The 71,895-nt window shown below is 33.7% G+C and overlaps 3 protein-coding genes across 3 annotated transcripts; 1 reads left to right on the top strand and 2 right to left on the bottom strand.

Annotated features, from left to right (window-relative positions):
• The first annotated feature begins 440 nt into the window (after positions 1–440).
• LOC100168465 (septin-2) lies at positions 441–9,178 on the top strand. Its single transcript, XM_001949460.4, has 9 exons — positions 441–667; positions 733–862; positions 949–1,091; positions 1,800–1,993; positions 2,465–2,576; positions 3,805–3,997; positions 4,077–4,204; positions 4,267–4,440; positions 7,342–9,178. Exons 1-9 carry the CDS (start codon positions 641–643, stop codon positions 7,510–7,512), a joined length of 1,272 nt encoding a protein of 423 aa, XP_001949495.1. The 5' UTR covers positions 441–640; the 3' UTR covers positions 7,513–9,178.
• Positions 9,179–29,177: 19,999 nt separating this feature from the next.
• On the bottom strand, positions 29,178–66,071 carry LOC100164379. The gene is made up of 2 exons (XM_001946858.5): positions 63,336–66,071; positions 29,178–30,636 (listed from the first exon to the last, which is right to left on the bottom strand). Exon 1 carries the CDS (start codon positions 65,590–65,592, stop codon positions 63,391–63,393), a length of 2,202 nt encoding a protein of 733 aa, XP_001946893.2. The 5' UTR covers positions 65,593–66,071; the 3' UTR covers positions 29,178–30,636; positions 63,336–63,390.
• A 2,440-nt stretch (positions 66,072–68,511) lies between these two features.
• On the bottom strand, positions 68,512–70,415 carry LOC115033503. The gene is made up of 2 exons (XM_029486167.1): positions 70,047–70,415; positions 68,512–68,562 (listed from the first exon to the last, which is right to left on the bottom strand). Exons 1-2 carry the CDS (start codon positions 70,413–70,415, stop codon positions 68,512–68,514), a joined length of 420 nt encoding a protein of 139 aa, XP_029342027.1.
• Between the last annotated feature and the right edge of the window lie 1,480 nt (positions 70,416–71,895).

Below are 71,895 nucleotides of genomic sequence, written 5' to 3'. Positions count from 1 at the left end.
AAAATAAAAATCAGAAAAATGGAATTGTCAAAACATAGATAATTTAGTGACAAATTCAAATTTGCTTTCAAAATTAATATCGGAAAATTATATTGGGCGTAGTGATTGGAGTCGTGAGCTATGTTTTCGACCGAAAATGAATCACGCTCCAGCCCCCTTAAGCTTATTCAATATTATCAAAGTAAGGTCCTATTAGCCCTATTAGCCCCCCCCTCCCCCAAATCTCAAACGCTATTTGCGCCCATGATTATAGTCAATAATACGCGTTAATGCGTAATGTAATAACATTTTGTATAGATGAGAAAATTAACTGTGCGAATGGCGGTTGGCGGCGACACCGTCGCGCCATCTGCCGGTCAGTTACGTGTGGTGGCCCGGGGGATTACGGGTGATAAAACGGCGATCGACTTTGGTCTCCAATGAGAATGAGTCATTGCGAACGCTATCAAGACGGTATTTGGCGATAAAAAAAAAAAAAGTAAAAAATAACATTTAAAACAGTAAACATCGCTTTGTACGAATTATAAATTTAATTAATAGGCGTTGGCGAAGAAATACCTTCAACAAGTAGCTAGAACCGCGTCGTCGCGGCAGCATACGTTGATAGTTTGAGGCGGACACTCGTCGTTTCTTCGAGATCATGGCCGCAGTGATGAACAGACCGAAAGTATGTGTTTTTTTTTTAGTGTTGCCCGTCCAGTATAATATCCTAATTTTCGACTTGCGTTACAGGTGGACGAGACCAGCAAGCCGACAATGCGCACCCTTAGTCTGAACGGACATGTAGGGTTCGACAGCATGCCCGACCAGCTAACACACAAATCTGCTCAAAACGGCTTCGTGTTCAACATACTGTGCATTGGTGAGTTTGACTAATACACGATCTGATGACGGACGGACGTACGGCGTGATCTTATATCTGACATAAATATATCGTTATGTTTTCAGGCGAAACGGGTCTGGGAAAATCCACGCTTATGGACTCGCTGTTTAACACCAATTTTGAATCCACCCCGTCTACACACAATTTGCCAAATGTGAAACTCAAGGCTCACACTTATGAGTTACAAGAGAGCAATGTTCAACTTAAGGTAACAATGTTGGGTATTATTACTCTTTACAAATCAATAATGCCTATTATACACCTATAGACTCACTTCATAACACATTTGGTTATTATTAACTATTTAATTTTAGTTTTAGGTTCGATTATTAGTAATATTAGTATGTTAGCACACTTGGTTTAAGTCTAGTTCATATATATGTACAAACAATGTATTGCCATACTCTTAATAACCAAAATATAATTGGCTTTAATGTTTTTTTTAATTCTAAACATAAATCTAGTCAAACTTTTGTCTAATACTTTAATCCATGTTCAAAATTTGGATGTTTACCAAACTAAATAGAGTTCTAGGTCCAAATAAAAGTCTAGGTAGAATACTAATTTCTAAATTTTGTCTAGTTGGCATATTAAACAAGTACCGCAATTTGGAGTGGACATTGACAAACTAGTTATTTAAAATCTACCATACAAGGAAATATGAATAAACAATGTTAATTCATCAACATATTACAGTTGTTAAGTTCTATTGATGTGATAACTATATAAGGTTTTCAATTTATAATAATGAAAAGAACAATTATCACTGTCAATTTAGTTATTACATTAAACTATAATCAAGCAAATTATCTAACGTTGACAAATGTATATTAATGTCAAATGAATCTAGCAGAACAACAAATTATAATAATCATATTATTACTAATGGTGTTTTAATTACATTATATTTATTTAGTTGACGCTTGTCGAGACAGTTGGTTATGGTGATCAAATAAATAAAGAAGATAGTTTCAAATCTATTGTAGACTACATTGATACACAATTTGAATATTATTTACAAGAAGAACTGAAAGTAAAGCGTTTGCTGTCAACATATCACGACACGAGAGTTCATACCTGTTTATATTTCATCTGTCCTACTGGACATGGGTATGTTGTAATCTTAACTCAAAATTTACTTCTACATTTACCGAGTGATTTATATTATGTTAGGTTAATTGAATTAGTAACACAAAGTTTAATATATATAAAACTATAACCTATACTTCGTTCTTCAAGAGAATGTAAGTACTTTGTGTATTTGACATTTTTACTGGAGCTGACCAGTGGTGAGATTTGGGTTGTTGTACATTTGGATGCAGAGTATGACGTGTTTTGGTTTGTGTGCTACCACATTCTTACGGCAAAAGGAGTATACAATATTTTAATGGCCGTCTATTATTTTATCATAATATCATTTACATTTTTTATTGGTATCTTTAATTTCACATTCTGTTACACCAAATGTTCTGTAAATTATTAAAAATTCAAATGTAATACAATAGATAACATGAATCACTTGGTATAAATCAAAGTCTTGTTAACTACTCAATAATTATTAATATTATCTTGTGTTTATAGATTAAAATCAATTGATTTAGTATGTATGAAAAAACTTGATACCAAGGTAAATGTGATTCCAATAATTGCCAAAGCAGATACTATCTCTAAGTCTGAATTACAAAAGTTTAAGGTAAATTATTTTCAGTACAAAATGTTGTCCATTATGCATGCTACTTACCACTGATATTTTTTCTGCAATAATTTTACATTGGTTTATTATGATGTTTACAAATTAAAATTATACATTACCTTATTAATGTAGCAATTTTAAAATATTTCCTTCCTAATCTTAATTTTTACCATTTTTATTAACTTTTAACCTAATTGATTAGTGTTTGGAAAGTTCTTTTGAATATGTAATTTGTTTATGTTCATGTTCAATGCATTGAATCGCACTGCAATCGTGTTCACTTTTTTTTTTTATATAAAGAAACAACACAATCACTGGTCATTTATTTATTTAAACTTTTATTTTATAAATCTTTAAAAACAACTGAGAAGGGATAAGTATTTTTTTAATAGTGTACAATAATATAAAATGATATAATCTACAATAATAAGCAAGTTTTGTGAACGTAAAATTTGCTATGTTGTATGTTTGTAAGACTGAGACACACTTCTGTTTGTAGCATTTTGTTAATAAATTGCAAAATGATAAATTATATGTAATGGTTAAAGACATAGCCATGCAGGTAAAATAAAATTTTACCTAAAAGGTAGGTACCCTTATTTTGGTAGATATCATACTAAACAATGAAACATGCAATAGATATACCATATTGAACCTTTACCTTATTTTTAACAATATGTCATGATTTCATATTAAGGAGATCGGTGGTGGACAGTTTTTAAGGATTCCGAATTAGGAAATTTTCAAATTGTATGCATGTGGGTCTTGTAAATGTGAATGTAGTACGTGATCATTAGTGTATGTGACTAGAAAAGAAATAGTGAAGTGTTCCCTCACGTGCACGTACAAGTTACCATTACACGTGTAAACGGTAAACAATTAGTAGTCATTTGTATGTACTTTGTTCTATCCTACCGATCGAACTAATAATGCGACAATTGTTTTAATGTCTAATTGAGATCGGTCAGTCTACATTTTAAGATTTCTAATTTAAATTCCAAATAAACAACCTTTGAAAATTCAGAAATTTTGAAATTGAGAAAAGTGTACTGACCAATCTTGAGTAGACGTCATAATAATGAACTCAAGTCATTTTTAAAAAGTATTATTGCATTACAAGGTCGATAAAGATTGGTATGTTTTGGCTAAAATAACTGTCTGCTACCGACCCTCTGAAGTATAAAAATTACAAAATTAATACATTTTTTTAAAAACTTACATAATTTAGACAAAAATAATCACTGAATTGCGGTCAAATGGTGTAGAAATCTATGAGTGTCCAACTGAAGATGAGACTGTAGCTGATGTCAACTCTAATATGAATTCTCATGTACCATTTGCTGTTGTTGGAAGCACAGATTTTGCCAAAGTTGCAAACAAAATGGTGCGCGCTCGTCAGTATCCATGGGGAACAGTTCAAGGTTTGTGAAAAGTATAATTTTGAAATTATTTGTAATTATTCTCTAAGGTTATGCTAACTTATTTTAATTATGTTGACAGTTGAAAATGAATCACATTGTGATTTTGTTAAACTAAGAGAGATGTTAATTAGAACTAATATGGAAGATTTGCGAGAAAAAACTCACGACAAACACTATGAGTTATACCGAAAAATGCGCTTGGAACAAGTAAAATTTAAATTGATTTAAATGAATCAATGTATCTTTGTATAATATCACTTATTTTTTAGATGGGCTTTAGTGATGTGGACAACGAAAATAAGCCACTAAGCTTTCAGGAATCTTTTGAAGCAAAGCGTAGTCATCATTTACAAGAGCTACAGAACCGTGAAGATGAAATGAGACAGATGTTTGTTGTCAGAGTAAAAGAAAAAGAAGCAGAATTGAAAGAAGCTGAAAAAGAGGTAACTTAGGATGTTTATTGTGTATGTTCAAGAATGTGTTACATTCTGTTACATTTCACCATTGTGGCAGTAAAAAGTTTCATGTTAATTCAGTTTGAACTTCATTATATTATGATTTATAACTCGGATGCTATCAATTTAATAAAATATTACTTTTTTTATTAAAATTCCAATGTGAACAAATAAACATACAATGTACCAGTAAACTGAAGAATGTATAAAGTACAAAAAATACTCAGAATTCTTTATGACTGATAACTGGATAAATTAAATTATTACAAAATAATAATCAAAAATATAAATTGCACTATCTGTTAAAAATAAATATAAACAAATTAATTGTACAAGTAAATGTATTATAATCAATTTATTCAGTACTTCCATTATATTGGCAAACAATACAAATCAACCCAAATTACTGACCCTAAACTACAATTTTTTTTTTAGCTCAGAATTATTTCTAAATATGTTGTTAGATAAGATTAATCTGTTTAACCTATTAGCGCAGGAATTTTTTTATTTACAATTTCAACCAACATATTGTTGAAAACATAATATTGTTATATCTTAAAAATTATTGTAAAAAGTCTATGTTGCCATATGGCAACGCACGGCGTTAATGGGTTAACCCATTAAATATCATTTAATATTTCTAACAAATTTTGAGTAATGTGTGTAAGTATGTTTGTCTTGTGATTCAAATAAAATGAATTATTATTTATTGTCATTCATAGTTTATTAATTAGTATAATGACATTTACATTAATAGTTAACTAATCATTCTGTATGGGTCATAAAACATTTTATTACTTCATAGAATTCTTAATGTCAGAATGTGACAATAGAGCATTGATATAGCTGTATTTTGATAAATTGAGTAACATAAATAACATGAAATTAAAAGTGATAGGTAAACTTAAGTAATCTTGGTGGTTTTTATTCAGGCAATTAATTTGTCAGTTGTTTTTGCTTTTAACTAATAATTAACTAAAATATAACAATGTAATTTTTGGTATCCTTGTATTTTATAGTACACATTCAATCTATATATTTCTACAAATGTACATTTTACACTAGAATAGATACATTCTACTCCTTATTTATTTGTTAAAACTTGTAGCCATGTTTTCCATTTTATGGGTTTTCTAGTCTACATTCTTAGCTGTATAATTATTTTTAATAATTTATGTTATATTGTTCAGTCAATATTAAACTAATTTAGTCTACTAATAGTATTTTATACACCACTTAGTATTTATCAAGTGTTATTTAAATGGGCTAACTAAATTAGTTAGCCCATTTAAATATCAAACCTTTTAAAATATATTAATTAACGTAGTTTATTGGTTACCTAAATTTAATTTTAGTTTTAAACTATAAAAACGAAGAGAATAGCAATATTTTCATACACACACAATAGAGTGTGAGTTTCCAATTGCTTGACTAACTAGGAAATATTAGTAAAATTAATTGCTGAATAAGTCTTAAGAATAATTTTACAGTTGTATGCTAATTATTAAGAAGTATGATATGACATTTTGATTTTGCTTTTGTAGTGTCAAAACTTGCCTTGCAAAAATAACTTTTATGCCTTGTGAAATATTCAGGTTTTGATACTTTTTCTATTTTAAATATGAAAACTATGCATATTTTATTGTATTGAACTCTAATTAAAACAAATATATTCTTGTAATAGGTAATTGTGCATATGTCATATATTTTAGAATATTTTTAAATGTATTTGTCTGGCATTGTTTAAAGTTAATTTGAGAATAGGAGTTTAGTGCAGCTAGAATAAAATTTTCCACTTGATAAAAAAAAATATCAGAATCTGACGGGTCAATCCTGTAACATAGTTTTTGATGGTTAAAATGGTTTGATTTGATTTATTTATTTGATTAATTGTACGCCTCCCTCAATACATAACTTAACTTCGGTGGCGTGGCAAATTAAAAATTTTCTAGAGGCAAGTTACAAATATCCCAAGTATTAATGCATAATAATGTATTTATATAATATTATAACTAATTATATTTCAGATCATTATTTACTACTTATCGAGTTTATCATTTTACATTTACTAGGGGACCCAACAGCTACCACCCAACTTTCTACTTAAGAAAAATCTCAGAGGCGATTGCCTCTAAAATTACCGTTTGCCACGCCACTGCTTAACTTTACTATAATATGCCTGCATTTTTGCCTCTTAATAAATAGCCATTTGCGACAATTATTAATGTAGACTGATCCTAATATAATAAGTTAATATTTGTTAACATTTTCTAAAGTAAATATTCTTCTGTTACTAAATCATTAAATCGTGATATATATTAGTTGGTTGCATTATGCTAATTTTAGATAGATGTTATATTGGGAATTTTCAAATAGCACCGTTCTACATTATATAACCATATGTTGTTAAACGATACTATTATAGCTGTATAATGTACATGATGTCATAACTTACAATATTACAAATATTAATATTTAAATTAACTTACGATTGTTCCTCCTTCACGCTCTGAATAATAATTATTGTTTGATTTTTAGAAGGGTCTCTCAGTTTGCATTATATTCAGCTTTAATTAAAAATGTAGTATTGTATACATATCTCTGATCAATATTTCATGTTCTTTGTTTTAATAAAAGAAAGTTTATTTTATTTATTTGTTTTCTAATGATAATTTAATGACTTATGAAAAAAATGTTTCATAGATACAAATTATAAAACATTACAACTTAATAACTACCAAGTATGTAATGTACTTAGTAGAAAATGTTTATCATACTATATATTTGTATGTCATTATATAAATTACAATATGTGTATACACATTACACATATATCATATTTTTGTTCAAGAATTTTTACATTAAATAATATAAACTTATGAATTACAGTTACATGCCAAATTTGATAAACTTAAACGTGATCAAGATGACCAGAAGAAGAGGTTGGAAGAACAGAGAAGAAAGTATGAAGATGATCTTATGGAGTTCAGCAAAAGGAAGCAGCAGTATTCTAACATGGGACATCATACTCTCACTTTAGGAAAGAGTAAAAAGAAATAAATATTCTCAAGACGAATATGGTAAACTATTATTATTTTAACTTTATGAAATGATCATATATATTATCATAAATTATTTTACTTTTATTTACTAGACTAATACATTTATTAATTTATCTATTCTATTAATAGATACTGATTAATGAATTTATACTTACTATTTTGTGTGAGATTAATCAATCAATGTGATTAATAAATAAATTGTAGATTACATTTTTAACATACCAATAGTATAAAATTTAATGTATGCATAAAAAACAAAACTATTTTATAGTTATTACTATTTGCTACAATAATGTTTAATCACAAAAAGTACCTATATAATATTGTTACATGCTATTATTGTATCCAATTCTTAATATATGATAATTCCTTTATTTAAATATAAATAGGGTTTATCGGACATAAACCTCCCCATGGCTATATCTAATTATTTTTATACTCCTTTATTTGTTATTATTTTTACCTTTATAAAAATAAATCAAAATCCATAGTTAATAATTTATATGAAATTATATTTTTTTGTCTTATGATAAAAAATATAGTGGACATAACAATTACTTTTGTTTGTGCCAAATTTTAAATGAATTGAAATAAAAACAGTACATGTTTGTCTTCCTAAATATTTTTTCTCTATAAATTACAAAATAGTTTTACATAAAATAAGTTTTATTTCCATTTTTTTTTTTTATTTTGTAATTGATTTTTTTTAAGGTTGTGTTTTGATTTTTATGTGCACATTTTTTTCATTCAATGTTTGTGTTAATTGCTGTATTGTTTGGTTGGAAAAAGTAAGATTATAATTGTGTAATTTGGTTTTAAAATAATTTTTTACGTTTATATATGTACTTAGCAGATAAAATATTAAATTTTATTACCATGGTTGAAATATACAAGGTTATTGCATATATACCTCTTCTTAATCAAATATTTTATGATAAAAACAAAAATGGCAGCGTAAAGGGAGCCAATAATAATCAAGTATGTATGCGCGGAATTTTAAATTTGTTAGCTTATGTCAGCGTATTTTTGATGATAAGAAAAATTGATTTTTGTGATATCCCTTTACGCAGCCATTTTGTTACTGATGATAAAATCCGATGAGCAATAACCTGTATATTTCAACTATGGTTATTATCAAATCTTAAAGTTTCGAATGGTCTAATATTTGCATTTATGTACATGGTAATTGGTATTTTGAATATGAAATATTTTATTCATCTTAATACCAATGAACTATTTATTCTCAGCGGTTTATTTAGAATGATACATTTTGTGTTTTATAAATTTGTAGTCCTTATTTTACTTAATAATATTATGTACTTGACCTTTCATTTTTGTCCTATTTCATATAAAAATATTGTATATTTATTAAAATTTGTATTTGGGTTATGTATAGATTTTTTCTGGTGTGACCTTGATAAACATTTTTACAAAAACAACAATATCTAGACCATTTACTGTTCTCGTTACGAAACCGTGTAAATTAACTACTATCAGCTTTCAGATTATATGCTTCAATTAATTTGTAAACAAATACTGTGACTAACTTATGTGTTCTAAACTGATTTAGATATTTAGATATGCAATTCGATGGATGTTGTTATATCATCAATGTGTGTAATCTGTAAACAGTAATAAGATTAAATTATGAAGGGTTAAGTTTACACATGGTTCCAGAATAACTTTTACATGTGTGTTGGCTCATAGACACAGCCTGTGCTACCTCCATAGCAACATTGTCTTACAAACACAAAATAATAACTGAAGAAAAAATTAAACATGATCAAACGAATCATTTCTGTGTTGCTTTCCGCGAGAGCGTATTAAATATTATGGTACTTGTTTTGTATGAAATGTATCATCCCGCCACTCTTGTTTGTTATTGCTCCGCCATGAATAAAATAAATAATATGATAAATAAATAAATAATAAAAAGGTGGGCAATGGGTGTCGCTCTGCTGTACAGTAGGTTACTAGTGCGTCACTGTAATGGATGGTGTTAAATTTGAATTTAATCATATAATATCATTGTACAAGAAAAATATATATTATATTATATTTGATGATATTATTGTGAATAAAGTAGGTAATTTATATGAAACCTATTTAAGTGGAACTTTGTTTTAAATTGTCAATCCTTAACTATAAAAAGCAGGTAAGTGGATGTCGCTCTGCTGTATAGTAGGTTACATAGGGTCATTGTATAATGGGTTGTATTAGACTTGAATTCAATGATAAAATATTATTGCATAAGAAAAACGATTCTGAGCGGAGACGGTTTGTAAGTCTGGATATTTTATATTGTTATTATTTATTTTATCATCTAAGTTGAATTAATATTATAATATTATAATTTTTTATTCGTTTCTATGGTGATAAACAAAGCGTTAGAAATTAAAATGCCATTTTTAGCGTTTTTTCGTAATTTTTGGTGGTTTTTCCTGTGACATTTGATAGTTATTGAGAAAATCGGAAAATGACCTCTCTAAAGTAATCTTGATCCAATTTTCTAAAAGATAAAGTACTATATGTTGAAATCGAAGTACTCCTTCTGGTTGAAATTTTGTATACAGGATATAAAAAAAAAAATGAACACCATTGTAAAACCAATAGCTTCCTCGCTCCGCTCAGAATCTAAAATTGAACATTTTATACTATTTTTAACTACAAAAGCTGATAAGTTTTGTCAAAATTCAAACCTATGAATAATATTATATTACATTTTAAAATCTTAGATTAAAAAAAAAAAATTTTATGAATTCTCAACTTAAAATAATTTGCTGGTTTTCGTGATTTTTCCGTATTTTGTCGAGATTTGAACTTTAAATGCTTATAAAAAATAAACTGTGACTAAGTATTTTTAATTTTTTTTATCTGCTTTTGAAACAATTAACTAGAAGCCTTCTCTACCTTCTATTAAATTTTCAAGCTTTTTTAACCAACAAATAATATTTTATTGATATTTATAGAAAAAAAAACTAAAATAAATGGAAACTGAAAATGTCCGTAAAGAGCTCAAAATAAGTCAAAATGTTATGGTGTATATAAAATGTAATATAAACATTCAGTCAACATTTCTTGTACCTACGGTTATTTGTTTTAGACTTGCACCAAAAACCAAAATCGATTTTCTCGAAATCAGGTTTTGCGTAAAAATTCCCGTTTTCCCTTAATTTTTCTTTTGTTTTTTATGGCGCTTTTGAAAACTACTGGGAAATGATTACTTTTGAGTTTTTTGACCCCCCATAAGTACTAACTAGATTCACTTTCCTATCAGAAAATATACTGTTGGAGAAAATCTAAGCATTTTTACTGTCCTAAAAGGTGACAAACACAAAAATTTAAAAATTTAAAAAAAAACATTGTAAAACCAATACATTCATTCTCCGCTCGGAATCTAAAACGAAAATAATATATTGTATCATAAATTAAACAATAATATTCCAAAATTTAATGTTATTTTATGTATAAAATTTAAATTTAAAATATGTATTAAAATTATAAATTAAAAAAAAAAATTTAATTTTAATAAGGCCAGAACTCAGAAATATCTTTTAAGATACCCGGTTTCAAATGCATCTTGTTCCCCGAGACGTGTTCTCCACATAGGTTCTGCTGAATATGATTCCAGGAAATGTCTATTACTCTATTATACCTAGTTCCACGACGTTTTTTATTTCCCCATTTAGCAGATGGCTCATCGTTTCGGGTGCGCGCCCTTGTGACCAAGTAAACAAAATTATAGGTGTGGTTTACAATGTAATTATTTCCTGAAATAGATCATCTAAACACAAATACACGATAGTCGATAACTGTTGGAACAATAACAACACACTAATGTATATAGTAATGTCTAATAAAACTATATATGGCGCGGGCGCGGCGATAACAAACAATAGTGGCGGGGAGATAAATTTCATACTGTGTACTGGCGGGGTGATAACAAACAAGTACCCCAAATGAAAATTAAATAATTGAAAAATATATTTTCATAATAGATCATAATATATGAATACAATATATATTTATATCTCCATACTTGCTAATTTTTGCTAATTTAGAAATAATAAAAGCTATACCACCATATCACACGAAATATTTTTGAATAGGTATAATGAATATTTTAAAACGTCATAATAAAATTGTTACCTTCTTGTCCCTCGATACTTCTGATAAAATATTGGTCGTTTTCAATCATACTAATTCTACTATAAATTATAATAGGTACACTATAATACAAATGTATCTAAATTATAAATTATAATAGTTATTATCTGTCTTAATAAATATACCCAATGAGGGGTAAATTGTTAAATTGTTTTTATATTCCATCATAAATTGACTTAGAAATGGCCGGACTGAGACCCAGTCATAATATTATGTTCAATATATCACAACTAAAACATTTGATATACTTAGTTGTCAAATTTTTGAAATGTTGGTCTAGAAAAAATGTACATACATGAATGAACTTGACTTTACAGTTTAAACAGTGTAGGTACTTATTGCACCTAACTCCTCCCTCCTTCACCTCTCTGCCTGAGGACGTCCATGACGTATAATAGTCTGGAAAGTCACAATATAATTTATAAATCGAAATTCCAAATGGTAAATATTTAAAGTTGCTACCTACTATACACATTATCCATCAATGTAACCAATAAATCGGTCAAGGTTCGTTGCAAATAACTGCTCTAATCTAATATTTACAGAAAAAATCGTGCATGTACCATGCCCACGCAGCTGACATCGTGAACGATAACCTTGTGATTAAAAACAGAAAAAATTGTCTCCCATACATAGCATCTCGCAAAAAACGACTGAACAAAACCTCACGTCTCACACAACTGACAAGTTATAGGTAATAAATTCATCTGTAGCTATCTTAAGAAGAATATTATTCCGTGGCTGTTTTAGTGTATGGATTGGGTGGACAGCTGCCTACCAAAATGTCTTGTGTTCTAATTGAAAAGTCAAATAATATATTTATTACTAAAAAAATAGGGGGGGTTTTATTTGCAGTTGAGGCTTAATTATAAATGTGCTGTTGTCGTATGAATATTTAGTCCACAAGCGTAGACACCTTGAAAACTCCTGAAGTCTCTCCCTAAATATTATCTAACTTAACCTCGTAAGTATAATACATTATGCTAATTTATATTTCTAGTCCAAACCCCCCCCCCCCCCATTTTGTAACCAAATGTATGCTTATAATTTAGGCCTAGAACCACGTCTGATATTATTTATTTAGTGTACCTTAAATACGTATCACAACAGAATATATTTTATTGAACCTGGAAATTTAAACGCATCGCAGTAGGTATTTTTTTTTACTGGTATAACCTGATTACTTCCTCAAACCAAAATGGTATGTAGCCATGTAGGCATTATCATCAGGCATGCACATAATCTACTTGAAACATGACGTCCGAATTATTTTATTATTTTTTTTTTTTATTGAAATGATTGTGACTTTCAAATGTCCTTTAATATTTACAAAGTTTATAGGATTGTAGCCTGAAGGTGTAGTGTTGGACGTAGGTTACTGTTTTGAAGTAAAAATTATATACACCATGTAATAAATAAATAATAATTATATATCATACATATTATATAGGAAACCTAACCGATTGAGATTTAATAAATCACGATCGGAAAGTCAGTGTAATGCGTTTCTATACATAGGTAAGGAAACGATATCAAATTAAAATGTTACCTACATAGTCCAACATCGATCTATATGAATCAACAGAACTTCAGAACCTATATATAAACTAACTAACTATATCTGTGATATGAATCAATCTGTGTTGACAACTTTACAGAAATCAATATTCACTTATATTATATGATATGATATATATATTATTTACTCCTACGCGGCTACATTAGGAAATACTTGATTAGTGCGTAGGACTAAAATAGTTTTGAATTTAGATACCTATTAGTTTTAGAACAGTGCAGTTGAACTGTTGCAGTATAGGTATAAGGGGTAAGGACTATATCAATATACATAATCGTAAAGTAAAAAACCGGGTTAATCTTTTTTTTATTTTGTTTCGTACTTTCATGTCAAACTTTATGAAAAATAAACACTTTGGAGTCTGGACTGACTAGTTTTAAATATTAGTAAAGTAGGTACGTGCGCTTTGCTCCTTTGCTTAAAATGTGATTTGCTCCGTGAAGGGTGGATCATCGAAAAAATATGTTTGACCGTATATTAATTACTCGTTTATGTATCATTGTATTATATTTGTTTGGACCTAGGAACATGTAGATACATTCCTAGCAGAGCGTATACATACCGCATGGTATGCCATGGTGAAGGTTAAAGAAAACTCGTTTTTTAAAAATGTTTTTGACTCGTCTCAAGCCTAGCGTGTCGAGAATTATACCGTACGCTTTAATCTTGGACAGTTCTACGTCATATTATTATTAGTTGTTAGTATACAGTATACACTACACAAATAGTCGCGTGTGGCGTGTCTCGATCAAACTTATATATAAGTAGGCAATACGCGTTAAAGTCTCCGAAGTCTGAGTTAATAACATTTTGGGAAAATCTTCCGCTTTGATTGCATTTGGCATTTTTTAGTTTTGGTTCACACTGACACTGCCCACCTAGACTATTTTGGATTTGAAAACGTATTCACGACTCGCGCGCTCATCTTGCACGCTGCAGTCCAAGTGCAAGTATACTTTAATACTTATAGTATAATCCTACCCGGCCGGGGGTTGGACAACATTCCAGGGAAATAGAATATTGAAAAAAGTTCGGTTTAACATTTTGGGAAATAAAGTCTAACTAATAAATTTCCAACACGGAAGAAGGCCTAGGTACCTAAGTTCTAACTTATTACAAATAATATTTAAAAAAAATAATATATGATTTATAATATAACAATCAAGAGTTATTACTTCCAGAGTCCAGACTCTAGTTCTATATGAATGACCATAAGATTTGATAACGACTGCGTTTCTTATGTTATGGTGTCACTTTTTGATTGAGCTTTATAGTTTATTAAGTTTATTATAGTGTCATTTTATATTACACATTAGTTATATTTTTGCTATCTTATTTTACCATACATTTTTATTTTTCATATAAGTGACTAGTGTAGAGCCGATGAAGATAGGGAAACTGTTTTAAAATACCTAAACAGCTAATTTAATATTGTCTAGTTATCAACTTATCATCTGGTTTAAATCGGACCTGGCTGAGAAATTCACCCAGTAGCATCAATAACTATTTTTTTAAATATATTATTGATAAATACAATTAAATTAAAAAGCGTGGTAATTATAGATTTTTAAAAAAATGCTCTTAGTTATTAAAACTTTGGAATCATCCAGTTCCGTCAATGAATTCTTATCTGAATTCCTAGTAAATGTGATTTGAAGAGTGAGAACACAATTTAACAAGGTATAAGTGTATAATAGTATAAGAACAAAATTGGAATTCGGTTTGCTCAATCCGCTGAAATAACAGGTTTGCGTAAATGATATTTCGTATACGAACGGCGCTTGGTGTTTTAATAATAATATAATAACGTATAACGACACGATTTACTTGAAGATAAAGTAAAAATAATTGAGAAATGTAGAAATGATTCAACGCCGGTTACGGACGCCTGATGGGTACCTTGTATATGAGTTGTAATGTTCTTTCTGGTTGTATTATGATTATATACGATTCCGTATCAAACCGGGAAACCTATAATATAATAAGCACGCCAGCGGCTACAACTGCAGCCTAATCGAAAAAAATCTCTCGAAACGATAAAACTATTCCTCTTATTTTTTGAGATACAATCATATTTTAGGTGCTTGATAATATCGCGACAACACGAAGCCGTCCAAATCGCTCGCCCGAGCTGGTCGTACATATCACTCATATTATTATGACGTACCTAATGGCTATTATTAGTGTACGGCGGTGGGCAGTGGAAAGTGATATCGGTCTCACGTGTGCGCTTAACATTTTATTTAAAGAAAACACCCGTACGCGTTTTACATAAGGCCGTGGAGTACTTTTCTGCGGGTGCAGTGCTGCAGTGATTAACCAGCCAGACGGTCAGGATTACGTGTGACGTGTCCTGTAGCTGTAGGTAGGACTAAGTGAGCTCTGCCTCGCCTTGCCTATATGTACACGAATATTATTTTGTTTTGTAAATGTTGTTGTCTCCCAGTTGGTTTTTATTCTTGTTTTTACTATCGTCATCGCTTCGTAGCTTGTTGACGTCGCCTGTCCTTCGACCTACCCCTAAGATCTACACACTTATATATAATAATAACAATACAGGAGCGTTACGAGAAAATAGCTTCGTTATCGAATGTATATTATAATTTACAATATGCTATCGACCATCGGGTCTTCAGTTAGAATTGTGTTTATCGATTATCGCCATATACTAGTTAGAAATTTCGTTTGTATCGTTGCAATTACATAATAATATGTAGAAAAACATGAAAAATGTTCCTATTGCTTTTTCCGTGAAACTTTGGGGGTGGGATGGCGTCAAATACACGTGATATCTATACCCATTGCTACGTATACGTATTTAGTTATGAACAATTTTTTGTATTATATACTTCGTTATTGGGTATACTTTTTACCTTTTGGACACGCTGTTGTACATCACATGGTGATGTTATTGTAGACGCGAGTATACCGTGAGTCGTGACGGGAGAGGAAACGTATCTAATATAGTAATATATTATATAATATATTGGGTCTGTGGACCACAGACGAGGCGGCCGACAACCGGGATGACTGATGGGTCTTGTACATAAACCATGTGTGTGTGTGCCCGTGTGTACCTATGTAGGTATGTATGTATATGATATATAAAAAAAATGAGAAAACTATTTAAGTATCTTGCACGCGTGTACTACACACACCCACCCGGAGATGATCATCCGACCTTGGGTCGTCGCGTCTCCCGGTTTGTCGTCGACGTCGTCGCAGGTACGAGTTATTTTCTGTCTGTCCGTCTCTCTCTCACTCTGAGTGAGAGCTCACTCTCTATCGTCTCAACATACACTGAGGGGACGGGATCGAATATTATACGCGTTAACCTGCTACAAACTGCACATGGTAAATGCAGGGTTGCTGTGTTTAAAACACAGTGTTTTAAACAACTTATTTTAAACGTTTTGACAATTGTTTACAACGAATAAAACTGATGTTTAAAACAGTGTAAAATCCAAGTGAATATTGTGTGCTTTTTTTTAAAAAAAACTGCATTTTTTGTTTTAAACTGTTTTTCTGCTCAAAATGATGTTATAAACAAAACAAATTTTTCGAGTTATAAACAATATAATTAATCGGTTTAAAACAGTTTTTTTGTTTTTTTTTTCAAAAATGAAAAAATACACCAACTCTGACAGTAATACATATAATATACAATATTAGTTATTACGTACACGTTATTGTTATTGAATTGAGTATTAAAATATCAAAATGATTGAAATATGTGGCAGTAAAAACGGTATGTATCTACTGTCGAAAACCGCGTTCTATGTAGTCTTCTGATGTACGCTGCTGTTCAGCTATTGGTATAAATTACCAAAGAATATGACAATGTATTGAAAACTGTTTGTGAATAGCATTTTTAGAAAAATCGAATAAACCTAGACTATTTTCAACCAATGCTTGCCCGAAGCTTGTTTTCGATTCCTTTGAGAATAGACCCCTAAAGGCTAGAGCGGCGAGCACGAGGATTTCGACCGAGTGCATCGCATTGTATGTCGACAAATTCCGAAATGCAGAATTCCACAGGGTGCAAGGTGTTTAGGTGTATATTGTAAGTGTGTTATGTGTACATGGTCGTAATATACGAGCCCCGTAGTCGCAGTGTAAAAGTACTACCAGCGGTTTTTGCACCTGTCTTGTTGTAGGTCTGTTTTTTTTTGCTCCCTTCGATTATTTCTTATTATATTCTCTCGGATTGTGTGTAGGTCGTAGGTGTGTATATGGACGCGGTGAATTCTAAAACTGGTTTATTACGCCGATGCGCACATTTTTTCTCCCGAGAAAGCCGAGAAAGATCTCGTTCCACGGTACGCACAACTAACATAAAATATTTGATATAATAATCGTATACATTCGTACTACAAAATTCTGTATGCCATATTAATACATAATGGTATGACGTTATACATGGATTATATACGAGTGCATACCGTATCGCGACATATACCCAAGCATAGTCGCATACCGTATACGGCTATGCAAACTATTTCCTATATTATAATAATATAATATAATATTTATGTAATATTGTGGCTCGTGGGCGTCGAAGGAGCACCAACAGTGTAGTTCAAACTCAAAGTCACAGCTTTTTCCACATTTTACGCACTTTCATTTTGTTACTGGGATGCGCGTTTATCGGTTCTATATGAAATCATAAATATGAGTTTACGATTTGTTATTGAGATTATTTTTTAATTACTAGAAAATACATTATTTCAGATAGGTAACTAATTTCAAAATAATATTTTGCTCCACTTGCTTGTGTATAATATATTCGTCAACCCACTCATTTAATTACTTGCGATAATTCTAGGAGTGAAGTAGTAAACCAAAATTTTACGGGATACCTATATCATTGCCAAAACTCTCCGCTAATCTAAACTCTAAGGTAATTATAATGATGATAACTTATAACTAAATAATTAAGAGGATGTGTTAGCGCAGTATTTGTTTTCTCTCTCTGACCCACGCGAAACATGCAAATTTTACGTTCACAATAATGATTATAATCACATTAATTTTTCAAATTAGAGTGAAATAAATTCTTATTAAATTTAAAGGTAAGATTATTATTTAGGGCGTATTATTATATTTTAATTTTAAAACCAGTTAAGAGTACAGACAAATTACAATTTTAAAATAATATTATTATTTAGTAATTGATTTTCACTTTCATATTGAGCACTCATCCACCCACCCCTTAATATTAAAAAAAAAAATGAGAAGTAATTGCTTCTCAAAAACCATAGGTATTCGTTCGTTTCGCGACTGGGTACTGCCATATAGGTATAACAATGTAAATATATACATAATATTGTAAATTACAATTTATACATAGAATAGAATATTATGTTGTTAACTATTATCGTTTATCACCAATATTTTCGCGTATTTTACATAAATATTTCAAATTTTCTTGCAGGATCGTTTGTTTTTTTCTTTCGGTTCTCTGTATTTTAATTTTACCGTTTTCGCAGTCCACGTATGCAAAAACAGAGCGCGGGGTCGTAGTATTATAGATGCTAACAGCGAACGTAATCAAAGCGCGTTTTGACCGATTATAATATTATAAGCCCCCGCCCCGCGTCGTCCGGGGCATATTCGAAGGTCGACCGGTCATGGTGCTGGACCACGTATCTGGTATTTACCCGGTATTACACGTGTGTGACTGGATAAATAATAATATATTTATAGGTGTGTAATTTATACGAGTTAAAATCAAATATAATATTATTATAGTATAGCTGAATATATTGTATAGGTACTTCTAGATGGTCCGTTGCCCAAATCACTACAAAAATATCGCGATGCTCTGTAACTGCTATACTTAACGACGACGGAATAATAATAATAATGTTATTTAAATATTGTATGTGTATGTGTATAAATATACTATTTAAGAACCTAGGTGCTTACCTACGTATTTTTAATATTTCCTCAAGTATCTGCGTATTTAAAATTATACAACGAATTTTTGAATACTTTTTATTTTTTTTTTTAAATTTATATACGAACACTGCAGGAGAATGACATATAATGCGAGAATCATTAGAGTGGCCAAGAAAAAATATAAATTGATATGTGCATATATAAGTCATAAAATACAATCTATACCTATATATAAATGACAAAAATTTACCAGAAGTTTCATTTTTATTTGTATATTAATAAATAATGTATAGTTTCAAACATACAGATGATCATTTTCAGAGGCACACATCCATTTAATTCCAAATACCAACTAGTTGTACAAACTAAATAGGTAGTAAATACCACTTACTATACAACTAGATTATATCGCCAATTGATTTTATAATACAAATGGAAATATCAAATACTCAAATATACCTTTATGGAGATAAACATATTATGTCCTTCTTATGTCCTTTCTCGTGATTGAAATATATTATTTTGTGTATGTGCAGACTCAACTGAACTTTCGAATACGGAAAACAGATGTCTGATTTATAGTTACACCAAACTATATGTGGCATAATATTCTCTATCAAATTACCGTACGTCAAGAAAATTATAAAAAATTCCGTTCAGTTTATAATTTTATGTTAAAAAAAAATGTTTGTAAAAAATGTAAACATTTGAAAGCATTTATAGAATATTTTTTTTTAATTATCTGCATTTTTTACTCAAATTCCTTTTTTTTCACCGCGAATAATCAAATACGTTGATTAGCTGATATACTTTAAAAGTGAGAACCCGTATCAGTACATTATAACAAATTAAAAAGTATCTTTTACTAGACCGCATGCCCCAAGAAGAGCCGTTATCAGCCCACGTCGCGCGCTCTCGTCCCGGTGTCCGCGTTTCTTCGGAGGAAGCACACAAGGGCACAACAATACAACCAAACCGAAATCATAGGTTTAATTTGTTGCTTACGGCGCTTACAAATGCTAATACATGCACCTATATGCATTCGGTAAGTCATGTTATCCTATTGCGTTTGTGTTTTTGTATACATTTTGAGTTATGACGTATTTGCGACGGACATCGCGGACGTACAATATACATTCGGTCGGTTATCTTCCCACCAACGCCATCATCCCACTCCCGTGCGAGCCGAAGTCGGACAAACGTTCGTGACGGGTTTCATTTATTCTTATTTATTAGCTATACAATATCTCGAATTTATTCGAAACAAACTGCCGGTCCACGACGAAGGATGTTGTTCATTTTCTCTTATTTATGTCTACGTCGAAACTCCAGTGCGCCACGTTCCTCTAACAGTTTTTAAGGGGTTTTAGTATAGGCAAACTCGGAGGACATGTTTTATATTTCATGTTTATTTTTGACGCGTTCATCGGGTTTTGCGTGGTCACAAATTATTAAGATGAAAAACTATTATTTTTTTTTTTTGCTGAACAGACTAATCAAATGTCGTACCTACCAGCTATACTATTACAATATAATAATACGTACCTCATACTTGAAAGGATAGTATTTTTCGGTATTCAATTTTTGTTGTTTCTTATAATATTCTAAATTCTAATGGCTAATACGTTTTTTGAACTCGCGATGTTAATATGTAGAAGAAACCGGTTATCGTTGCTAGCCTTATATAATTAAAACCAATCAGGAAAATTATAATTATAGGTAACACAATATATAATAGATATAAATACTGACGCAAAACAAAGTGTTTGAAATATTTTATTACGGCTCATTTGACCGAAAATCAAGTGTATAATATTTATATTGATGTAGGTAGAACCGTAGAACACAACAAACTACGCGCTGAAACGCGTAGTGCGTAGATGTTTCCAGTTTTCAAACAATCTGTACCGTTAGAATTTTATTTTACATCGTCTACAGTGGACTATTTTTCAAAAGTTTATGTCCGCGTTATTCATAATCAAAATCAAATAATTTAATACCGTTAATATTTTTTAATTATTCGCAATAGCGTTTAAACTTGGGACCTAAATGTAGTTAAAACGTAATGTTCAAATTTCAAAAAAAAAATTCTCGTGTTGTTTTTCTTGATTTATAAATATTGTATTACCGTATGCCGAAAAGATATTTGAACTGTGCATATCGGATAACACATAATTATTACGCGTATATCCGCCATATAAAATATATCGTATATTCGTATAATTGGATTTATAAATATTTGTTTTAACGAATTTATCACCTTAAAAGTCGTAATTAATAATCGAACCGTTTCGTTTTTTACACTCACCTGTTTGGTTAATATTATATATTATATATAAACATATAGGTTATAATTATTATATTCATGGATTTGATATATAATCTGTGCAGGGCGTCGACGATAGTGCTAAAATCAGCTACAAAAAAATCAGTATAAGTTACAACACACAACTTATAATAATTGAGAAGATATTTTATTATATTATTCATTTATTCGCTTGTACGATATTATACGAACGAGTGAGACTAGGTCATTATAATTACATCTACGTTTTCACTGACTAAAAATTACTACCCGTAAATCGTAATACATATTATTATTATTATTATTATACACACTCGATGCATGTTGCGTATAGTGCACAAATTGTACATCACTCGTTTTAACGTTCGTTATTAATTATAATAATATAATAAAAATAATATTCAATGGTAATAAACAATAACGATATTATAGCCCGTAATTCGTACACGGTACACCATTAAATCGTCATCAAAATTGTCGTCAATATAACCCCCGGTATACTTAATACTTAATAACACAGACCACAGTAGATATGTCAATAATATAAATACATTTCCTATATTATTATCCATAGCAATGACGTATTTATGGGTGTGTGGGGGGGGGGGGGGGACGATGGGGATAGATCTTCCCTCAGAGCTTTTAGATTTAGAACGGACGGATAAATGTATTGATATAACAATAGGTATGATGTGTGTTTTTCTATTTTAATTTTTTTTGTGTCTAATCTATATACACGATAATAGTAGTCGTCAATGTTCAACTTTGCGGGTGATTTGATTATTGGATTCTGATAGAAAATTGGATCTAGTTTGTACTTTTAGGATGTAATAAAAATATAAAATGCTTTATACTTTTTAAAATAATCTGGCAAAACCAGTTTATGGCAAAATAGATTTTGTTTTTTAGTGTAACTAAAAAACTAACAACCGTGGATACTTTAAATTTTCATCAAATGTTTATAATATGTTCATTTTCCACGAATCATAACACTTTCAAAATATTTTGATTCCTTTAAGGCTATATACATAATTTATATAGGCATGAAAAATGTTTAGTTTATTTTGGTATTTTTTCAATATTATTGTCAATAAATAATTTTGTGCTCGGTAAAAACTTAGTACTTTAATACACGGTTCCTTATAAGCTGTTGTTCTTGTAAAAAAAAATCGAGCGAAATTTCACAATAACTTATTATGGCTGTCTAAAGTTAGTATTTTGAGAAAATTCTTCAAAATCACAAAATTGCAAATTATTTCGAGTAGAAATTCATACAATATTTTCTTTTTATATTTAAGATTTGATATATTAATACCTCGAAAGTTTTTCTACCTTTAAGCAAAAAGTTTAGTGAAAAGTCAAATTAATTTTTTATGAGCGTTTGACGTTGAAATTAGTATGACCGTTCAAGTTTTTACGACATTGGATATTCAGCATTTACCCGCAAATTAGCGATTTCTCATCGAACGATTTTGATAGGAAAAAACGAATAACTTGTCATTTTCACCAATTGTTATTATAGTTTTATAAATTTTTATTTTTTCTAGTTTTTTCTTATAAATATAAATTGTATTTACAAATGTATAATTTTTTTCACTTTTTAGTCGAGTACGGACTTAGCAAGTAGAGGTGCTTACATGTTCGCACGAGGACAAGACGCGGCGAAACATCCCGTATGTTATATTATGTATAATATGTGTTCGCGAGGAAACGTATCGTAAACGGCATGCAAGTGGATGTGTACACAGCAGTCGTACAAGTATTTTACTGCTCACATTTAACACACGTCATGCGCGTATATAGCAATACATCTCGTAAACGGGTTGCTCGTGTCTGTGTTGCTTCTGGACAGAGTCGTCATCGCACGTAGACATTATATTATGCGCCGAGTGGTGTGTATAATATACAGAACGGTCCAGATAGGCTGGCCAGCGGAGAACGCTTCTCGAGATAGGTACTATACGCAGCTACTGCTCCTATACCTACTACCTACAGGTACCTATAGTACAGGTTAGGTTAGGTACCTATTTAATATCTTATAAAATTCCCGACTAGGCGTAACTGAGTTGTAGCGGTTAACAGTTTGTATGGGGTAGGCATATTATAATGGTGAGTATATATACTTTTGCCACTTCAATCGTGTTTACAATATTAAAAGTAGTACACCTAAGTCTCTAATATTTGTTGGACGTTAAAATAATGAAGGTTTGACATTAATTTGTACATCGGCGATTTATAAGAATACGGGTATTCGATATGACCATTATTACAATATGCATGACAATACTGACGCGAAGCTCGGTGAACTTATGTTTAACGAATAGAATAGAACATCACGATTTGTTCACATATTATTATAGGTTTATTTACTACTTACTGACTTTTTTCTATTGAAACTGACTGCTGCATATAGAGTTGAAATAAATCAGTTGTCATTAATTTTTTTAGTTATTCTATTTTCTTAAGTCTATAATAAGATGTATACCTATATACAATAATTAAATAAATATCGGGTATAACGTGTGGTATATTTTTCATTTAACCCACATCATATAGGTATGTATATAAGTAGTGATTGTGGTTTATTGAGTTCCATTTGATCTTCAAATAGTCCCTTCCCTTAACAATTATAACATACCTAGTTACGCCACTGATACTATATCATATTATATATTACTATATAGGTTTGGTTTTTGAAATACTACGCTGTAGGAGTATCACGACAATCCGTGTAAGATTTGTGTGATCTGCGACAAAGGTTGGAATATCATATATTGTCGTCAACCCGCTGCTCTGTAAGCACCCCACCTTTCCGGGTTCTATATGAAGGTGTCTTTGAGATTAATGATTATTATTGTTATTATATATAGGATACAGCCTCGCTCGTCCGTTTGTTCGTTTAGTCCGTGAACGATAATGCGTAATTACCGTCAGCCGTCTCGAAAACAAAAATCCGTTTACGAGTCGAAACAAATAACAATACACGAACATTTAATCACGGACGTAGCCCTGTACGTATACATTATATACTATATGTCTATATATAAATACATGTATATATATGTATATAGGTATATAGCACACATCTACTATACATATACTCATATTGTATAATATTAATGATTGTATGCAGTGCGCGTGTTGCCGTTGACCCATCGATACGTAAATAATTAATATCATATTATACAGTTCAATATTACAGTGTAGATGTATTATAATATACGTGCCAGACGAGTAAAAAAGCAATATTATTATTACCCACAGGACGCGCTATCGAATTAATGACGTCCGACCATACAGTACCTATTATATTATGATTTATACATTGAACATATATTATGTTGGAGATTCATCACCTCTATTCTAATCGAGCCTCCCCAGTATTTTATTGACGTCGTGCACTTACAGTTTATTATTATTATTATTAATATTACCATTATTCGAATAGGTCCTCCACTAATGAGCCTGGCCTGGTCGACGGTCGTCGTTATATTTAACTTGTCATCGTATTCACATGTTACATTTATATTTATATATATATACCTATATATTATAAAGAAACTATATAAGTCCGAGCACAAAGGATCATCTTAGGAAATATATATATATATAAGCATCGAGAGTAACATATTATACAGGTCTCCGAAGACACCATGGATTTTCAAATACCCCGTGTAGTATACATATATATTTTTTCGGAAATTGTGAAATCCAAAATCGTCAAGCCAATTATATATTATCTGAAACTACCCTCCGTTTTCGACAAAACGTATAAAGTATAAACGCATTGTGTATAAAATATAATAATACCATATAATACAGAGTATACGAATATAATGTACGACAATATATAATATTTTATCCTTTGCAAGATGACTGTCGACAAAAAATAATGATAACAATATAACGAAAACACGCTTAAATCGACACGTAGCTGCAGGTGTCCCTAGCTATTATATTATACTCGTATTATATACATATGTATTATTATTTATTATATAATATATTATACGTATATCGGGGTAAATAAAATCTCACTGATACATTCCTGGTGCGGCATGAAAGAACCCTTTTATTCGGAATAATAATATGTTTCGCCGTATTATACTACTTGTTCAGTATACAAATCTCACGAAGTCTCATCCAGCAGCAAATTCTCCCTTCTTACTTTTCTACATTTCACACATTAGTACATTAAATATTATTGTACTTTTGCGTTGGTCGCATATTGTTAGCGATGTAAGCTGAAGGTCTTTAATTTGTGATTATTTATCTTGCAGTCTTGTCATTAAGGAATATAACATGCATATAATTATATTATTCACTCTTAAGTAGTTTGTAAACAAAATGATTGGGTATATTAAACAACTTAATATGCACATACTACCGAGTATTAAAAATGTACGCCGAGTAAAAGTCGACTAACCTATATAGGTATACCTACATATATTATAATTTACAATAATATTATTATTTTATAATTATTATTGGTCGTTGGCAATTTCCGTGTGATCGAATGATTATGCGATTCGATTATAAGATATAATAATATATATACCTACCCACAGACGTATCGACGATTGTATCGTAACATAATACCTATATAATATGTAATATTGCTAAAGTGCAATAACTGCAGTTGCATTTATTATACGCGTAGGTAAGTCTCAGCACTGTCGTAAAATGCAGTAATAGTAGTCACTGCAGTTTGAGGCATGCACAACGGCTGCAGCAGTTATCGCAGTTTGGTAATAACAATTCGCGGATATTGCGTATTGGTTTGACACAGGTTTTGTGCTTACACAAGCGTATATACCACATTTTATCTGAAGAACAGGTACTACTAGTTAGATGAGAATAGATATTATAGTGAAAGAGAAAAAACACCATAGGCCAATCATAATAATTACATATTATATATTGTATCATTGTAATATTGTACGCGATGTTGAGGTAAACTACTCGGCCGTAACATTTATAATATACAAGCCGAAAAGGCGAGACTGCGCGGCCCAAATAGCAAAAACACGCGAGCAATGAGTTTATCATTGTTATTATTATTCCTATTATTATATTGATGAGTATAGATCACGCAAGAGCCACCGAATGCGATGAAAACAGCTCCTTTTCGAACCACATAAATGTTATATAATAATATAGTAGTTATTTAAGTTGTACATCGATATGGCAATAAACAATTTATGATGTTTATTGATGTTATATCATAATATCTATTAGGTACTGCGCAGGGGTGACAGTGTATAGAAGTCAATTTAGACTTTAGTGCGTGTACAAACTCATATACGAACGTCGTTTCCGAAATTATAGAAATCGAGAACGACAAAATCAGTAAGTTAGTACCTATAGCAATAGGATTTTTACCTTACATTTTTGAATATGTAGGTACTTACGTCGAAACAAGAAAAATTGTATTACGTTATGAACTACATTTATTTTAAATAACAACAACCGGCTTATGAAAACCTCTATGTGCGTCTCTGCCACCGCAAACTCTATCGTGGCAAATCGCAAATGGGCCACACAAAATATTATGTATTCGTTTTTATTTATTTTGGTATACGTGGCGCATAGGAAATTATTGGGATTTAAATAATTTTACAATTGTATTTATAATGATGTGCTAATTATTAGTAGTATATAGGTAAATTAGCTACGGAGGTACATATTATATAGGTTTTAGTTATTTGAAATGTATAATAGAAGAGAGAAAAGAAGAAAACGGAAATCAATTTTAAAGTTTGATTTCGGTTCGCTTGTGGTAAACTTATGGAAATATTAGTATTTCAAATACCAATATGTATAATTTTTGAAGTATGTTTTTCGACGCCCAATTCCGAATTAGAATTTCGAATGTATATGGTATTAGGTATAAATTAATAGGTAAATATATAGGTTATATTAAAGTATATATAGGTTTGGGTATTGGGTAGTTCTGCTCTTGACAGAACGTCTTTAAAGATATATGATATAAGATATGGGCATTAGGCGGAGATAATAATAAAAAAATATTTTTTCAAGTTTTACTATTTTCGTGTTTTTAACAGATAATCGAAGGATACATTTTTCTTACAAAACACTGGAATGAGCGTTTTCTTCATTGCAGACCTGCGTTAAAAATTATATAAATATTTAGATATATTATTGGTTCAAGGAGTACCTACGTACGATATGTAAGTCAATTTATTCTGATTTCAACACTGCAGTGTAAGGTATACCTAACACGTTTTTCTGCTATATATTATTTCTTTAGTAAAAATGTTCAGGAAGAAAAAATAACCACGGGGGTGGGGTTTGCTTTAAATTTCGATTTTAATCTATGGATTGTATACAACAACAAAAATATAAAACTCCACACTACACACTGCACCCTGTACACGTTTACAATTTACATTTGCCAACGTGTTATAAAAATTAATTATTATTGAGTTTTTTTTTTCCCATGATAAATTGATACAATATTACATTCCGTCAACACTTAGAACGGAAACTATACGAAACACGCACTATGCAAGTAAGTATAGTCTTGCGGGCCTATGAAACGTCTTGTATATGTACATAGTTTTAGTCTCGTACGCTTTCATATTCCCCTGCGAGCAGTCTATAGTAGGTACACCTTAAAGCCAACATTCTCGCGGCGTAAACAATTATGTCGCAGCTATTATAATAATATCTGTAGGTATGATAATTTTCTATATTATACTGTGCTGATTCAACCTGATTTCGTTTCACAGCTAGTTTGAATTTAAATTTAACTCGAGTAGTAAAATTGTTTTTTTTTTTTTCTAATTCCAGTCGCGGATACAATGCTCCGTTGCCCGACATTGGCGTGTGGTTTTGTAGAATGCACATATTATTATGAAGATATTATTGTTATTTTTTTTACAAAATTAATTTGCTCCTTAAAACACATACTAAATTGTCGACGTCACGCCGCAGACACTTCGGAAAACGAAGTATAAAATGATTACCGAGAATTATTATTTTTATTTTGCAACATCGCAGTAATCGCGTGTGTATTGAAGTCGTTAGCGACACCAATATTGATTCCATCAATTCTATCGTACGTTTTAGATTTGACATAGGTTCAAACAATATATAGGTAATATACCTGCAGTTACGCACCGCCGTTATGGTCAGTCCGGTTTTTAGGTGGGGACTTTCATTTCGTAATAAATATCATACATTGGTACTTATCCGTGTTCACGTATTCGTCGTGCACAATTATTAGAGCAATGCATTAATTTTAATACACGGACACATACACAGTATAATATGTATATAGGTACACACACAGGTACAGATATACTATATGTATATTGTTTGTACATCGAGCATGCTCAGTGCTTACCCTTTAATAATACATATTTTAAACGAATTCTGATTTTTGGAACTTTTAAACTTACCCAAGGGCCGAAGGTAAATCACTTAGATTCTTTATATACCATTTATAATCGGTTTCCTGTGGCAAAACAAAGTTATTTTTTTTCAAAAGAGTATCACCCTTCGATTGATCATCAAAGGAAATTTACGAATTAAAGGTGGCGAGCATGTTTAGTGAACCACCCTAAATATAATATTATTATAATACACCCTAGATGTAAATAATATGTATTTATTATGCACATTTTTTGGGTTTCACACTTTTTTATCGACTGGTATAAAATATTTTCGTTATAAAATCGAAAATCAAATATAAATAGACGTCAATGAAAAATCGTATATTTTATTTAACATATTTTTAATAACAGCATTTCTATATTAAGTCATACACGATGATAATAATAATAATAATAATAATAATAATAATAATAATATTAATCAATAAAATTCTATAATAGAAAATACCATTCTTTGTAAAAGCATAAAAATGGCACGCTATATCCCTACTCGTTACATCAGTCGTCGATTCAATAATAATAATAATAATAATTTATACTTAATATGTACAGTAGGTACGGCCGGCTATTAAATGCTCATTTTTTTTTTCAACTGAGGAGACTTTATTCTGTATACAGACCCTCACGAAAATATCGTTTTACAAATTATAGGCAAATAACGATATTCTCGGGTTTCGGTTTTAAGTGCGCGCGTTCGTGGTAAATTTTACGATCAGTCTTTTCTCAGTTGATCATTCTACCACGCGGTTTGAAAGTATAAAATCTCGATATGGTCGATACCACGCGAGGCATTTTTTTTATTTTTCAAACTAATAAAAATAAGTATTATCCGTGTCCATACTTTACATAATAAGTTTTTATGTCATTCTTGTGTTATTAGCCACAAACAATTATTATTGAATTAAGTAATTATTATCTCTCAACTGGTAAATATATTTGACATATTAACACATTGTTAAGAACAAAAAAAAAAATAGTAGTAATAATAAAAAATAAGAAGATTATTGAGCAAAACCGTAGTTAAATAAAATATTTATTTTTTAATACGCGTCATAATAATAATATCTACAAAAGAAAACGTAGTTGTATACTAGCGCAAGAAAAATTATGCATGGGCATTAGCTGTAGCCTGTAATAATAAAACACGTGTCGGACGAACTAAACGTACCTAGCTATTACAAATTTTCGTTTTTTTCCTATCCAACACAAATTTCATAACACTTATTACAGTGCCGTGTCATACGTTTTTTCGTATAAAAAAATAATAATAATAATAATTAAGTATATATTTAACATAAAACTGAAATTATGGTGTCAGGTCGAGTTCATATTTGGTATAATAGAAGACCTTCTCACAAATGAAACCGTGAAAAAAAAGCCAATACAATAACGCACACATTAGCGCGTTTATTTGGTTTTTTATGACACGACTGGGCTACAACAAACCAACGAGTGTTTAGTAACGACGAAAATATACGTAAAACAAAATGCCTGTGCGTTCACTCGCTATAATATATACATATTATAATGATAATATGTATATGTACAATATGACGTAAATATTTAAAACGTATTTTCTTTTTATCGTTTTTTATAAATAAAATAATATAGGCAATATCTTACACTAAAATGAACTAAAAATAATTAATAACATATTAAATCCGTAAAAAAAGAACTGTTCACGGCTGCAGCAGGAGTAGTGGTTGTAATATATGTGTTGTATGTCCGCTCGGCAAATTCTCTCGTCAAAGAAAACTGAAACAAAAAATTAAATTAAAAACCATTAATTGTTATTTTCATTAATCGGTATGGCGGTCGGAGACCAATTAGCATGCATTGTTTGGGCGTCGCCGGTATTGTTATTTTATTTTTCATGTTTCGTAATGAAATAATTATAATGTGAGAACGTTCCCAAACAATTATCTCACTTTTTCAGATACTAAATTGGTATAAGCACAAATAATAAATAAAAAATTTAATGAGTATTATATACTTTGGGCATCTATATCGCGCTATACTATAAATTAAAATAATGTATTATAATATATAAACCCGTATACGACGAATATAATGTAAGCTGTCCTCGCCGACGTCGATATATATACAGAGTGATTATATATTTAACAGCTAACATTAATGTCATATCGACATTTTCTGTTCTGGTAATCCAAAACGGAATATAAATAAATTATTTCGAAGTTTAAAACGCAATGCTATTATATATACACATAATATTATATAGGTGTATGCCTGTAATTGGCTATTATGGCGAATTATTCCATACAGGTTCGTTATTTTTCTATTGTATTTCATGTCGAGTATAATATATAAAATTCATAACGGTAATGATAAAAAATATTTTTCAGTACGTAATTAATAAAATATTATAATTCATCTGTAACAATTACAATACGTTCTCACGGAATACTGCAGCAATTTTGTATAATTTTGTTCAACGTGGGTACCTGAGTATTTAAAATTCTGTGGTTTCGGGTTTCGTGTTAAAAAAATCGGTTACAGTTTTTGTGTCCAAAAAGTGTCGAAAACATTGTATTATCGACACAATTTCTGCAAACACGCCCGTTTTCACGGTTCACGTCTCAGCCCAAAAATAAAAAAGACCCTCCTATTATATACGCTCTTGTCGATCGTGTAAATTATTGTAAACACACAATATGTAAACTACACATTTACACTTTAAGTACGACACTCGCGTGTGTGTGCGTTGCGCGTATAAACGAAACGAATATAATATAGGACCAATATTTGTGAGCGGCGGTCAGCGGCGGAGTCGGTTCGTTTGAAATCGAAAATCGCAACACAACACGATGTACAGGTGTATACCCGCGTATATACATTGCTACAATCGTAAAAATAGTATTATTGTTATTATTATTATTATATTGTGTAATTTTCGTATAAACATAATGTTTACAAAAAAAAAAAAAAAACGGTCGCGTACAATATGTGCAGAAAATTAAGAATTACGACCCGTATACGTGTATTCGAACGCGTTGCGCAAAACGGCCGATTACGTCGATGCGGAATAATAATGCGTGCGATACACACGACGTATATGATGATAATATACACTATACATAATAATATCATAATAACATGCAACGGTGCAGAGGGTGACCGACGAAAGTAGGCTAAAATAATACAATATAAGATCGTCCTCGCCGTATACGTGTATATATATAATAGCAACATATAATAGTTATATGCAGACACACGCGGGCGGGCAAGCGTGCACGCGTTACTTGCAGTAAACGCATAATAATAAATAATAATAATACAATATGTCATATAGTTCATTGTTTTGCGACGCCCGTCCGCGATCTCGTACAATATAATATAATTATAACATGACGGCGCGTATGCGCAGCATAATATAATATTATAATATTGTTATATTGCGATGTATTTTATGTTTTATGAATCAATAATAACTTTTGAAATGCCGCCATATGACTCGCGCGTAATGCGCGACAACAAAATCAATCCGAAAATGCGAATCCCACATCGGACATCGAAATATAACGATCTGCAGGTGCTTTTCGACGCATACAATACGATTTTATTGATGCGAAAACGATTTCGGGGCAACGTGTAGTCTTTTCTACTAGTCCTCTGCTGCGGATGTGTGCAGAAGTTCTGTCTGCCACCCTGTACGGGGCACCTGCGAAGTTTACGAAACCGACTCGATTATACTCAAGTCGTTCGACCTCGGCGATTTCGTAGACCAGCGGCGATACAACTTTATACGAGCATAATAATATATTATAACGCACTTTGCTCGATTTTAATTTGCTGCCAGCTTTATACCGCATCGACGTTTGAACCGATAATGCGCGCGTCGCCCAAGTCAGGTTTTTCTATTTTATTTACATATTATTAATATAATATCATATACTAAAATAATATTGCGAACGTGGTGGTAATGCCCAATAGAAACGAATAACGTTGCGCAACACTATATTATATAGAGGTGTATATACCGCGGTGACCTTAATCGTTATTGTTTTTACAATAGTCCGAAAACGGGGAAAAGTTTATTTCGTTTTTTATTGCGATTCGAGTTAATATAATCATCACGCGCTACAGACGTTGAGAAATCAAATCATGTCTGGCCCACGACTGTTACAGGCGAGTGATATAATAATATATTGTCAAGTGTTTTTGTGAAGGTATATCGTAATATAACGAATAATATCGCAGTAAACTCGGTGGTGGTGGGTGGTCGCCACAACTCGGTGCAGAAAATCAAATTTCGAACCAGTATAGTTATTTTAGTATTTATAGAGTTTGAATGAGCGGAGAAGTGGACCAACCTTTTGCCGAGTGTCATTCCACTCCGCTCATCTAAACTTACAGCCCATTAAAATTTCACTATTTGATTATATTATATTATTAATATACTCGTTCACAATTTCATTGCTACAGTCTATAAATATTCAGATTTATTTTCTGAAAAATGTTCTACTTGGAAATATGAAATAAAAATACGTGTTGTCATTAAAAAATGTCAAAAACCACACACACTACGAACCGTTGTCTTGCGCTATACGATGGTTTTAAACGAGTAGTCGTTATTATAAATAATTTATCGAGATTTTTTGATTTTGGTTTCTTCAAATTGTTCGTACGTATTCAAACATAACGGCGTTTACCGTTGAACGCGGTTGTTGCGACTTGGCTCGTGCTCCAAGTCCTACACTCAACCATATAATATTATATGGGCATGAATGCATGATATATTTATATATCATTAAAATATGTGACCAAATAAATTATCATATTATATGCAGTTATAACATTATGTGGATACGGGCGCGACGACTGTTTTTTGACGTTTCTGAAAGAGAACGTGGGAAAGTCGTTTGCATAATACGCGCACCGCATAGATATATGTATCGTATATGAATTAGGTTTAATATTATAATAATAACATCAAGTGCGCGTCTTTTTGCATTATAATATAATATTTTATGGCTCTCTATTTGCTGCCGACGATAGGACGCGTAATGGACGTAATGTTTGCATTGACGAGGTGTAGACGAGTATATTATATACCACCTGTAACGTCGCCCACGATGATTTATAATGTTATGTGTTTCGTATAAATCATAAAAATATTATGATCATAATATTTTGTTGCCACTCCAGATGCGATATAATATAGGCGATATTACATGGCCGCCCTTTTTGCGTTATATATAATAAATTATAGTCGCCACGTCAGTTTGGCGTTGCATCGAAAACCGCTCGCGTATAATAATAATTAATAATAATATAAAAATGATTAGTAACGATGACGACAACGTCGGTCGGAACAGCAAAACCGATTGTGTACTACATGTATATAGTATATGTAATAAAATATTTTAACACAGACAAGTATAGGTATATAGATATATATTTCGTAAAATATATAGTATTAAGCGACTTAGCCGAAGGACGTCATCGTCGCGGTCATTTGGGCCGGCATATAAACAATGACGCGTACCAATATAATATAATACCGTAAAAATTACCGTTCGTTGTCTACAAATATATATATATATAGATATATTCTTATATCAATAATACGCGCAATAATTAGAACGCGTACTCGGGAATCGTGTCGGTAGCGACGTGCATAAAGTAAATGCGCATCTTTTTTTTTTTTAACGAAACTACGCCTATTTAGAAAATAATAATAATACAGGTACCACGCAGAAATAATGAAAAATTTTTCGATTTACGACTGTAAACTCAAAATTAAAAACGTCTATACACGAGCAATATATGACATGACACTTATATGGATGCGACCGTATATTGGACGTGAATTATGGTCGTGGTCGATCGAACTGCCGCCGATAGGTATAATAATATTTAACTTACTGCTTAGAGATAATAAAAAGTTGCACCCATGCATGTAAGTGGTGCACTGGCGCAGTGACCACTGATGGTGATAATAATATTATTATCAATTCGAATTTTCACTACCTGTACTATAGAAAGCAGAGTATAACATTATTGTACCATCGTTATTTCTCGGAACCGAAATAGGTACCAAAAAACAATTTCATATACCGTCGAACAAAAATGAAGCGGTGGGCTGCAGTGTGCTCGTGAAGATATTGTTGAAAAATTCAAAAACCCGAGTAAGATTTTGGCACTTTTCAGATTTCCTGTTAAGCTGGTTAGGTACAAACAAATAACAATAACGATTTCCCTGTGTAATATGTATCAGCTCCTGTGTGCCTAACCTAACCTATAAACCGGGGGTAAAATATGACTAGGAAAATCGTACCCCCCCCCCCCCCCCGGTAAAATTAACCGGGTGGTTATGTGGGTTACGGGGGAATGCTGGCACTTGCGATACAGTAATATTATATCGTCACCGCCGACGGATATCGGTCGCATGACTAGTTTTTTTCTCGTTGAACAATATTTTCACGGGCCAGGAGGAATGTCACGTTTAATACTATAATTATGCACAACATTTTTTTATTAAGCATAATTATTGTATAATATACGATTGTGTAAATCATCTACGCCGACAATCGCAGAGTCTTAAAATATCATACAGGTATAATACCGTATAAAATATTATTGCGTATCAGGTGTGCACAAGTAGGTAGGTGCCGTCTGATCGTATGTCACGATTTGATATTGAAATCGACTGAAGATTGTACGCGTGTCGGGGACTGTACAACGGTGATTTTCACACGAACGATCGCGCGATTATTGCCTTAATATGTATGTAAATATTATGCTACACGGCGGCGTCCGTTTGACCGGTCGAAGGCGGCGGAGGGGGAGGTGTCCAATAGCCCAATACAGTTTACCACGTGCCAATAAAATATTATTATTTATTGCTCACTTCTGTTTTGCACTTGCCGGCCGTAATTATGTTATCTACACGAAAACGCGCTCGACTCATTGCTTAGTACTATACCCGAACCCGGATTGAGATAATTTTGGGCCCGGGGCTAAATAGTAATAATAATATATCCACTATCGATAATATATTACATAGGAAACGTGCAGCTACCCGCCGAGTGTCCCCACTATTGTTCGATATCCGTTTTGGGCCTGGGGCCATGGCCCCCCTTCAGCATCTTAATCCACTGGCCTGGTACTACCTATCGCGTTACGTAAAAGTCTAATAATAATGACTTTTTTACTGACGGAAATAATTCCTATTACAAAAATAAAAAAACATAGCTGATCAATATGTCTACGCGTAGCAGAGAAGTTAAAAATAGACACCTATCTAAAGAAACATCCAAGAATTATATAGTTATTAAATACCCATACAGAATTGAAAAAATATAAAATAATAGTAAATTGAAATAATAATAATATATACACATATTATTATCATGGATATATCTTATATGAGCATGTCATCGTATTGAGATGGAAATATTGTTGCACATCTCGTCACATGATTTATTTTTACGTTTAAAAGTTTGCATTTTTGGGGGGAAGTCGTTTTAGAGTGCAGTCTCCACCTGTATGTACCTATATATGTACATATTGCAGCTCGTATAAAATATCGGACGGGGTGTCGGCGTATATCGAATGGTTACGGAATTTCGACGCAAATTATGTCCTAACCTACATTATAATGATGACGCGCGCCTGTTTCGTCCGACATACTCTCATCTTTTATATTAAACAGTTTATTCACGGTTTTCCTCTCTGCTGTCACGTGAGATTTCCTATATAACCACGACTACGATCGAATTCCCCTCTTCCTCCTTGGCCCACCCAACAGGCAGCTATATGTCACACCGGCAAAACGTCAATTCAATCGACGCGCAATATTTTATATATAATATATTATTATATTAATAACGTGTAATAAATATTATATACATATATTATATGATATGACACCGTGAGACGAGGATATCCGACGTATTGGCAATCGGAATAAAGCCACTGAAAATTTTACCAGAATAATTAATAAATAAGTAACCATAATGTAATACTAAGATAGGTACGCAAAATAAAATTCCTTACTTTTTGACGCAAATATGTCAAATTAACTGTATAAAAGAGATTTTTTTTAATTTGTCATTAATTATAATATGTACCTACTGTACTTAACTATATTTAAGTCTGAATATTTGTAAAATTACTTATTATACATATATATTTTTTTAGCGTTTCAATTTTACAATACACTAAATTAATAATTATTTATAGTAATTTTTCAGTAACTTTTTTTCGGCATTCATACGTGTTATATAGGTAGTGCAATAAAGTACGTCGATCTGCGTACAGCGTACGAACATTATTGTATTTAAATGCATTATTGCAGTAAAACGAAACGACATTAAGGTAATGTTCTAAAAAAGACGCGGATTTTGTAGGTTTACCTATTACTAATTACTATAACGCAACAAGTAATAACACGGAGGAGTTGAAATATCTCTGAAGTCAACTACAGCGGATGTGCTGGAACAACTATGGGATGAACTGGACTTTATTGTTGTTCGTGTAAGCAAGTCAGTCATATAAAGACCATACTTAACAAGACATAGACTAATAATCTCTAATATTATATTATTTTGTTTAATGTGTCAATTATCACTCCAAAGTGGACTTATTAATAATACTTAAAATATATAACCATTTAAAACCGGTTGAATAATTTTAAATACCTAACCAACAGACAACAGTATATTTACGTTCGGTATATATTATTATATATTTGCGCGTTTGTTGTACGTATACGTATATATTATTATTATAATTTATAACAATAATAATAATATAATATCGTAGGTCGTTAACTCACACGCGTGCGGTCAATGATGTTTGTTTGACGATTGTTTTTTTTTTCATTTCACGGCGAAGGATTTCTTATAGACTTACAGTTCAAACGTTTCAAATACAAATAGCCGGACGACCGGACGTAGCTGGTCCGTATGTATATAAGGCGTATGGTATAATATTATATTGTATTATTACATCCGGTTTTTGGCCGGACTTATGAGCATTTACACGATACGAATGATTAATGAATCTACACTCCCGTCGACTCACACGCGCGTGCAAATTAGCACCTGCTATACTAGATAATACTAATACCTAGGTAATTATTTTTGAATTGTCGCCTTGGTCGATTCGTATATCATCGAAAATTTTATTGAATTTTTAATCGCGAGACGTCATCGGAAGCAGTGCTGCAGGATAGTATTCTTTCATCTCCGTCGCTTATATGTATAAACTATATAATAATATATTACACACGACACATACGCAGGACGTGTCCGTGAATCGTAATTATGCAGTTTTATTATTATGACGATGAAATATATTATTATATAATATTATGTGCGATAATGCTTGCAATATTTTCTGGGGCGAACATCCGTCCGGTATCGATAACGTAGATATACTCGTCGGACGTCTCACAGTGCACTCATCAGGGCCTAAAATTAAGATATTTTGCTACTGCACACCTAATTCCACACCAAAATATTTTTAAATAATGCACATGCCACATATAACTTCATTGCATAATTTATTGTTTTTGCTATTTATTAATAATAAGTTGTAATAAATACACTCTAAGACAATCTTATATAAAAGTCCTTGATACCTATATGGCTTTATTACTAAACATTTTAAAATTAAAAACGAAACATCTTGGGTTAATATCCTTATTATATTATAAGCTGCCCAGAATATGGTGTAGTCGGTATTATTTTTAGTGTCTTCAACAATCAATATAAAAATTTGGTTGGCGTTAATCTTATAATAATAAAAAAAAAATAATAAAAAATATTAAATATTAATCAAATAAAAATTTAAAAAGCTGAAAATAAGTATTACACACTTTTAAATTTGCAGTTGCACATTTAATATTAGCTACTGCACACAATTTTAGGCCCTGGCACTCGTCGGCGTACGATTTATGCATTCACAAATCACGAAACCAAATTTTGAGAGCCAACAAAAGTACCGCAATATAACTTTTCAACGTAGTTTTTAATGATTTCGAAAATAAGTAAAAGGATTCTAAACAATTAGGTATTACGTAAAAATATTTGTTGGTTTTTAAGTCTTAAAAATTGGAAATCACGATGCGATTGCGCATAATATTATACAACATAAATACTATTATTGTGATAAAAAACGTATTTGCGCATAACAAAACGTAAAAAGAAAATATAATCGAGTCAGTACGTTTACATCAATACATCATCCTATATAGCTATTATAGATATATCGGGTATATAATATACACTATTTGCAATACTACAGCTGTGCGCCTAATGGGTCACTGGTCGGCACAATTCCGTCCTCGGGACCTTGTCACCGGCAATCATCCGTAAAGTAATCTATATAGATATATTGTAAATATTATATTGTGCTATTATCGTAATGGCTTGTTAAAACGTATCACTCTCTCTCTCTCTCTCTCTCTCTCTCTCTGTATAAATATATATATATATATATATATGTTTAAACAGACTTGCACCCTGGTTTCGAATTTTTATGATATAGGCCGGTGCGGTTTCCCGGTGCGGACCGTCGCACGAGTAGGTCACGAAAGGAAAATCGTCGTGGAGTTTCCCAGTCGACCGCGTCGCGCATTCCACCATTTTCCATAAGGAGACAATAAAATATAATAATATCGGGTATTATATATTATAGTAAACGCATTATCTGTGGCAGTGGCGGCGATCGTTTCCGCTGTCATGTCGACGTCGTCGGTACAGCGATCCCGCACCGGTGCGGTGTGTAACGGTACATATACGTCGTATACCTATTTAGGTATAGGTAGCTCCTACTTAGCGCCGCGCTATATATAGGTAGGTACACCGCGCTCAACGTGACCCGATACTGTCGTAATGTCGTAAATACAATACCTATTATATTACTTATATTACTTATAGGTATACATCCGGCGCGTATACAGAGTGATTCACCAAGCATGCGTTCCTCACCCTCGGTTTTTCTTTAATATAGATTTTAATTCAAATTCTGATAAGGACCTAGTTTTAAAATATACTAGCCTATTCAGATTTTTTTATCTATTTTTTTTAAACTTTTTTGAAAAGATTTATGTATTCTAAACAAAGTTTGATCGCGTAGGTAGTATGATTTCTATAAATGTGTGTACGAAGTATAATATAGATCCGTGATAATGGGTTCGGAAGATATATGGAGACAATGCATATTATACATTAAGCTAATAGACGGAGCATCCGAGAGGTTGCAATTATATATTGTACAGATATAATAACCAATATTGTAAAATCAAAAAATGCTACTGCGCATGTGCACTGTGCAGTGTACATTATACACCAAGATCAGCGCACTCACGTCAGACCGCGCTGGAACTACTTAATAATTTACAATATAAAAAAGATTTGTTCTCATAAAAAAAAAGGTGATTGTCACAAGACTCTCCGTAAACGGTATAAAAATCTGAATAATTAAAAATATGGTACCTAAGTGTACAAGAATTCCAAAAACCAGAATTTGAATAAATTCATTATAAAATAAAAATGGGGATGAGCATGCGGATGAATCACTTCGTAGGTATATATGTATTGAATTACGCATTTAAAATGTTAACCTGAACAATTTTAAACTGTATAAGTATTACCAATCATATTATTATATAATCATAAAGACTGATCAGCTGTTCCGGATAATCTCGCATTGCGTATTTACAGCGCATAATTTAAGAATTGCTGTTTTTCAAGCGCGACGCTTTGTATAATAATAATAGATATACTCGTCTTTTGTTTTCCGGCAATTTTCTTCACGCGCGCACGTTGGCCGTGCCCAATAATAAATAATACCACCTACGTGTTACTATACCATGGTCGTTGTCACAGTTCCGCCGTTGACCAAGAAATACGACATGCACGGCAACCGTGCCTATACTATGTACAGGGTACATTATTTTATCGCGTACCAGACTTTTAGTGTGTACCTTCATAAATACACGACATTTTTCAATTTTAAGCACATACGCCGACGAGTGATAACCACTATGAGTATAGAAATTTAAAGTAGTACGCACCTAGAAAAATATGTTATGAATTCCTCGCATTTCCTATTGCAGCGTATATCGCTTGGCGTATACGACGACAAAATCATCCTGTAGGTATACACTGCACTTGGATATTATAGTTGGGCATGTTTAAATGTATACATAATATATTAAATTTAAGTAGTGTATAGTTTTCCACTCGAATAATCGCCGCGCCCGTTGTTCAGACATTTCACATTACATATTTACATGTACCCATGTATATATTATATATATATATATATATATATAATATATCGATTATTGACATGTTCAGGTTCGCGGCCGTGATTAACTCGCGTACGTGCTCATTATTTGTGCACGAGAAAATTGTTTTTCAAAAACGTATATGTATGTATGTAAAAAAAAAACGTAAACTCGGCACGATATAATAATATACATCTGTGGTTATCTTTTACGCGGTGAACGAAATTGATGCACGTGGGATCTCCGGAAGGGATTACTAGACATTATAATATATATATATATCATAATAGGTTATAGTAAGCCCCCCCCCCCACACACACACACACACACACAATTTTGCACATTTTCCCCCGCCTGTATTTAGTGCGTTATGGCATTTGTACGAATTCGTTACAAAACGTTTGCCTCCCAAAAGGAAAAACTATGTTTTGCGCAATAATATAATTTCTGTATATACGTTCTCGACAACGTGGCGTATTATTATGGTCGAAATGACGGTGCACCATACGTTTACACGTTGCATTATTATGATTTATGGAAGTTGCCTCGTATATTCGACGCAGATCGCGGTTTTCGCTCGTTCTGGTTTTTGTCCGCGCTGCCCGATGTTATAAATACGAATAATTTTCTCTCGGTTTCGACGCGTGGGCCTATACCCAAAGCTGCATGTGTCCTCGTGGTCGACTCCGTTTACGGCAGTCGCTGTTATAATATACAGTTAGATAATAATGTATTATATGTACATTTACCGCGACACCTGACGTCGATCATTATGGCGATAATCATTACGGACGCGGTGACGGCGGTGATTCCCGCGGAGTACGATCTCGGATGAGAAAATTATAGCCGTCATGCACCCTAGTTTTGACGACCGCTCGATTTTGAAAATATAAATCTTCGAAAATCGCACGGTCCTTCGTCACGTCGTAGTCATATAATAATATGCATAACGTCGCTCGCACGAGTATTACGGCGTACAAAATAGCGCGCGCATAACGTCATGCAGTAATTATCAGATATACATGTATAGCCGCGGGTAAAGACTAATGACTATTTGCAACTAATTAGCAGCTGAAAATGTCGTGTCATTCGTTCTGTATAGTATAATAATATGTAATTATATTATGCGACTATGCGTATACGAAATACGTACGGAAAACCACAAACAACTATATAAAAAACAACAAAGTTTTTGATTTGCAAACAATTCTGCAGGCACGTTTTTTTTGTCTGGTGACTTCAACAAATTTAGTGAATAACATAATATTATATACATATAATATTAATAACGTAACGTGACAGCAGAATACACGTTTTGGTTATTTGCAAGCCGTTTAAACACAAATCGTTTATTAAGCCGACGCGTCGTCGAATACGTCAAAAATAAATACGTCAGCATTACTAACGAATAACGACCGGAATCCACAAAAAGGGCGAAAATAATTAAATCCACAGCCCGATGAGGTCTGTTTGTGGACGGTCGATTTTCTCTAAACGTCCCTCTCTCTCATCTCTCTCGCCCTCCCCCTTATGGCTCTTTGATTAGAAATCGATATAATATATACTATATATCATATTTATGTGCGTATTATAGGTATAACATACCATCATCCGGGGAACTAATCATTCATTGTTTTCAAAACGTGTTAAAACAAATGGGTCGTCGCCGTAATACACGTAGAATCATACGGCAGCGGTATGCGCCATAAAAAAAAAAACCACCGCGACCGCGTGCGCAATATTGTATAGAAAGCAGTGGGCAAATGAGACACCTCATCGCGGGAAAGGCGATGAGAGAAATAGAGACGGATGTCAACCGAGCTCGGCGAGCGTTTCGCGGATTTACCTTAAAAGGTATGTATTATTATTATATGCGTATATAATAGGTACCGAGGATCGTTGTAGATTAAATGTATTTATTATTGAGGTACACATACCGTGGAGCGACTTTTGATATCGGAATTCGCGAGTCGATGGAATTGATGGCGGGCGCGAGAAGACGTACGTTCGGATCGTACACGATGTACCCATATATCGTAACCTATATATTATACATAAATATAATATAATATATTAGGTATATTGTATTTGATTTCACCGACGACCGACATACCTAAACAAACACGCAGGTGCGATAGCAATAATAATATAAACACATGTGACGTATATATATATATAGGTACTACTGTGCAGTAGCGGTGGACAATATATCGTTTGTTGTCGTATCTGTTTCATATTATTATATTATACATTTTGACTCGTACCTATATACAGGCACATGTGTGACACGGTTTTACGTTTTAATTTCGTATCGCGTATGATACGAGTATATAATATGAAGCATAATAATAATAGTATGTGAAGAATATATTTTTGAAATGCGATACATACGCGTTGTTCAGTGTGCACGGTGCATGTGCAGTGCATGCGTTGTTATTGTTCGGTTAAAAATCGTAAAGGTACGCGCACGCATCAGCTATAGTCCTGAAAACATTCAAATCGTGAACAGACGTTCGTTAAGCAGAAATTAGCGGTATAACATAATAATATTATTGTAATGGGTGTTTTACGAACATTCCTTGCGTCAGCTGTGCACTGTGTGGTCAAGGACGATCCACGACCTCACCCGGCAACTTTTTGTACGTATCCGCATCGCCGTTTAAATATAATATAATATAATAAACTCGCGTATAATGTGCGACCGCTCGACTAAAACGTCTTTAACACATTTTTATGCGCACGCGATTTCGAAAAACAGTACCTATAGGTAAACAATGCAATACATTAACAGGACAAAAATGCAAGGCTTGTATAGATTCGTACCGGTACCGCGGTCTTATCTCTGCGCACGGGTATTCGAAAGTCAAACTTGGTTCGCTTGGAAAAGGAATTGTACGAAAACATTTTTCGCCTTGGATCTCTTACCCTCGCCGTTATTTATACGCATGACCTGCCTAAACGGGGTCATCAAGACGTCATGTCACAGAACTGCATGCGTGCATATTATACTTATGTAATGTGAAATTCAGATTCATGGTCGGTCTAGTCGTAGATTAGTATATTATTACAATAAATAAACCTAAAGTGAGCCTATACTCATTTCTACTATATTACAGGCTCTCCATAAGCTACTACGGTTACAGTATATTGTTGTATATTGGCACTCATAATTTCGAAAACTGCCCATCAACATATTAAATGAAAACATTTTTTTTAATAATTAGTCGCTGAACGCAGTGGCCCTACCTAACCTGCTACCTCCGTTCCTAAACATATAAATCGGAAATTCCATCGAAAAAAAACGATAGAGTCCAAACGTATAAATAATAATTTTTTTTTACGGCATGGATAATCACAGGTTATAGATCGATAAATATTCGCCGATAGCGACTATCGATCGCGGTATATCGTAATATAATATAATGAATTGATGCGCCCATTCTCTAATAGTTCAGAAACGCCCGTCGATGTATAGTACATTATTTTATGATATTAAAATAAAATATTTACGCACACACATTACGCCCGTCTATATATTATAATACAGTGTATTTTATAAATTGTAATTAATATATTTTACTCGTCGCGAGTTGTGTGTCGGAATGTCGGCCGAGCGGACGTGCGGACGACCTGCTGAGGACAGTGCGCGCGGAGAGGGCGTTTACCGCTCGCTGCAGGAGGATCACTGGACTCGGATATTCAGGACGACAACGCGCGTAGTAAACGGTTGAGTACGCGACGGGACTCGCCGATATTATGGTACCTCGGTGGTTATAATGCGTATAATAAAAGTTCAATATTATACAATCAAAACCACTCAAATCCGTTACGATTTCAGTTGCTACTGTAGATATGTCCGATATTTGATATCATATCTTTTAGTGAAAAAAGAGTAATAGTATAGGTTACCAAAGCCACCACCTATTTTATATAAAAATGTTTTATTGCGTACGTAATACATTCTGTTTTACCATTTCAAATGTCTACATTATGTGGTTTTACAGATCGAAAAGAATAAACAGTATAATATCGATGAAATATTGTTTCCTATTAACTTTCTAGATGAGTACGACATTTAATATTGATATTTATCGTCAGAAGTAAATAATTCCAATTGAAGTGTGTAGGAGGAAAATATTCACTTGAGTGTCAAAATATAAACCTTTAGTTTTTATAAACATAATATGTATACCTACATTCTACACCGTGCAGGAGTTCACTATATTAAATATAATAAAAAGTATACAAATTTAAGGATTTGAACATTTAATGTGGGTAATTACATAAAATGCAAACAAATTTTAGCTTAATTAGTTATATAAAATGATAAAGTAGTAAGAATAGTTTCATTATACGTAGAACGGCAGAAGTCTATATAAGCTGTGCTCATAACTGCGGCGAGGATTAATAAATAACACTGAGAAAACCTCCCTAAGTCCCAGACGTGAAGTTTATTTTGAAGATTTTAAATATCTTTTATAGTTCTATTACTAGGTATATTTTAAACTTAAATCCTTTAACCAATGTAGTATATACACTGAGGTGTTTCATGAGGCATACATGGACGGTCACCGTGCGCAACTTCCTTGTGGAATGTCTCGCATGTAAATTTAGATTTTTTTAATGGAATATTTATCTGTTGCCGGTTGAAACGTGGTGGGAAGAAATTAAAATGGCATCAGAACATACGAATATAGGAAACTATACTCAGGTGCGAAAATTAATATTTTGCTTCCCAAAACACGCTCACCATTTACTTATCCATTGTAAAATATTATGTAGTTATAAAGGTTATAAAAGTAATACAGTATTTACAACGCGAGGTTTTTAAAAACTATTTGCGGTGAATAAAAATCTCCTCAGGTCAAACGACGTGTCAAACTTATGGTGCTTGATCGGAAGAAATATTTATTACATGTATATATATTATATAACCTATAGCGACGTTTTATTTTTTTTTTTGTACTACATTTTCCGTCATTTGCACATATACGACAATTATCATTCGTTCAGCAGTCGAGATAATTTAATTTTCATTTGCGATTTTTTCCCTCGAAGATTCCACGACTACAATATATAGATACGTATTTTTTATTAAAACAAATAGTAATTTTTGTGTTCAGTCAGTCTGCGTCCATTTTCATTCATTAAAATGTATTCTGTCAAATGTGCATTGTTAAAAATGTCAATGTCACGCAAGCAGACCGAATAGAAATGCATAAGTGAAGAATCTAAGAACAGCTGACGGTCATATATAGTTGTATGTTATTTATCAGTTATTTGACTCGCTCATAGGAGAAATAAATAGTGCATTGATAGACGGTTAATAGACGTATGTACTGTCCAACTTGCAAAACGTATCATAACCAAAGTCAAAATTTAAAAGTTCGCAAAGAAATCTGTCGGAATAATCGACGAAAATCAACGGCATATTAAATATAATACATATTTCATATACTCGTGTACTCAAAGACACGGAAAAGGATTAAGATTTTATACTTTATATAGTCAAATAGAACTGGACATTGTAATTCAATCGATTTTTGATATTATTAAGATGAAAGTGCAAAGGCAAACAAAAGTTCATATTATTATACACTTGTAATTTTTATACATTCGTACTCCCGACGCTCATAGGAAAATCATGGTACAAAATTTCGATAAAATGGTTTTTCTTAATTATTTTCCTTACTTTCAAAATTCGCCACTTTGTAATGGGTTCATCCAATTCACCGAACCGAAATCCAAGACGGAATGAAGACAGTCAAGACAGGCCTAACAATAGCGTTGAAAACAACAATTATTTAATAACTTTTAGGCAATGTTTTTATAAATATTCAAAAACTCTCAGATTGATACACAACGACTTCCGGTATATTGTATAATAAATAATAGATCCTTATAATTTTATAAATGCAAATATCTTAGGTTTTCAATAATTTTGGTATATTTCATGACAGGTATTACGCATTTCAAATCATCGTTTTAAATAATAATTTATATTATATTGTGTTAGATTTATATAACCATTGGCAGTTTGTTATTTATATATTTCACATTATGTTTTTGGTTGTACCTCGGAAAAATTTGTCGAACGCGAACATGAAAGAACACTATAGTAAAATTACTCAGAGTATTAGGAATTGATTTATCTTATTGTTATGTGTACTTAGAGCAATATGCGTACATTGCTCGCGCAGTACCTACGATATATTATAATAATTTAAACCAAATTTTTTTCTAGTGCATAATATTTGAGTTTCAATTTATAACAGTATATTTTACAATATTATATCCGCTTTAATCGTTTATTATTTGGGGACATAGTACGTCAGTTTATTATTTAAAACCATATTGGCGTTCGGTTAAACTAAAAATCATTATCGGAAAAAACTAAATAAATCATATATAAAGAAATAAAAAAAACACATACGCTACATGGAAAAAAAAAATAAAAACCATGCTATGAGTATATTGTTCGAACTTAGAACTATAATACGAAACACAATATAATAAAAGAAAATATACCGGTTCTGCATATATATAATATATAGATAATCGCTCGAGTATGTAATAAAAAATTGTATCGATTTCAACGAAACGCGCATGAAGCGATCCATATGGGCTTACCTGTAAGTACCGCAAGTAGGGATAATGTCCGTCTCTGGGTTTTGGTACACAATGTGCATTTATACAACAAAATTATATTATAATTCGCACACGCACATTATAATAGCGAATACGAATATTGTTATACCTACGACTTGTATTCATATAAATGCCCGTGCACGCCAATGGCCGCCGAGTCCTGTTATAATGTTAGATCATGTCATATACCTAACAACCTAACCTATAGGTACGTGTGAGTGCATTACGAGCCTTCTTTTCGCGTACATCACACACACACACGCACACACATAATGTCCATATAAACGGACAAACGCGCGTTAAACCGCAAAATCGTTTGATTATTCGTAACGCACTGTAACGCATCATTTTTTTATCCTCGTCTCTTTTTTTATTTAAGACACATTATAATAACGTATTGTATTATACGATTATTGCAGGCGCAATCTCCGCGGCGTTCTTCTAATAATATATGATATAAACGCGGCAGTTTTTTAATCCTTAGCCGCGCGTCGGTGTTTTTGACATCGCACACATCGTGCCTATCGTCACAATATAAGTATACTAAAGCTGCTACGTAGGTATGCGTGGTGTACCTCGTGGTCTATGATACTGTGTATTCCTATGCAGAAACGAGTTAAGTATCCGAGGTAAGCGGCACGCCTAATAATGTGATCGGCAGACTGCCACTCATTTTTGATTTTTGTGTTTTTGAAAAGATTGTTTTTATAATGCGTAGTTTGAAGTGTTGATAACACAGCATTTTTTAAAACTAATAACCTTTGTTTTACAATCGTATAAGCCGGTATTACTTTTCGTTTTCAAAATGTTTGGACGTTTGGTGCATCATAAATATTGAATACATTGAACGAATTTTTGTTTTGTTAATATATGCCATTAAAACTAAGATATATTATAGGTAGTGAAAAGTGAAACGGGTAAGGTAGTACTCCGATAAATATGTGGTTTTCACTGTATATACTTGAGACTTGTAATATCATTTCGATTTTAATTCCTTTTGCATCAAAACATATTTGTTTCATTCGTGATTATTCCACTTCCAATATTCATATCTCACTATTACTTCTGAAGGTACGTTAGAAAGTAAAATAACAGACATAAAAGCTCAACATATGTATTGTTTAGCCCTCGGTTACTTCAACATTTTAATTTCACCTCTTCCTTACCCATAATATACTATCTATAAAATATAAAATAATGTTCGTTTTGGGGAAATTTGGTTGTTGATGTAATTGTAATTTAGGTTGTGCAAGTTTGAATACTTCGATTCGTATATTTGGGCTAGTAAGGGATACCCTGAACAAGGTATACACTTTGAACTGCCACGCTATACTCTGCATGGTAGATTGCTGACCTTTTCTCCCGAAGAATCACCCTCATCCAGATTGGTAATCATGTCGACCCGTCTGTGTTATATTTCCAGACAGAGCTCCGGATATTAGAGTAATAGATTTTCTTTCCCTAGGCTGGTAAACGGAAAATCCACGATTATGGTTAGTTTTAATATTTGGGGAAAGTAGAAACAAGAAATTATATACATTATATATGTTTAATTGTTTTTCTGAAATATATCCCTTGTATAGTATGTATTACTTCGGATAATAATATATAATATTATTATGTTAACACTGTTCGGTTACTATATTCCAATCTTTATGAAAAAAAATCGTAAACCACTATACGACAAGAAACGTCGTTTTGTTAGAACAGTAAAATATATTATAAAATCCATTTTTTTTCTTTCGAAAAACACACAAATCGACTTAAATAAGAAGTATAGTGTAGGCGTGTAGCCGGTTAAATGGATCGCTCCGTATACATATACCGGTCCGACGTATATTATTGTTTACATATTACTATACTATATTATGCCCATATAGGTACATGTCTTATTATTGTTACTTGACTCCCGCGGCAACAGCGCTCGTTCACGGTCCACTGATACCCCTGAGCAGTGGCCCCAAGGAATACCGTGGCATACACACACACACACACACACACACACACACACACACACACACACACACACACACACACACACACACAGACACACACACACAGTGTCCGACGATACGTCCGTCGTCTGTTAACGCGTGAACCATGTATATGCACCACACATAGTATCACGCATTGTTTTCTTGCGTCCATCTCCGCGAGTCTTGGCTGTTGCAGGCCGTGTGGAGGGCACCCCAGAAAAATAATACAATGCACAAAAATGGTGGACGCCCATTGTGTAAAACGACCTGTGTGCGTGCGTATACACAAACACATACGCCTATATATAATATATGTATACGCATTTATATACCGGGCGGTATACCTACTTCAAGTATATAGAATATATACTATATATACAGTGTGGCTATAAATAGTGTCCCAGTTTTTAACACCGACGCGCGCCCGAGTCAAGGTTAGAAAGTCGTAAGTCGAGTACCTATATAATAAACAGGTAGTGTATGGGTATATTATCTACCTGTGCGGTGTACACCGACGAGACACACCTGGCGCTCTGCTGCCCGGGTTGATTCATTCAGTGTTTGATGTGTTGTACTGGTGCGTTTGTTTACGTACAATATAATATTATAGCATAATACTACTGCAGTGGACACCTGCAGGAGTGCAGGGGTTAAATGGAATAGGTTAAACTCCGTCATAAAAATCACTCATCATCCTATACTGTTCCAACTGGTTCCCATACGTACAAACAGGTAATATTTTGGAGATCTGATTATTGTGATTTTCCACCAAAAATTTGTGTAGAATTTTCAACTACTTCAGAACGAACTTTATACTGTTGAAAATAGAAAATCGCTTGTTGGAAGACTTGATATTCATCGCAGAATTGTATGTCACTATATGGATTGAATAACGACACAAACGTGTTAATCATATACATTGTGGATACTCTAAGGTCTGTGTAAAATAGGAAGAGATCTGTTGTCGGTTATAACAATTTATCAACTATATTCGAAAAAGTTAAGTTTAATAACATACTTCAATTATTAAAATTAAAGTTCATATAAGAACTACTTCGCATGCTATACCTATGTATACTACCCGGGAACCAGTTCACTAATGTGGGAACCAACTTCTACAAAAAACGTCAAAACTATGATATTTCGCGGTGAACATGGGTGGAGAGGTTTCCGGGAATTAGTAATTCTCGAGTGTACTGCCGATACATATCGTGTGGTCAAATTCTAAACCGAAAACAATGGTCCAAAAATACATTAAATGATTTTTTAATTCGCTGCACTCCCAACAATATTATATATTTATAAATGGGCGCATAACTCGTTCACAATAAAAATATCGTAACTGACCGAAATTTACCAATATGATATTATTATTTTCACTCCATTCTATAACGATTCGTAACGATTTTCTTCGTTGTTGTCTCGTCCTTCAGTTTTTTTCAATTTTATTTCATTTTTTATATTTATAATTTTCGTCTCGGTGCTCGTACAGGCACCGCTTTATACATTGTCTTTCGTTACACGTATACAAACAAAAGAATTGAGAGTATATTTTATTATGTATACGACGTATATATAATATATAAATAAATATATATATATATATATATGCATATAATGTATTGATGTTGTATACATAGATATCAACACACAATCGCCGGAACTACTAATAATTAATAATGAAGAAAAAAAAACATCCCGTTAGATTAATATGGCAATTTTATTTTGCCGAGACGACTTTTTGAACAAATCCGATCCGTGAAATCCAGACTTATTTTCAAAGTTACCTAATAAGGTATATTATTATAAGTCTGCAGCAGCCCTCAGATTTCTAAAATCAATTTTAAAATATAAATACTCAGCGGTTTTGTTGCCAACAAGGCGTAGGTGTATAATGTGCAATTTATTATATTTGCATTGGTAAATTTGTTTGTAATTTTGTATGCATTCCAGATAATGACTAATGGATGATGTTATGGAATACCATCTGCGAGTATGTACCCAAACAATAATTTATATTTTATAATATTCATCGCTCGGAAAAAAAATCATCACGTATTTCTTCTTCGATTTTTATTTTTTTACTACAGTATAAAATAATAATATGTACATTGTACATACTACCTACACACATCTTCAGCGTAAGAAACAATAGAGGCTCCGTCAAGGTCAAGACGATTTTTTTTGTTTCGTAACGGATGATGTTACCCACTGTAGCGTATAAAAGTCCAAACAACAACAGCATATCGTTGTTATATGCACTCGCACAAAAGTAATGTTTGATTAGGTCTCTGCACTATAGGTACTCATCACAGTAAATATAATATAATAGCGTAACAGTCGTAACACTTCGGTACATTATAATAGCACGCATGTTATATATAATATGTACTCGATTAACAACAACTTTTTATTCATTATAAATATATTCCACAATCTGTAAGTTAAACTGTATACACAATGAGCGAAAGTGATGTGTATAGAACAGGTAATTATGTTAGACTAGCGTGAAGTATCCATATGATCCATTGATGGAACTTTGAGCAGTATGCTGGTGTATTTATTACGATAAGCGGTCGCGGCACCATTTCCGATTCAGCGGTCTTCCGCGGGATAGGGATGGTAAAAAGTAAGAACAGATTATGGTTCAGAGATGAGTTGATATTGTTCAGATGGCTGTGGAGATTGGAGGGGAGACGCGTTTGTAGAAGGTTTTAATTATATTTGCGTCCGACAACTAATTTGATTAATCATTTCGATTAATTATTACGGCCCCGGCAATTATTATTTGAGCACCTACACAATTTCTTTTATATATATTATTATATGATATATTTCGTGTCTATCATCTCTATTCGCAACGGTTCGAAGATTACTCGGTCGTCTTCAGCTGCCTCGCTACGATGCCTATATACGCGCGTGCGCGTTCGATTCTTCACGATTGCATGAATAAGCGCCCACATGTCTGAAATAAGAATTCGAATCAGCGCGAGAATCGCGAAGTTTACATTAAACCCTAATGCAGACAAATTAAGGGTCACTCGACGTTCCTCATACCATTATTCAAGAAACCAATCTACGTAGGTATCAATACGCCATGGGAAAATATACAACAAGGAGTATTTTTGATAGCCTTAAACATAAAACTCGACACCATCATAAATGATGGTCGCAGCATGGTATTGTAAAAGTATTACAATTATATATATGAAAAAAAGTTAAAAATAAACAGGTAGGTACTTGTGTTGTTTTTCGTACATTAATTTTAATTTGTTTCAAATCAAATATTTATATAAAATTATGGTCGTTGAACATAATAATGACGTATTTAAGTGCGGTAGTTTAAATAAATGCAAAAAAAATAGTGTCAACAAAACATCAGTGATCACTCGTTGAGGTCTTCCACACGGGGATTAAACGTAGGTATATATATGTAAATAAGGCACACGACTTTAAGTGTTTCGTTAACGTGTTATATACGTCCGAAAACGATGCTTTAGGAACGCACTTAGCTGGTAATAACAACTATTCTATTAAGCAATAGTCAACGAAAAGAACCGGAAGAAGCACGCGGACGATGACAATTATTTCGCACTGGTTTTTGTCGTCGAATCTGGCGAAACGACGTGGCGCTAACCATGACGTAATTTAGTATATTTTGTACATTGTGTTTTATTATGTAACGTCGCGTCGACCGGTTTTGTATTTTTCGGGAAACGATAATAATAATATTATGCACACGGTCGCCGCCCCGATCGATCGAGTTACGAATAATAATCGATTGCGGTTTGCGGACGGGCGTAACCCGCGGAGTTCATACGGTCATCGCGTCATTGCTCCGCGTTATTCGCCTGTATAGTATTACGGTTTTTTTCCTCCAGTTTTCGTTCCACGGGTATCGATGTGAAGACACGACGATGGCGGAGAAGATGATATTATCACGACTGCACCACTATATAATTATAGGTATACTCGCTGATTACTATTACACAGTGACTTTGCCTGGTCTCATCGGAGTTATCGGTCTACGACGACGCGACGGACGCAATACCACGCAGTGCCTTTCGCAATAATTCCACTGGTAATAGGCAAAATGGGCTAAGCGACATGGTCGTGTACAGCAGCTACGATATAACCGCGACAGTTTGTGCTGCAGTCGACCGTACAAGTTCTACAGCAGTGAAGGTATTACTAATACGACTATACTTTAATAATCAGATACATATTTAATTTTTGTTCTTCAACACTATAACACTAACGCATCTGGTATCAACAGTAATACCAAAAATTAGGTGCTCGTTTTTGTCTCTTTTTGAAGGTCGAGTGACTCTCGTGGTGAAAGCTGTGCTTTTACACAGCGCCCGGCCCTGATATTGTTGTGTTCATCAATTCTTTTCAATTTCGATACAGATGACACGATTGAAAATGTTTCATTCCTTTCCTACCGTTTTTTATTTCAGATATCTATTTAACGAGCGTATATTAAATAAATTACCCAATCGTCCTAGTGTTCTACCCTACGCATATATGCTCAAAATAGTTATTAGGTATTTCTAATTTTAAATATTGTTCTCAAAGAAGTGTTCTATTTGATTTATTTCTTAAACTTTAATAGTATGAGTAATTTTGTAATTATTAAACGCAGTTTTTTGAATAAATAATATTCAAATTCTGATGGATATATTCAGGAAATAATATACGGAATATATACGGATAGTGATCTCATTAACGCAAAAGTGTAAGACACTCTGGTAGGTAATTCAAAAAATACTAACATCTTTGAAATAATGAGTGTTATTCGTTTTACAAGGATCACGTGGTATAACAATACCTCATTCCTATAAAACTGTTATATAAAAATCAAAGCCCCAACGCCAAAGTTAAAGAGATATGAAAATGTTGATTTTGCTCTCCTGGAAAGTAGTAAAAGTGTAAAATTGTTGTTTAGTCTCTTTTATTGGTCCATATATAAGTATATAACATACTTCACCGACGATGACGATAAAATAATATAAACGATTGTCAGTGATTCGACGACGTTGGCGGGCGGGTGCACGTAAAGTCGACGTGACGGACGAAATTGCTACAGACGTGGCCTTAATGCCTTATAGCAATTCGACCACAGATCGCATACATATTATTATCGCGGATGTATAAATGCATATAATAATAAAATACAGTATGTCCCAAAAGTCCCGTATCACCCCGAGAACGTGTCACAAATCTATATACCTATTCAGTACTCAGTAGAGTCCCTTTGATTCAGACTTGATGAAATCGGACTCTATCTGGATTATTGAAAATCGGAATTAACTGAATGACGTTTTTTCCAACTTATTAATACATAAATATTTTCCAAAAAAAAAAATAACACCTTATTTATAAAAATTAAAAATGTATTGATTTATCGTAGGTACATTGCAATCGACGTTGACATACCATTTTTATATAATATTTTTGTGTGTAGATATTATATACAAAGTACGAAGTATAAATTGCCTGGATTATCCGGACTAGCGTTGACCGGATGAGTGAGACTCTACTGTAGTAGCTAATAGTTGGCTAATACGACCTTTATACTATAGAAAAATTTCAATTTAATGGCGTAAATTTATCACGGGATATTGTCGAAGAAACAGTATTTCTAATTTCTATGATATAACATTACATATTATATTGATTTTCCGTGGAGATTATAATTAGGGTGATTCGGGACTTTTGGGACACACCGTACAAGAGTCGTTGTCGTCGACGACTTTGGGTACGTCACGCCGTACTCGTGTCTGAGAATATTGATGTGTAGATGAGACGATCGTCCTCCTTCACCTCATCATCGATTTAAGTATATGCAAAGTCGGTATATTGGCGAGGGCCGGAAGAGACTTTGGCTGTGATGGGAATCGCTGAAGGGAGGGACAAGAGCGACACGACGACGACGACGATGACGCATCCGGGCGGCGGCGGCCTGTGTATATATAATATATAGGTGTACGGCTTATATTATACTATAACGTTTCTTCGTGTCGGCCAGGCGTGACTGCGGTGCGTTCGTGAAGATAGTGAGTGAGAGAGAGAGAGAGAGAGAGAAAGACAGATGGAGAAAGGGAGAAAACCGAAATAATAACTCACGAAAAAAATATATAAGACGGAGCAAATCGGTATTGTATTATTTTAATACACGTTCACCTATCTAGGTATATACATAATATTATCGATTATATTACGCAGTTGCTGCGTATATCATATTATTATTATTATTATCGTCGTCTCGTACATAATATTATAATATGTATAATTCAACGCATATTTTTGCAGCGTACACTGACTCTTTGACAAACAATATCATATAATATACGATTATGGCAGAAGAATAATACCTAATACACCAATAATATATGATATTATATACCTATGTATTATATGCGCGACGTATATTTTACTCTTTCTCGTCGAAGTTGCAGCGGTCACTGCAAATATGGTCGTATTTTTAGATATTTGTACGTTTATATATGGGCAAACCGTCGCGGTGAGAGACTTTAAAAACATAATAATATTATAATGATGACGTATATATATATACCTATACCTATACTTATACTGGTTGATTTTTTTTATTGAATAACGCTCGTATCTTTAAAAAACATTTTTTTATACACGTAATATTAAGTCACTACAAAACGAAATTTTTAATAATTATAAATTTTTAGGCCGGGGGGGGGGGGATCTGTAACGAGAAATAACATGAGAGAAATAACACTGAAGAAATAATATATAAATGATACACATTGTGCCCCGTTACAGCTTATCACTTTCTCATCGCCAATACATTTTTACTTGTTTTTAATGATAACATATACCTACATTTTTAATTCCTTTTAAATTCATATATAGTAATAATTACATCGTCGAATTCTCGCTAGTGCCACAGAACGATCCGACGATGGCGCTTTTCACCGCGGCGAATCACATTGTTTTCGCGTTAAAACGCAACGTAAAAACGTTCACGTGAACAAATCGACACGCTGCGGGAACAAAGGCAGCGATTCTTTTGCCGACGTTACAATTTTTTTCACGTGAATTCCTCGCTATTGGCGGGGTCGTGGCTCGCGGGGATAACACAGCAATATTATACTGTACAATGATCTCCACCTGTTGCCGGGTAGCTTATACGCGTGTGATATATATTATAATTAGGGCGCGGATTTCTTTAGAGTTTAGGGTGATACATAGGGACAATAGGTAGGTACATAAGAATCCGAGCATCAATTAGGATAAAATGCCGGGTTTTTAAATGTTAACACTCATTTTCTCGAAAAGTCTTAGTTTTTGGAATTTTTTCTTGGATAATTCGAAGTCAATACAAATTCCCTTATAGAGTAAGTACTTGATTATAACTTCTAACAATTGAAAAATTCTCAGAAAAATATTATGCTTAAAAATTTGAAAATTCAAATTACACCTATAGGTTAGGTATACTGTTATTACATGTACATACTGTCATTCAAAATAGTTAATACCTACTAATATTTTTTTCCAACTTTTTTTTGTAACGATTTCAAAGCATAAAAAAAAAATATTTTAAAAAAACAATAATTCTTTTCGACGCTTAATAATGAATGTTTACTGTTTAATATAAATTGACCAGTCGCTATGGGGTGCATACAATCAATATACATACAGGCTTACTCCGCATACAGCGATGTCTGTGTTCGCGGTACCTATGATGAGAATCGCGAATTTTGATTGCTGTTCGTTATCGCAGCGGTGGGCATATTATTGTTGTTGTGAAAAATCGCATTTAAATTTTAAACGATTCTTGATTACAGTTGTACGTCCCGCGGAAGCGGTTGTGAATGACGCAGCTAAATTCGATACTTTATATTAATATAATATTATTATGTGTATAGAAAATCACTGTCGGCGAAGTGAGCACGTAATGACAAACCGTTACCGAGGTTATACATACGCAGTATATAATATAAAATATATTATAATTTACATTATATTCGTTCGGCAGTCAGAATTTGTCAATCGTCATTGTAATCAAAAGCCGATCATAAATGACACGTTCGAAGATCGCGAGTGTCGCCAAACAACTCGTTTTCCATATAGCGTGGCGCACCGTCCACTATAATTGATAACGGTATAAAACCACCACTCGATATTAAGTTATAACTTATATAATATGTATATTATTTTTTTAATATAATATTTTATTATATACTTAATTTATAGTTTATATTATTTTACCTATCGTTTGGTTTTAGACTAAGTCCATCTAACTATTACACATCGATCGTATAATATTATATTTTAATAAGTCTAAACGTCTCGGTCGTGTTTTCCTCGTTATGTGTATGTATGCGTAATCGCGTATATTGCGAAATTGTTCTTCAATAGAACAATAATAATATCCACTGCAGACTGCCGTCGACAGAAAATTGTTTTCATCACGAAAATCGCCTATAGGACTTAAAAGAAAACGAATTCGTCGTGTTTCGTAACGAATTGTCGTTATGGCTGTTTGACTACGAACTATTGGTATAATGGTGTAGGTATAATATGTATGCCAATAAAATAAATATAAATGTATATTTTACTGTATAGTCGACGAACACGACCCATTTCAAGATGTAGTGGGAAAAAAACCGTGGCAAAATGTCTATGCACTTTCACACAAAATATGGTGTTTACTATTTAATCTGTAGATCGTATATGTACGCGTGACGTAAATGTCCTGTATAATTATGGCGCATGCCAGTGTGGGTGTGGAGGGGGCTAAATCTTTTAATAAGACGTATAAATCATTTTTTTTTTCGAGTTCTCTGAATATTTCATTTATTGTTCTATTGTACACGACTATTATACATAACCATATATAGAGCACAGATGAAAAATAGAAGTCAAAAAGTATGCATAGGTATGTGTTTATCTCAGTTATAATATAAATAATATATTTATCACAATTTTGAATATTTTTAAAACTGTGAGTTGTGACTTGTTATAGGTACTAAACAATTGCCAATTTTGTTATTACAACACGTTTACCTAACCTAACCATATAGTCAAATAGCGGGTGGGGGGGGGGGGGGGTGCACCCGGTATCGTTGGTTTTAGCGGTAAAAATTTAAAATCATCTCAACCTACCACTAAAAAACCGAAAGAATTTTAATAATTGCCCTATTGCACGACGTGTGTGTAGTGCGTGCTGCACTAGACAGATAAATCGTTCAAGTGCGACCGAAAATCGTACGCCGTCGAATAATAGGTCCACTGACACAATTGTAACGGATGTGAACGTGTTATAAACGGTCATTGATTAATTTTACGCGGATGCTTAACTTCGGCCGATTTGTGCATTAGACGCGTTGTGAAGAGTTAAGAATATTAATTTATCTATCGAGCGTGTATGTAATATACTGCGGACGAGGAAATGGAAGGGCGGCGTCTATACCACGAAAGTGGCACAAGAGGGCACAGCAGAGGAAAGTCGGAACTTAGCCCCCGCGGGGGCTCCTACACTCGACAGGTTGCCGGTTTTTGGGTCACCTGTGGTTTTATATTTTACTCGTTCGACGGTCATCAATATTCACGTTTGACTACAGCGGCCGCGATTATTATCATTTTTACTGTAACACACATTTCTCTGTATACACACATATTGTAGGTAGGTACTCATCGTCGTGTCACATAATTACTGTTTGGTTTCCACTGGCGATCATAATGCGTTTTGTCAAGCCGACAATAACACGGCGTCGCTTTTATATTTGACCGTAGTGGTGGACGTCAAACTATATAATGGTCCGTTTGATTGTGATTTCAATTTTACAACACAATGCCCCACCATTCGACTGTAGTTCGAGCAGATATAGTAACATTTTCGCATACGTCTTCCGGGTAATAACAAAGCCGACGAGCGGTAATACCGTCGATATGAAAATGAACTCGCGTGCCTTATACAGCGCGTGGTGATTGCAATAATACTTTCATTTGATAATGGAATTTTAATAACTGTTTAGAAATCCCAGTGGATCTGTGTATTTTATCGTATACACGATTTAATATATTAAATTCTCTAAACATTTCTATATACATGCGAAATACATATAAAACCTGTCAGTGGAATCAGTGTCACTGCAGCAGCAGCGTGCAATATATAGCCTATACTCGCCGATACTTTCTTCGATGGATCGGATGTCCATATCTACTCACCTAAACAATAATACATTTAATATAATATTTAAGTAAACAAATCCATGTATGCGCATGAATGACGTGGTCCGAGGGGATGATAATAATATAACTGCAGCACAAACACACATCTGGTCAAGGTTGGACCTGCGCAGGAATCGTTTCGGAGAATAAACGGTTCTGCAGGACTGTCGACCGTAGGAAAAATATTGGATTTGTACCAAGACCTATCTCATTACCTTACGCCGCCGTCGTCGTCGTGTTATTTTATTATATTATATATAGGTATCCCACCAGATCCGCCTATCTGACTGCCACGCCTCTACGACCGCAGTCTGCTGTAGGAATGCCAGTGCGCATTCCGGAGCGACCGCTTTAAAACCCATGACACCGTCGAATTTATTACAATATATATATGTGTATAAATACATAGGTACACACGCGCGACGCACTCTGTATAATATATTTTAAGAGCAGGCTTCTAAATGATATCGCTTGTACCAGTTGTACGTGTAGGAAAAACAGTCGAAAAGATGCCACTCGTTTATAAAATGTTTATTTATTTATTTATCGTACGCATATATTATAATATACATCGGAGACCCGTCGAGTACCTAATAGCGTCCGTTGTATTATTACAGGTACGAACGGTTTGTGGTTTTACGGTATGTTGGACGGTTCACACGCGGCAGCCTTTCAAAACCAAACGAATGGTATATGAATACATATGATAATATATTATGAAAACCACAAAACGATATTATAATACCTATGTGTATATACGCAGCTATGTACACGCGTGGGCAGGTATTACCCTGGGTGGGTATGCCTACGATATCCACCGCATTGCGTATTATACACTTACTACTGAACTGTACCTACACAATAATAATAATAATAATAATAATATGATATAGATGACGATGACGACCGTCCGCGTCCGTCGTGGGCACGGAATTGCGCGTTTACGCCCCCACCACCGCGCGACATACGACACACGCGTAACAGCAGCTGGTACAACATTTTAAAATTGTATACATCATAAGGCCGGACTATACGTTGCCGCGGCCGTCATAATATAAACACTATTATTTAACGCGACGGTGGGAGACTTTAACTACCGAATGTTACATAATAGAATATACCTTTACGCCTAATGTATAAAATTATTCGAACGCGCGATATGCTATTCTGCAGCCGCGCACTTTCAAAACTATGTTGTATATACCTACGCGGTAACCCCGCCGCACCGGTAATAGAGGTGTTCGCCTATGATACGACCGTCGTATTGTTATTGTCGTTGCGAAGGCTCGACAATTATTTGTTTACGTTCTTTTTTTAATTATTTGTATTTTTTATTTTATTTTTTCACACGGAACGGGCACAGTGAATCGTATTATTATGATAATTGCTAATTTATTGTGATACGAACGAGCCTATTTAGCGCATGATAATATGATAAATATATAGACTGCACAGTGTCCACAGTCGGCGAAATCGCGATAAATTGATTCACAATATAATAGTACCGACGTAATAGGGTTCTCATTCATAATATAGTTGCAAAACCGTGATCCATTTATAAACGACATTCATTTCGTTGACCCACTGCAGTTGCGGTCGATATTGGCGATAACCCTTTATAAGTTATAACTAATTGTCGTTTTCGACCGTAGGAATGTAGAGTATACACATTAGTACATTACACATTATACACTTACATAGCATAACCAGTAACCGTAATAACTGAAATTAAGTATAAGTAATTGGCTAGACGTAATATATTACGTCTAGTTATATATACTAGTATATATACTAGTATATATACTGAACACAATATTGTACGCTAAATGTATAAATAAAATCTAAATGGTTGTAATTATTTCGTTTTTACTTTTTAGTAGAGCGCTCAAACATTATTCATGTACACCTTACTTATGCCATATCTTACAGTCACGCAGGCATAAAAATAATTCATCTGTATACAGTTTCCTAAGCTAATTAGCTAATTACCGAGATTTTTGTAAGTTCATTTTTGTTCATGTTTATCTTGTGAACGAGTTACATAAAATATGTATTATTATGTAAACATGTTATCTATAGGTTTTTCGAATATATTACTTTAATTTTACTAATACCTGTATTATTATTTACATATTATGTTTTATTTCGAATATTTTAAATAGGTACCAAATATACTTATATTTAGATATCATGAGGTATTTATCATCGATTTACTATACAGAAGACTATTTATTATTATTTATAGTATTTAATATTCATTAGTTTTTCAACTAATGAATATTAATTGCCTACCAAATATAACGATTCTTATAACATTCGATTACCTTTAACATACTTGTTGGGATTTTATTTTACTTAAAATGTGTGCCGCTTACATTATACATATAATTTTTATTAAATAAAACTATCGCGGTAAAAAATACTATATTCGAAGCACTTAAAATAGTGGTAAATGAGTGGTAGTATTGAGGTTGGGTGTGTCAAAGAATAAAAATATATTTGAAGATTTAATACTGAATGATAAATATTGTCAACCTGATCCGTGAAACAAAATATTACTAAATCGTCCTAACTTCTGTTTAATTCAGAGTTCAGTATTATTATAACCAAAAAATTATGTAAAAAGTAGTCACTGTGTAGTTGGTGTATACTATTTTAAAACACACATGACAATATGACATATTATTGACACGTATAGTAATTAAGGTTTGTTATTGTGTTTCAGAGTTGAACGATTATTACACGTGTTTCTGCAATGTCGACCTAATAACTAGCGATTTCCTTATACGCCGCGCACCTAATATTATATTTTGCTCGCATGATGTGCGAGTATGTTATAATTCCGTCGAATATTCGCATTTCGAAATCAACATTAATTATTATTATTATTATTATTACCGAAACGACATAATGTCGTGACTCGGGGCTACATGATATACATTTGGGAACAACAATATAATATTATAATAATAATATGATTATGATATTATATCGACACACGCGCGTGCATATAAAGCCTCATAGAGTCGGGTTTTCGCTCCGGAGGAAAAATAGACGTGAAAGATCGAAAAAGGACAATGCGCGATCGTTAACGCCATGTATTATCATGGCGAGTGGTACAACGGGACGGCAAACAATAATAATATATTATATTATATTCTCGTCGGTGGCGGCAGCTGAGACGGTTATAATTAATAATAATAATAATATAATAATGTACGTAGAGGGATCACAGATCGTATGATCTATCAACGACAAAGTGGACCGTAAATCGATAAAATATTATTATAAATTATAAAATAAAATAATATTTAAAATTACGTGCAATATAACTGTGAATCGTTGTTTACCTGCAGGCGGTCGTAGTACCGGTCCGCTTTGACGTCAATAATATCGTGGTGGTCGTTATCGCTTCGTCTTGACGGGCCTCTGATGGTGCGCCACGTTGTTGCTCTGCTTCTGGTGGTGCACCACCTGGTCGGCGCGGTCCAGCTCGTCGCCCGACAGCTCCAGGTCCTGCATCATCTGCATGATCTCCCGTTCCTTCTTGATGTCCACCTTGTTCGGTACCCCGTCCACGCCGTTCGGCACGATTGGCGGCGCGGCGAACTTGAGGTTGGCCAGCGACCCGTACGACCGGGACCGGTGCTCCTGCCGGATCGAGTACGAGAACGCCCGCTCGTTGAGGTGTCCCTTCCGCCGGTATATTCCGGTGCTGTACACCGAGTCCTCCGTGTCGTCAGTCATCTCGTCATGTCCCGCCGACATCATGCCGTTGCCGTTGACCCTGTGCCCGTTTACGGCCAACTGCGGTGGTCCAGCGGGTGGTGGCGGCGGTTGATGCTGCAGCTGTTGCTGCTGATGCATCATCATCATTCCGCCTCCACCAGCGCCGCCGTTGACCATCAATTGTGGCACCATCAGCGGTGGCATCATTCCGTTTGCCGAGTCCTTGGATTTCTTGTCCTTTTTTCCCTTCTTGGTCTTGGGCGCCGGCCCGTTATTGTTTATGTTGTTGTTGTTCATGTGATTGACGCTGTTGGCGTACTGCTGCATCAGGTACGCCTCGTGCGGGAAGTGCTCGGGTTGATAGGACGCGACCGGACTCAGCGGCCGGGCGGAAGGCATGTATATCGGTTCTTCCATGGCCATTGGAACAGGCACGGACACTCCATTCTTGGGCTTCTTACCGGTGTGCATGTACATGGGCACCGGCACGTAGTTTGCTGGGATCATGCCAGGTCTGGGTACTGGCATCATTCCTGGCTTCATCTTGTGCATCTTCTTGGGGTGCGGCAGTGTGGTGGGCACCATCATAATGGGCGGCGGAGGTGGCGGCTGCATCATTCCCGGATGGTGGTGATGTGGGTGATGTGGCGGATGTGGGTGATAGCCGTTAACGGGTCTGAGCATGGTGCCACCCCCACCGTTGGAGTATATGTGGTTGGGCGGTGGTGGCGGTGGTGGAGGCTGCTGATACTGCATGAACCCTCTAGGCGGACCCCGGCTCACCATGGTGCCGTTGAGCGATACCGAACTCCGGCCACCGTGCACAGATCTCATGAGCGAACCGTTCATTGATGGCGCGTACAGGTCTTCGCGACTTCCGCCAGTCGGCGTTCTCTTGCGGCGTGGCCTCTCCTTTGCTTTCTTTGTCGCTGACTTATTACTGTCATCCCTGATCGGTGGCGGTGGTGGCGGTGGTGGTGGGGCGCCCCCAACCAGTTGCCTGGGCCTGCTGGATCGCGAGCTGCGCATCGTGTTTCCGGTGCCGTACAGGTCTTCTTTTTCCGATATGTCTTTGGTGCTGCCCACCCACACTTTGTGATTCTCGTCACCGTTACACTCAGACAGGTCGTCGATGGAATTCGTGGACGCCTCCAGCATGGTGATACCGTTGGAGTGGGCGCTGTTAAGTGTCAGGGTGCTGCCCGCCGTCCCGCCGCCGTTGGTCATGCGCCGCCAGCCCTCCACCTTCTCGATTGTATTGTTGCCCACCGACCTGTTGGTCCTCACCGTGCCGTATATGCTGTGGCCACCGGCGCCGTTGGAATTACCGTTCGTGCCGCCGCCATCCGATTGTTTAGCGTACGACGAGTCAGCGTAAGCGTGGAAACAGCACCGGACTAGCGCATTAGCGGCCATCTCGCGCTTGCATATGAACGTGTGGCACTCGAGTACCTTGATGCCGGAAGTCCGTCGCAGTATGGCTGCGAACAGTGGTGGGTGGTTGGGATTCGGGGACCGGGCAAACGGTGAGTCCAGCGGCAAGAATCGCGGCTGCGACGACCCGTTAGACTTCTCGGGCACCAGGACGAACCGGACCGCAGCGCAGTAGTGCAGTGACTCGATCGGGAAGAACCGAGTGATCTTTTTGTGGTTCTCGTCCACGTTCTCCAGCAACAGGCCGTTGCTCCAAACGCTCAGCCAAGAGTCGATGCCGCGGGCCCCCAGGGCCCCCTGTTCCGGGTACAGCTCTTTGAGCGGCTCTTGTATGCCCTGAAGCCCATCCTTGGTGATGTGCGGCACAGCCGATCCCAGGTACAGAACCCGGCACCGACAGATGGGCGTTGAGTCGGACGGTCTCATCATCATCATCATGCTCATGGCGGCGGCCGACGGACCTCGCCCACTACCGTTCAACGATCGGCTACCTACTACTCTTTGCGAGACCGGTGGTACTAATATGCGTCGTGTTCACTGCTGCGATTGTATATATTCGCGTGTGCTCCCACCGTGGTATATAAATATTTCACATGCCCTGTAACGCGTTTGGACGACGTTCGTCGGTACCGTCTCTCACATCACGGGTCACATGCGCACAGAGAAATCCCGTGTATACCAAAATCCGAAACGCGGCCGGTGTAGGACGGACGATATGCGGTTCGTGGCTGCGATACGTATGCGACCCGGCGGTAGCGTGTTCGGCACACGTGAAACGCGACACGAAAACGCGACGAAACTACAAAATAACTGAAAACGAACTGCGTAAGACGAGACGCAATTGCGAACGGTGTGCCCCGTAGACTGATGGCGGAGCGGTAGTCGTCGGTCGCCGGCGACCTGTCGTGCGAGTTTACCGGGCGGCGGTCCCCCACCGACGTCGTCTCCGCCGCACCACACGTACCGTTCCACAGGTAGTGCTGCAGGTAATATTAATAATATACCGCATTGTACCTGGTCCCCGTGTATATATATGGAGAGAGAGAGAGGTATATTATGTTATTCGACCGGGAAGACCGAACGAGTCGCGGTCTGTACCTACCCAACTCTGGCGACGGCGGCAGGCGTATACCAGAGGTACCGGTTCGCCTGCGCCGACGGTAATAATAATAATAATAATAATATATTATAAGTTTATTTGTGTGTGTACAGGTTGTATGTGGTATGTACCTACGTCTCCCGACGTCCGTCGTTGGCATCTGTGTGCGGTTTTTTACCCGCCGACCGCGGTTCGTCGAGAAAAAACGACGTGCGCGCAGACAACGACGACGACGATCTGACCATGTTTTCTTTTTTCGATTATGACCTACGAAATCGTTCGTTCGTTTTTTTTCTCCCAAGCGATACAGTATTATTAATACATTATTTAATGTTATTATTATATCGTCTGTATCTTAAAAGATAAATGCATTGGTCGGGGGGCCGAAAGGGCGAACTGCGCCGCCGCACAATTTGATTTGAAAAATAAGTATATAAATGTATAATATAATATAATACGTACAAAGTTATAGACTTATATTTTATTTCCGTAACAATATAAAGTAAAGAATGTGTGCTTATAATATTATGATAGTTACACCGTACACGACACTGTAAATTCAAGTTGTTGGATTACTTATAACATAGATATAAGTGGTGAAGCGTTTATGTAGTAGAAGGTGCAATAGCCTCGAGCATCACATTTTGGAAGTAGCAAATTTTAATACTTAATTATTAAATAACAAATTATACATTATCATTTTATAATGCTGCAGATATATGTTTTTAATTTTTAACATTTAAACCAAGAGGAAGCAGAGGTCAGTGATGGCGTGATGCTGTATAATAATAAAAATATAACATCTGTATATAGCTATACGAGTGCAGTAAATAAATATTTGTACCTTGGGCAATACAATTTTATCTATACTGTATACCTATTACTTTATATAATAATATTTATAGTAATATTAATGTATAGTACTAACAGTCTTAGGATTATAATACACATTTTATAAATTAAAAAATCTAAAGGAACAGTAATAGAACAAATAAAAAAAATAAATTGGGAAGCAATAAAAATGTCCAAAAATAAAAACAATCTGGTAACTTTGAATTTAAAACATAATTTACAAGATAAACTGTTGAAATTGTTACATCAATTATAAAATAATATCGATGCTGAAAACTTTAAAGGCGAGATCACCAATTAATATCGTTTAAGGGCCTCTCTGGGAATTTAGGAGCTTTTTGGGGACCATACAATTTTAATGGACATGTTTATCCATAGTAGTCAAAATTAAAAAAGGTAAAGTAAAATTAATAAAAATGTAATTTCATGCTGTTGAAAGCTGGTCGTTTTTTGTGAATTTAGACTAATAAGCGGAATAAAAAATATATTTCTAAATGTCCAAATTTAATTTTGAAAAAATATTTGAATTTGTTGGCTTTTTGTCTGGGTTTTGTATGAGATTAATTTTTAATTTCATATAAAACAAAGCGAATAGTATAAGGAATATTCACATACGTTATAAAAATATTAAAATCGGACTTTCAGTACTGGGTGAATATTTTTCATTTATAGCAACAGCTAGGAGGCGGAACTGTTTGATTTCAAAATATATTGACGAGTGACTGCGCGTATGTATATTACGGACTTCAATGAATCTTATGAGTAGTTTTAATTAGAAAATGGATTTTAAAGTGGGCGTTTACATAATTTAGATTTTAAAGGGGAATGAGTGTCTTATGAACTTCCAAAGTAGACATGACCAGTCATGTATTCGGCAATCTAGACGTTTTTACATAAAAAGAATAAATTCGAAAATCTAAATTTATTCTCGTATTTGTATGCTGCTGATATACCTGGCATTTCCATACATATTTTACCTTATTTTGAATTTTGAGTTGGAAGGCGAAATTGTTTTTTTTTTATATAATTGTATGGTATTTAAAATGTTAGTAGGTACCTACCTAAATTGTTTTTGTTTTCTAAAAGGAGAAAATTTATCATTCGCTAATGAAGGTCAAATAAAAGAAAAAGGCTTTGTATAAGTTTATATTCTATATTGTATTATAACTTACTTATAAGACTATACGAGTATTAGAAATTCGTCTTGATCACATTCCTAAATTGGTAATCTTGTCTGTCAACTGTGTAATTTTCTTTTCAAAACCGCTTGTTTACTATAGAAGATAAAAATTTTATTATACTTTTTAAACATCTATTTTGATTTTTGTTTCATCAATTCTAGTAATTTTTTTTTAACGCTTAATACGTGGGTCGCATGATTACCGTATAACGTAATACATTATTATTCATTACTATTCATCATCATCCGGTGATGATATTTCTATCAAATCCATCTGTGCCAACTATAATAACAATATTCAACGATGGATTGTATAAATACTATTAATTCTATTACTCTCATTGCAGTGATTTGTCTGCCTGTCTGCAGTAGGTAATTACATATAATCAATAAAATAATAAGTACCTACTTGTATAGTTCTCATCTTGTTTAGCTCAGTAGCTCACGTCACAAATATGAAATAATATTATTGCTGGACGGGCGTATATATCAATTGCGCCGAAATTACATTTTTACCTGTAAGAAATCTATATCGATTACTCGGCGCGTATCAACTCCGCCGTACTTTTGTACGTATCGATTCCGGTGTTTACCAATCCACTAAATATTTTAAAATTAGCCAAATATAAAAGACTTACGTTTACATATTTTATGTCAATACTATTTTATCATATAAAATATATTTTATTTTATTAGTGGGTACATAGGCGTACGCGCAGGCCTTTTGTTCAGAGTATGTAGAGAGCTTCCATTGGCACCCCTGACTGGCCTAACTGGCCTGGACCACGACTGTGAACTGAGATACATATGTTTGAATTAACTATTCTGTTGATTTTAGAAGTCTAAAAATATTTTTAAATATTCACTTGCGTCCTCCCTGATTTTGTATAATGCATGGTAATTGGTAACTTGAAGATTTTGCAAAAATTGTGACCTGTATGAGCGTAATTTTCCGACCAGAAATGTTTTCCGTACAGTTGTTGCAGGCAGCAGCAGTACTACTGGATACCAGATACAAATCAAGTACCTACGCCTGTGGTAAAAAAAATAGACTTGTTTTATGGTAGGTACTTCACATATTGCATATTATTATAATGTTTAAGCTTTTGCGTTGAATAATAATTATGTGAGAAAACATTTGAGCGAATATTACAAATACATTATTTGAAATAATAATAATTATAAACACTAGGTAGGCATATATAATTGAAGTATTAAATCGGAAACGTAATATTTAAATAATTATAAAAATTTCTGGTTACTCTGCTGTTGGTTCAAAGCAGTGCCATAACTATAAACTTTGGGCCCATGTGTAAGGATTTTTTTTTATGCCCAAAATTAATATTATTATTGTTATTTTCAAAATATAAGGAAGTTAAAGTTACTGTCTTTATTATTTATTATTTTTCATTACCCATACCAACAAATCAATATCAACGTTACCTACTCTACTGATGTAAAATTAAAATAACTGAAAATAGGATATACGACGTTTTTATAGCAAAATTATTACATAAATATATAGTTACACCGTATTGTTGTTATTGAAGTAACGCAATTTATCATTAGTATTACGGAAGTCTGGTTTAAATTTTGACGAAAACATTGCATTTATTGTAATATCAATATTTAAGGGGCAACATTTAGGCAATTTCTAATCTTGTCATTGCCGCCCGGGATCTATGGTTAGTTGTAAATGATTATTATTATCATTGATTATACATAGTACTATGTATAATCAATGTTATTATTAAAGAGGTTGCTCACATTAAATTCCATAGCATCATCTAAACTGGATATACCCGTTCTGCCAACCTCATCTTCCGCAGTAAAAGACATTAAGTCAAAGTACCATAACGATGGTACATAAATATCATCAGTAGATGAACCTGTACTTTTAGATAGCCGAACTTTGTTAAGTTCTCTTCTATACGCAGTGCGTAAATTATTTATTTTGCGCTTTACAAATGCTTCATCAGCCCCATTGCATTTACCTTGGCACATCTTTACCAAATCCTCAATACCTAGTTTCCTTAGGTGTTTGTTTTTAGACAAATCACTTTTAGTATTCCACAGGGCCGGATGACGCCGGTAGACGTCGAGGAATTCTGTTGTAAATGATTTGTCTTGTTCCATATTTTCAGTTCGCCGTTGGTATAGTTTGACGTAAAATAACAATATTAATGTAAAGTAATTCAGAACACAATATTAATTAGTAATTACGATTTACTATTTACTTTTGAAAGTGCAGAACTTATTATAATATTGTGATAATAATCAGTACTGATAACAATGTTGTAAAGTTCAGTTTGTCAGACAGACCCACACACGCACGAATCACTCAGACAGTCGTCAAGTTGGTTTGACAAAACGTCCGACCGACGATTCGATGGCAAACTGACAAACACGTCCACACACGTGACGATTTGGTTTGTCAAACGCTGTTTGACGACAAGTTTAACGACAGATCGTTTCGTGTATGGGACCCTTTAGTGTGGTGAAATTACATGCGGGTATTCTCACTCGTACGCACATGCTCATGTCAATAACTCGATAACCATAGGCGCAAATAGTGTTTGAGATTTAGGGGGGCTAAAGCCTTACTTTGATAATATTGAATAAGCTTAAAAAAAAATGTATCAAATGTTTGGGACATACCCCCCTATTTGCGCCTATGGGCAGTAGGTACTTAATCAAAGATTACTTTTTGGAGTCATAACATAGATATAATGTAGTCATATTATAGAAACAAATAAGATGTTATATTTATTAACAAGTATTGATATTAATTTTAAAATTACGTTTATATAACATATTGTTATGTTAGTTTTTACGAATCGACTTGATAAAATTAGGTGGATCAAATATTGAAATATATGGTCAATTAATTTTCTATATTTTCTATTATTTTAATATTTTCATAATATTCATAGCAATAAATTATAAAAAGAAGTTTAGTAAAAGTCACATTACCATTTTATAAGTGTTTGAAATTTTGATGACAGTTGATATAATATAACCTCTTTTTTTTATTTTTTTTTTCTATTTGTCTAGTTGATCCTAACTGGATAATAGATACGTTGTTATGGCAGTATAATATGTATAGTTTTTGAACCATAATTATTTATATCATAAAAGTTTCCGTGTAATAATTTAAATATTGTATGTATTACTGTTAAATAACGAAGAATATTCTAATAGAGAATTTATCGCATTATAAACGTTATAAGACATGTCAAATATTGCTGCAGAAAAGAGTAACAATATGTCGGAAGCCGAAATTTGCTCGCCGTCCGCAGAGCAACTGTTAATGCATAAAGTTTTCGCCGACTTGAGAAACTGGTCGGCAGACTTTGCAAAGTTGGATTGTCGCGGTGATGTCGTATTGGTGCAGGCCAGTATCCGTCATGATGAATCGATGCAAACCGAGACGGTCTCGAATTGCGCAGAAATAATTCAAAATACGGTTCAACAACATCATCCTAGAACACCAATGGAGGAACACAGCACAAACGAATTATCGAATAAACGCAAACGTCCATCTATGTGGAAACGAATCTCTTCTACCGAAATGTGATAATAATAGTTATATATAGAAAAATTCATAATACGGTAC

The sequence above is a fragment of the Acyrthosiphon pisum genome, chromosome A1, assembly GCF_005508785.2.
Source record: "Acyrthosiphon pisum isolate AL4f chromosome A1, pea_aphid_22Mar2018_4r6ur, whole genome shotgun sequence".
NCBI classification, from domain to species: Eukaryota; Metazoa; Arthropoda; class Insecta; order Hemiptera; family Aphididae; genus Acyrthosiphon; species Acyrthosiphon pisum.
The sequence above is the reverse complement of the archived record's forward strand: the minus strand, read 5'-3'. Positions and strand labels throughout refer to the sequence as shown.

What these genes read in the sequence shown, in the direction of transcription:
- LOC100164379 (XM_001946858.5), bottom strand. Translation starts at nt 65,592, where the DNA reads ATGAGCATGATGATGATGATGAGACCGTCCGACTCAACGCCCATCTGT.
- LOC100168465 (XM_001949460.4), top strand. Translation starts at nt 641, where the DNA reads ATGGCCGCAGTGATGAACAGACCGAAA. An exon ending in CTGAATTACAAAAGTTTAAG is followed by an intron (nt 2,577 to 3,804) that starts GTAAATTATTTT and finishes TACATAATTTAG; the next exon opens with ACAAAAATAATCACTGAATT. An exon ending in TGAAAGAAGCTGAAAAAGAG is followed by an intron (nt 4,441 to 7,341) that starts GTAACTTAGGAT and finishes TATGAATTACAG; the next exon opens with TTACATGCCAAATTTGATAA.
- LOC115033503 (XM_029486167.1), bottom strand. Translation starts at nt 70,415, where the DNA reads ATGGAACAAGACAAATCATTTACAACAGAATTCCTCGACGTCTACCGG. An exon ending in ATGATGCTATGGAATTTAAT is followed by an intron (nt 68,563 to 70,046) that starts GTGAGCAACCTC and finishes TTGTTATTATAG; the next exon opens with TTGGCACAGATGGATTTGAT.